The 72089-nt window shown below is 39.6% G+C and overlaps 1 protein-coding gene across 3 annotated transcripts; it reads right to left on the bottom strand.

Moving 5' to 3' along the window:
• Positions 1-513: 513 nt before the first annotated feature.
• Positions 514-49404, bottom strand: BDNF (brain derived neurotrophic factor). Of its 3 annotated transcripts, none has more exons than XM_074275618.1 (2): positions 49086-49404; positions 514-1522 (listed from the first exon to the last, which is right to left on the bottom strand). In XM_074275618.1, exon 2 carries the CDS (start codon positions 1499-1501, stop codon positions 761-763), a length of 741 nt encoding a protein of 246 aa, XP_074131719.1. In that variant the 5' UTR covers positions 1502-1522; positions 49086-49404; the 3' UTR covers positions 514-760. The 3 variants fall into 3 exon arrangements, with proteins under 3 accessions (XP_074131719.1, XP_074131721.1, XP_074131718.1); XM_074275620.1 differs by lacking the exon at positions 49086-49404 and adding an exon at positions 47515-47927; XM_074275617.1 differs by lacking the exon at positions 49086-49404 and adding an exon at positions 41204-41318.
• Positions 49405-72089: the final 22685 nt, after the last annotated feature.

A 72089-nucleotide genomic window follows, 5' to 3' on the forward strand; every position in this document is an offset into this window, starting at 1 on the left:
TTTCCAATAGGGTGGTCTCTATAGCAAATCCTTTACAATATAACACACAGGACGGGGAGTGCTCCTCTCCCCATTCCCTCCCCCAGTTCCCTCTGTGAGAAACCTTAAAAAAACAAAAACAAAACAAAGGAAACCCCAATCCCTTCCCCCCTAACCCTGCCAACCCTCCCCCACCCCCCTCCCCAAAGCCAGGAAAGCTATGACAAACAGCACCTTGACATTGTTTTAATTCCAACGCTATCAGAAGTCAAAAGCATTAAAACAGAGAGAATACTAACAGGACTGAAGATACTTTACTGTCTAAAATGGAAACGGAATGTTCAGGTTCAACTTTGGGGTGTGTGTGTGTGCGTGTGTGTGTGTGTGTGTGCATGTGTGTATGTTTTCTGAAAGAGGACAGTTTATTATCAATTCACAATTAAAGCAGCATGCAATTTATTTATTTTTTTTCAACTTTTTTTTTTTTTTTTTTTTAACGTTTTCAATTCTTGGCAACGGCAACAAACCACAATGTTATCGAGGAATGTAATGCAGACTTTTTTTTTTTTTTTTTTTTTCAGTTGTGCGCAAATGACTTTGTTTCCCTTCAGGTCATGGATATGTTCAATAAATAGATTGTAGAACCACTGTACTGTATAAACTTCATTTATACATGCAGTCCATAAAATTATTTTTTTTTCTTACTGAATAATTTACCCTGTTATGTATATATACAAATAGATAATTTTTGTCTCAATATAATCTATACAACATAAATCCACTATCTTCCCCTTTTAATGGTCAGTGTACATACACAAGAAGTGTCTATTCTGATGAACCTCCAGCCAACTCTCTTTTTATTATCCATGGTGAGCGCCCGCACATAAGACTGGGTAGTTCGACACTGGGAGTTCCAGTGCCTTTTGTCTATACCTCTGCAGCCTTCTTTCGTATAACCCATGGGATTACACTTGGTCTCGTAGAAGTATTGCTTCAGTTGGCCTTTGGGGACCGGGACCTTTTCAAGGACCGTGACCGTCCCACCGGACATGTCCACTGCAGTCTTTTTATCGGCTGCTGTGACCCACTCGCTAATACTGTCACACACGCTCAGCTCCCCCCGACGGGCAGGGTCGGAGTGGCGACGGACCCTCATGGACATGTTCGCCGCATCCAGGTAATTTTTGTATTCCTCGAGGAGAAAGAGCAGCGGGGGTTCCAAAGGCACTTGGCTGCTGAGCATGACCCTAGACGTGTACAAGTCGGCATCCTTGCTCTCCTCCCTCGGCTGAACGTTCTGGTCCTCGTCCAGAAGCTCCTCGATCACGTGTTCGAAGGTGTCAGCCAACGAGGTCAGTCCCCTTGACCCTGCCTTGGGACCATTGAGACTCTCGAGAGTTCCGTGGGTCCGCATCCCCGGGTAGGTCAAGCCGCCTTGACCTCGGACACTGCTTTCTTTCATGGGGGCAGCCTTCATGCAACCGAAGTATGAAATAACCATAGTAAGGAAAAGGATGGTCATCACTCTTCGCACCTGGTGGAACTGTGGGAAGGAGACAGAAAAAGGGAAAGGAGACTAGTTAAGGCTTTTGCACCTGGTGGAACTGTGGGAAGGAGACAGAAAAAGGGAAAGGAGACTAGTTAAGGCTTTTGCACCTGGTGGAACTGTGGGAAGGAGACAGAAAAAGGGAAAGGAGACTAGTTAAGGCTTTTGTACCTGGTGGAACTGTGGGAAGGAGACAGAAAAAGGGAAAGGAGACTAGTTAAGGCTTTTGTACCTGGTGGAACTGTGGGAAGGAGACAGAAAAAGGGAAAGGAGACTAGTTAAGGCTTTTGTACCTGGTGGAACTGTGGGAAGGAGACAAAAAAGGGGAAAGGAGACTAGTTAAGGCTTTTGCACCTGGTGGAACTGTGGGAAGGAGACAGAAAAAGGGAAAGGAGACTAGTTAAGGCTTTTGCACCTGGTGGAACTGTGGGAAGGAGACAGAAAAAGGGAAAGGAGACTAGTTAAGGCTTTTGTACCTGGTGGAACTGTGGGAAGGAGACAAAAAAAGGGAAAGGAGACTAGTTAAGGCTTTTGCACCTGGTGGAACTGTGGGAAGGAGACAGAAAAAGGGAAAGGAGACTAGTTAAGGCTTTTGCACCTGGTGGAACTGTGGGAAGGAGATAGAAAAAGGGAAAGGAGACTAGTTAAGGCTTTTGCACCTGGTGGAACTGTGGGAAGGAGACAGAAAAAGGGAAAGGAGACTAGTTAAGGCTTTTGTACCTGGTGGAACTGTGGGAAGGAGACAGAAAAAGGGAAAGGAGACTAGTTAAGGCTTTTGTACCTGGTGGAACTGTGGGAAGGAGACAGAAAAAGGGAAAGGAGACTAGTTAAAGGTTTTGTACCTGGTGGAACTGTGGGAAGGAGACAGAAAAAGGGAAAGGAGACTAGTTAAGGCTTTTGCACCTGGTGGAACTGTGGGAAGGAGACAGAAAAAGGGAAAGGAGACTAGTTAAGGCTTTTGTACTTGGTGGAACTATGGGAAGGAAATAGAAAAATAAAAGGAAAGGAGACTAGTTAAAGGTTTTATATTTGGTGGAACTGTGGGAAGGAGATAGAAAAAAAGGGAAGGAGACTAGTTAAGGGTTTTGCTGGGACTCAACACAGATGCGGGGTCCTCGGCTGGCTCGGTTTTCAATGATGCTCTGCAGGGTCAGGGTTTATTTATGCACTGGCGATAAACTCCAGCTGCACACAGACACAAATTAATGTCGGTGGTTCATTATATTTAGTTTAATATAAAACAGAAACATGGAGTGTTTTCCCCAGGATTAGATAGATCTTGGCTGAAGCATAAACCCAAGATTAGACAGTTGCTAAGTAAGTAAAAAAAAAATTAGGATAAAGATTCCTCTTTTCCTACTCTCTTATCCAGGGAGAGCCACTTTGTAGGTTCAATATTTAACGATCTCTCTTGGTGTTCCCACTATAATAGGGATATCAGAAAAGTTACTAAGCAACAACTGCAAGTGTACTAGCAATGTTTTCCTGCCTCTTGCTTTAAAGTCAGTGATCCGCTGCTATCCTGGGGATAGGAGATGGAAATAGCAGTGAGCCTCAGGGTCTTTCTGGAGACAATTCAGGTGGGCACAACAGGTAAAGCAGAGGCTGAGCTGGCTTCCCTGTCCTCTCCCATCTGCCAGTTACCCTGAATTATAGTCTTTCACACTGAATAACAAAACACAACAAAATTTTTAAAGACCACTAAGTTCATCCCCTTCATTTTAAGAGGTGGGAAAACAGGGATCCAAAGGTGAGTGACATGTTCAGGGTCACACAGCAGAACTGGGGTTAGAACCTGTCCCCCCAAATTCAGGGCTCTTTGGTGGTAAATACCAATTGGCATTTATACGATGCTCTCCATGCATTCTCTCATTTGCTTCTCACATCCACCTCATTAAGTCACACTTTATAGATAAGGACACCAAGGTTTAGACAACACAATGCTCTCTCCATTGTTTTAGCACCAATGGGAGTCAGAAGACGGATTTGAAACCAGGGACTTCCTGATTCTTAAGTCCAGCATTCTCTTGCCTCTACTACCACAAGCTGCTTCTCAAAGGGCTACCTCAGTCATGACTATGAATGTTGTTATGCTTCCCATCCTTAGATTCTGATGAAACATCCCTTACCCAAACTGACATCACAATAGCAGTGTGTCTGTGTCAGAGTGAACCTGCAAGGACCCACATTCAGTAGAAATGCGGACATTTCAGATGGATATGATGGTCCCAGGATCACACAAGCTGGGGGTTATTCCAACTCCCTACCTGATGTAGGAATCTTTTCTGTTTTCTTGTCTAAGTTCTATTTGACATCCTAGAGATCTGCTACTCATGGGAACTTGGGCCAAAAAAGGATTTTCCTATTTCTTTAAAGTTCCAGCCTCTCTAGATCTCAGTTTTCTTCTCTGTAAAGTGAGAGGTGGGCTTGGAGGACCCTTCCAGCTCTCATCCTATGATGTCAATACATAGAACTTAGGACCTTCTGAGGCAGCTCCCACCCCTTGGGGTCAGCTACAATGAGTAAGTTTTTCCTTAGACTAAGCTGAAATCTGCCTTTCTGAAACTCCTAATCATTTCTCCTACTGAGTCAAGAAGAAATAAAGCTTCTCTCTCAATATGAAAGCCCTTCTAACATTTGAACACATGCCCACCATTAAATCTTGTCAAGTTCTCCATTTAAAGTTCAAGAATCTGAGTTCAAATCCCAACTCTCCTACTAGGATTTATGATTCTAAAATAATCTTCAAGGCTAAATCTCTCAGGACCTTGTACCACTTCTCATGTGGTATGTCCTCCCTCTAGAAAAGCTCACCAACTTGGTCCTCCTTGTTTGGAGCAGGCCTAATTGTCAAGGTATCTCCTACCATGCAGAACTCAGAACCTAGGACTTCACAAAGAGCTAGCATTAGGAGCAGGGAGCCATCAACTTCCTTGCTCTGCACATCAGACAAATATTAATACAGCTATTTGCATTAGCTGCATGGTCAGCCTTAACATATTGTCAATGAACGCTGAATGTGATATCCACAAAAAGCGTTCATTTTCATATATACCATTTAGCTATGGCTCCTTCATTAATAACTGCTTCCTATACTTTGTGCAATAAAGATGGGAAAAAAGCCTACAACATCTAGCACAATGGGATTTTTTGGTTTATAACTGATTTAATTAGGAAATCATAAGACCATATATTCAGAACTAGGCAGGAACTCCAGTATTATCTAGTTTATCCCCGAATGCCATTTTACAGATGGAGGAGACGTGGGAAACTTTCTAGCTCAACTCTTTCATCTTACAGATGAGGAAACTAAAGCTCAAAGAGTTGGATGACCTGCCCAAGGTCTCCCATAGATGGGGAATGGGGCAGAATTTGAACCTGTTTCTCCGACTCCAAAAACAGTACCACCCCGTGTGAATTTCTAAATTTCAATCACAGCTTCTAAAAAGCAGCAACATTTTTGCTCATTTTTTTGCACAGCCAGCTAAGGTTTATTTATATGCCTTTGAAGCTTTTGGGGAAGTCCCTTAGCAGCACACAACATTGCTTGTCCTTTCCCAGCTTGCCAGAGGGCTGCTCTAAGTTTGGATCCATGTCCTACAATCGTACTCTGGGAAGCCAATTAGAGAAAAAGAGTGAGTGAAGAGAAAATAATTCTGCAAGACTGATACCAGATTAGCATCCTGCAGGGAGGGGCATCAGACTTGCTGACCTGAAACACGCTGTCCATTACTCATATTTAGAAGAGGCTTCCCCAGGTCCTACCCTCTGACAGTATCAGTCCTGCTTTTCACATCCACTGAGAGATGACTTGATTTATGATCCATCCTAAGTGTTCATGGTAGTATCGGTTTGGAGTTAAATGGGATCTTTTTTTCTGCAGGTGACAAAGCTGAGACTCCCCCTCAAAATGGGTGATTTGCCTAAGAATCATATGGATTGAGACAGTATTTGAACCCAGGGCTGCCACTTCCAAAGCCAGAAAAATCCTTTCCACTCTTACCATGCTGCCTCCTCAGCAGCTCATAAATTGATGAGAAATAGGATGTAATCTGAAGATAATTTACAAAATTCTAGCACTAGCAAAGACCTTGGAAATTACTCTGTCCAATCTCTTCATTTTAAGAGAAAGGGACCTGAAGCTAGATTTATTTAATTTCAAAGAGCAAATTAGTGGCAGAGCAGAGACTAGAACCCGTTTCCTGCTTCTCTTTCATGGGTTTTGTTCCAGGTTAATCAGAGCTTCTTGGTTTTCTCTATCTGCAACTCTCCATCTCCTTAAGGCTTATCTCCATAAGCCTTTCTACAGGCTGTCCTCTGGGATGCATTCCCATCTCACATTTGCTTTGAAGAATCCCCAGATTCTTTCCATGCTCATTTGGAGTGTTACCTCCTACAGAAAACCCATCATCCCCCTGGCATTTACTTTCTTTTGATTTTATATTTAATTTTCTGTATATAAACTGTTTCCTTCCTTCATCCCTGTCCCCTAGTAAAATATAAGCTTCTTGTGGGCAAAGATTATTTCATTTTTACATAGCCTACAATTAAAGAATACTTGCTAAATTATTGAATTAATCCAGTTCTTCCATTCCCATCCCTGACATTTCACGGACCGACATGATACGCTACCTCTAGACAATTGGTGATGACAAGAAGTGGGTGAATCAAGCTAAGAGCTGCTCTTCCCACTTTGGCAAGTGCTGACTTTGTGTCTTCCGCCATTAGGAAAACCTTATCATTACTGAGCATGTACCAAGCTTCCAGTACATGCTGCTCTAACCAGATTCCCTTGGCTTACACAATGGCCCAGCATTGCCATATGCCGGGACAGATTTACAGGTTTGGCTGAAACAAGTAATCCTGGATTCTGAGGGTCAGCCTTTGAGAAAGTTCTACTACAGCTCAGGAACAACAGATTTCTTTTTTTAGGTTGAGGGGGATGGAGAATTATTGTACTTCTCAATTTTCTCAGCCCGAGGGCTGAGCGTGAGATATAAGAACATTTGGGTGAAACTATGGCTATTCCTCCTAGTTAATTCCCATTGGAGAACTTCACATTGATTGGGAATCCTTCTTTTGTTTGCCTTCCCTATATTCTTCCAATTTAGTTATTTTCTTCTTTTATACCTCCCTAGAGGAATCAGCAAACACCTGATTTCTCCATCAGCTGCAATGTTTTAATTCAATCTGACAGATACCCATCAAGTACCTTTTCTTTCCTTAAAAGTCACTTTTGAGAGAGAGCCAGCTCTCTAGTTGAAGCCTCACCATGACTAGTTGTCAGCCAGTCAACAAGTATTACCAAGCCCTAAGCTAAGTGCCAAGGATCTAAAGGAAGGCCCCACATTCTGTACCCTCAAGAAGTGCAATGGGAGAGACCACGAGTTAATAACTGGGTGCATACAAGGTATGGAAGTCATCTAAAAGGAAAAGCCATTAGCGGCTGGGGGGATTGAGAAGAGCCTCCTGGAGACGGGAGGCTATGAACTAATCCAGGAAGTCTGAGGGAGAGAGGAGACAGAGCATCCTGGATGTGGGGAACAACCAGTGCAAGGTCAAAGAAGTTAAGTAAGTTAAGAAGTTAAGGAACTGAATGTAGATTAGTAGAGTGAAAGGAAGAGGGCGAGGCCTAAAAGAACTGGAAAATTAGGAAGGAAACAAGCTATGACAATTTTACATCAAATAGAAGACTTGATTTTTGATATTAGCAGTGATCAGAAGATCCTGGAGATTATTGAGTGGGAAAGGATGTGGGAGTGGGAGTGTGTATGTGTGAGACACAGAGAGAGAGAGAGACACAGAGACAGAGAGAGACAGAGAGACAATGTCTCAGGCATGTGTTTTAAAACTAAGCTGCAAAGCAGTTGCTGATTTGCATTTCTAAAAGGAGTTTCTTCACTAAAACTTCATTGATGACATCACAAGTCTGGACCAAAATAGAGTCTCCTAAGCACAACAGCTCTCAACCTTCATCTGCTTACTTTTTTCTCTGACAAATCTGAGGGTTCTCTGGGTGGGTATACCTTCCACACCTGCTTATCCACTGTGATTCTTGCCCATGTCTTTCCACAAATATTTCTTGGAGACATTGAAAACCCTCTCTCTCAGGCTTTTAATATCCTAGGCCATACCAACATAACATTTGGCGTATCCATTTGGGAAATCCACTTCTCAATACATGACTGCCCTACATCTTTTTTAAGTCAGAACATATTTTTAGATGACTTCTTATACATATGTGATTGCAGATAATATCCCACACACTTGCTCCTGCCCACTACAAGTCTTTCCTGTGCCTGTAATTTAAATTGTTCTAAGATCTAGATGCTCCATGATTCATAACTGCAGAGTATAACAAAGGGACAAACAGTTGTATAAAAGAAATGATGAGAAACAGTTTACGATTACCAAAATCACTGACTACTTCTCAAGAGGGATACAGTCTAATCTTCTTTTCCTGATCAAATAAAGCTTATTTGTAGTACCTGTGCAAGATGCCCATACTGATTAAAAAATACTTGATAGGTTGCCATAGTCTAGGCAAGAGGTTGACCAAATTGGGTCCATTTCTTGTTTTTGTTTTAGAGCCTGTCTTGGAGCCCAAGAATGGTTTCGTTCCTGGATCATACAAAAACAGTCACTGGGTCCAATTTGACCCATCAACCGTACTTGCCAGTTTCTGTTCTAAGCAATATATGTGTTTCATCTACTTCGATTCTCTAAGCATGGATGGTTAGACTAATCTTTTGTACATGTAATAAATATCATAAAGGAATCTTTAAAATGTTCTGGGATAGGGACCAGACCTGTGATTTCACTGATTTGGGGTAGTCCATCTTCCATTGGAAGCCAGTCATTTTTCGGTATCTTGCCTAGAATATGGAGGAATTAAATGACTTGTGTAGGATCAAGTTGTGTATATCAGAAGCAGGATTTGAAGTCAGGCTTTCTGGTTCTGAAGATGATTCTTTATCCACTATATCATGCTATCTCTTATTTTTCTGGGACTGGATTCAAACATTGTAAACAGAAGCATCTGTAGAATTTTGCCACCAACTGAAAAGCCCTTTTGTTTATATTCTATTTTTTAATATCTTTTACAATATCATTAACTTTCTTCTCATTTTACACATTTTAATGACAATTCTAAAGGAATCAATAAATAAAATTATTTCCATAATTACATTTGATGTAGTCTTATATAACTTTAATGTACGTTTTGAAGATGCTTTGAGGGAAGAACCTTTGAGGCTCCATTTAATTGTGCCAAGTCAAAAGATTTTCAGAGATAAATGCCAAATACTGGGGGATCTTTTTCTTCACTTCTTAGTTGGATTATCTGGTTATAAAGATGTGGTGTATTGGAAAAAACTGTCCATAAAATCTTGACTATCCTCAAGTTTTTCTCAAGGATACCATCAAAGTTTATGTAGACTCTTTTTAGAGTCCAAATACAGAGATTAAAAAGAACTGGCATATGAATCTGGTGGTTGTTGGTGCTTTGAAGCATATCAATTAATCCTTTTTGGCAAAAGCAATCTGTGATCTTTTTATTTTGGAGAATCTTCTCTTCAAAATAGGTTAAACATTAGATTCCTGAGTATTTTTTAAATTATGTTGCCTCTAACATGGATTTCCTCCTTTGGCAATTGGTTTCAAATCCATTTAGTCTTTTGTATATTCTAGTGGGTCAAACTCTGGCTCTAGTGTCAAAAGGCTTCATTTCTGTTCTTTATTACCTGTGTTACCTTATAAAGGATAACTAACCTCTTAGATCTGTGTCATCATCTATAAAAGAAAGGGGAGCTATATTAGTTCATCTCCGAAGTCCCTTACATCTCTAAATACCATGACCCTCTGGTTACTGATGCTTTCCTCTTAAGTGCTAGAGCTATTTCCTCACATAATAAATCAGGTTCTGAAGTTCACTATTAAGATTTTAAGTGATCTGGAAATCTAGGTTAAAGATGGCATTCAAATGCAATTTGATTTTGTGTCCCCTTCTTTCTCACTTCTCACTCCCAAATGTGGATATTCTATAAGGCTTTCGGATTTTTTTTCTTTTTGAATGTTTTCCACTAGAGACTTCATCTATTTTCATAGTTTCAGCAATCACTTCTGTGTTGATAATTCCCAATTTTACATCTCCAGTCCTGACCTGCCTCCCTCCCAAGCTCCAGTTCTAAAGCTCTAATTGCCTACTAAACATTTCCAACTGGATATTTCACAGTCACCTTAGACTCAACATGTCTAAAATTAAGCTCATCATATTTCCCCAAAATTGCTTCTCCTTTCAGCTCTTCCATCTCTGCCAACGGAACCACCCAGTAACTCCCAGTAACTAACTGAGAGTCTTTGACTCATTTCTCTCCTGTATCTTTGAGTCATTTCCTCTCCTCTCTCCATTTTTTTGCTACTGACCTCGTTCAGGAAGTCCTTTACCTTATGTCATGAACACAATAGGCATCCAATAAAGGCTTGTTGACTGACTGATACTCGGTTCATTCAAACCATTTATTGAGTATTTAATAGGGTACAAACCACTGTGCTAAGATTTGGAATACAAAATCCTTTAAACCTCTTAAACAAGTATAGTTTTATCACAAAATTTTAGTTTGAAAAAGAACTCAAACAAGCCCTCAGAAAAACAATCCTCCTAGGCCTTCATGAATCCACCTTCTGTAAAGAAGCTGTCTTCATGACACAATCCAGTACTGCTCACAGCAATCCAATGGGAGTCTCAGAAAGTCATTGGGAATAGTGCTTGCAGCCAAATATGAAATTTAAAATCCTCTGACTTCCTTTTCCTTCCTTCCCTACTCTCTTCAATTAGTAAGCAGTCAATTCCCAAGAAAGTATGACCAATTAACTAAGCCTCCATGACGACAACTCTCATATTCCCAAGTCCTACTGCAGGCTTCTTTGGCCTTCTGGATGACCTATTTCACTGCATCAAAAGAGATTTAGATGATAAAGGAGAAAAGCATTATTGCTAAATATATTATGAGTTAATGGTATTTATCACTATCCATATATTTATAATGCTTCTATCTACATATAACTAGCATTATATACATGGAAGTGCATAATTGACTACTGAATTTCTTTAAAGATTTAGGTGGTTCAGTGGATAGAGACACAAGCCTGGAATCAAGAAGACTCATCTTCCTGAGCTCAAATCTAGCCTCGGACACTTGTTTGTCTCAGTTTCCTCATCTGCAAAATGAGTTGGGAAGAAAATGGCCAATTACTCCAGTGTCTTTGCCAAGAAAACCACAAATGGGGTCAAAAGTGTTAGACAAGATTGAACAAGTGCTATCTCTTATCCCTTTAGTTGGTAATGAATGAGCTAGCCTTATCCATCAGGTAGTACTTTGTTCTGCAAATTTCAAATGTAATTTTCCTATAATGTCATGTATTATATGGTTCTGTGTTTGTTTCTAATCTTTTTACTAGCCTCTGAGTTCACTCTCCAACAAGGATTATTGTCTTATTTTAATTTTTTAACCCTCTGATTCAATAAGCACTTCATTAAACACTTATATACATGACTTATACTTGTGTCAAAAGCTAGGGATGAAAAGACAGAACAAAATTCTTCCTGTCCTGCAGGAACTGCAGTTTTAGTGGAAATTCTCACACAAAGTTCTGTGCACAGTTCGAGCTTAAACATTGGTTCAATACAAACATCTAATGGATCAGAGGCAAAATGGCCAGAGACCAGAAACACCTGGATTCAAGTGCCCCCTCTGACATATCCTGGCTGTGTGGTCCTGCCTAATTTACTTAAACTTTCAATAACTTAGACAACTCTCTAAAACTCTTCAAATGCAGAGAAGGCGTCAACCTGTGTTAGCAAAGGAAGTTTTCCCATCTGGGAGGTCCCTCTCTGAATGAAATTGTGGATTCAGTCCTGATCCCCACTCAACAAAGATTTAATTGAATCAGAGAACTTCAGGGAGTTGCCTAAGAGTTAAGAAATCATCTAATTTAACTTGATCACTAGTTCTTCATTTTGCTCTCTAAAAAAAGAAACAACATAATCATGACATATTCTATAGAGGTTTCCATTTTTGGCCTATACCTCCCTCTTTCTGTCTCTGTCTCTCTCTCTGTCTCTCTCTCTGTCTCTATGTATGTATGTATGTGTATATATGTATATATTTGTGATATATCCATCCCACACTAAAAAGGGAAAAAGTATTATATAGAGCTAAAATAAAAATCCAATGAAAGCTCTAAGCAGAGCGTAGCAGGAGACATCTGCACCCCTCAGGGAATTCCTCAAAGTGTTGCACTGAAAGCCTCCACTTGCTAAACAGTCAGCCAGATATTTGTATCCAAGCTATGGTGCCTTAGTAGTAGTTCCTTCCATTCATGCTAAAGAATTCAGTCCCACTATTGTGCCGCCTCCTGATTCTCCCGATCACCGTAGAAGGTTGTCAAAGAAGGGATTCTTTTCAATATGAGGAAAGTGAGAGCCAAGATATGAAGCCATTTGTTCAAGACTAGGAAATGGCCAGATCTCCTGCCTTCCAAATGAATAAAAGACTTACAGGAATACATGAGCTCCTAAGTGAAGAGACTTTGAGAGACAGTTTGTGAGAGGGGGTAGAGAGACTTGGAGTTGACAAGACCTCTCTTTGACACTAAAAGTGACTTTGAGCAAATGATTTAACTCAGTGGTCCTCAAACTTTTTAAACAGGGGGCCAGTTCCCTGTCCCTCAGACTGTGAGAGGGCCAGACTATAGTAAAAACAAAAGCTCCCACTCTGTCTCCACCCCTCAGCCCATTTGCCAAAACCGGGCAGGCCATAAACGTCCTCAGTGGTCCGCATCTGGCCACGGGCCGTAGTTTGAGAACCCCTGATTTAACTGCTCCATGACTTATTTTCTCATCTCTAAAATGAGGGAGATAATACCACCTTTACATGGTTTTCATGAGGTTCAGATTAAGTAATGCACATCATGTGTTTACAAGCATTAATGCACTTAATATAGTTACCATCATCATCATCGTCATTATTAACTAGGCAGTGGGCCTGGATTCAAATCCTGGTTCTGCTATTTACTACTGTGTGAGCTCAGGCCACTCTTTCCAGGAATAAATAACAAAAACAGATGAGACTGAAAGAGCCCTCAAGTGAACCCATCTCTTTCATGTCCAAGTACCATTTAATGCAGAGACTCTTACTCAAAACAGGTAGATAGATGTGTAGGAAGATGGACAAACAGACACATAAACACAAAGTCAGGGTCCCCAGCTAGTGAGAATAATGTTACCATTTCAGGGATACTTTATTCAACTCTATACTGTATATTTCCATCAAGCTGGAACCAATTATTAGATTTTGCATAATTACAATTTTGAAACATACAACCACGTCATGGGGATTTATTATTTAATCTAGACCTAACTGTAGCATCATTATACTCAGGTATTATTCTCCAAATAGGCTACATGATTCAGAGACAAAGTTCCACGGCCAAAACCAAGGGTTAGATTGAAGCAATCATTTATATAATTCAGGTCAAAGGAAGGCAAAGCCTGGTTTGTTTCCACTGGCAAAAGCAAAGGACCCAGATGTCCGTGTGAAAAGGCATGAGAAGCAATAAGGACCATGGATCTCTAACCCATGATTGGAGGGCCCATCTAAGCTGAATATCATGAACTGTTAAAGACCTAACCTTTAAAGGAAGCTTGATTTATCTCATAATTTTTTTAGTCTTCTATAGACTTTTTACAAAGCCTCAAAGTCTTGTGAGGAAGGGAGGGCAAGTACCATCATTCTCATTTTACACATAAGGAAATTGAGGCACCAAGATGGAGCTTGCCCAGAATTAATGAATGGCAGACCCAGGATTTGAAGCCAGGTTTTTGGATTCCAAGACTAGGGCTATTTACTCTTTACTAGCCTGAATATCTTTACTTTCAAAGGCAATTTTAGAAACTTCTAAGTACCAATCTCTTCTCTGAGCCCTAATGAAACAGCTGGGTGGTCCAAAGGCTAGAGTTCTGGGTCTGGGGACTTCTCTTCCTGAGTTCAAATGCAGTCTCAGATACTTCTTAGCTGTGTGATCCTGGGCAAGTCACTTCCCCCTGTTTGCCTCCATTTCCTCATCTGTAAAATGAGCTGGAGAAGGAAATGGCAAACCACTCCAGGACCTCTGCCAAGAAAACCCCAAAATGGGGTCACAAAGAGTCAAAACTGAAAAAATGACCAGACATCCAAAAATGCCCAGTTCCTTTGCCTAGCCTCTGAGCCCCAACCTCCATTCCCAGTCTTATTTTCCATTCCTTTTGCCCTTTCATGACCTTTGCTCTAGGATCTTCCCCCATCCTAACTTCTGGAGTTTGTGAAGGTCATTTCCATGCCCGATATTCATTCTTTCCTCATCTTCTTCCTTTGGGGCCCAGCCTAGGAGCCACTGTCTTCACAAAGTCTTCCCTGATCCCCCACTATCATTTTCTAATCCTAGCCATCCCTGCCCCAGGCCATGGCAGAGAGCATCCCTGGTGGCCAATCCCATTTCTGAAGCCTTTACCTGTGTGCCTCTGGGCAAACCATCTGACTTATCTAGCTTCAACTTCAATAATAAATAAGGAGAATGGGACTGGATGGCCTCTGGCTCCCCTTCCAGAGATCTAAGCACTACAATCTGGGTTCAAATTCTAGCTATTCCTTCCACTGGGTGTATGGCCTTGGCCAAGTAACAACTTCTCTGGGTTCAGTTTATTCATCTGCAAAGAAACAGGGGAAGAGAAGGTTTGAACTAAACGATATCTTAAATCCCTTTGACCTTTAGATTTATGATATGTTTCTCTCATTATCCTCTACCTGGATCTCTTGTTTGGCCCTATCCCATTTTACCATCTGTCCTGCTTACTTGTGCACATGCCATAGTCAACTTATTCAACTGTGAGCCCCTTGTAAGCAGCCCCACTATTAAGTATTAATGGGCATTGGTTCAATGATATGTTTAACTATGGGCAAAGCACCTATCCTGTCTCAGCCTCAGTTTTTCATCCATAAATTGGACTTGATGTCTTCTAACGTTCCCTTCTAGCTCCCAATATGAGATGCTAAGAAGAAATAAATAAAAGTAACAGAAGAGACCTAGCTGGAATAAATGACGATGATAAGATCCTCAAAGCTTTATGAAGAAGCAAAGATTAAAAACCACCACCCAACAACAATAAAGACCCTAGCCATTGTTTGCTTGCTTGTTTTAAGGGCCAGCATCTCTTTTACCCATCCCCAACCTCCTTTGCCATTTTAAAAAATATTTTCAAAACAAACAGATTCTTTAGGAAGATGTGTGTGCTAGGGGTAACTTCCCCTGAGTAAGGAAGGAGGGACCACAAACTCTCATTCCAATTATAGCTGCAAGTGAACTTTGATTCTACCGTTCAGCACTTTTCTTTCAAAGATCTCTAAATGCTTTACAAATATTAAGTAATTAAGACTCAGAGGACCCTGGAGAGGCAGGTAACTATAATTATCCCTGTTCCACACAGGAGGAAGGAGAAGCCTAGAGTTTTTAATCAACTTACCCCCCCTGCCGAGGCTCCCCTGACAGCACAAGGTCAAAACCCCAAATTCCATGGCACAATCATCCCTTTAGCTACTATTTTCCTCTATGTCTCTGTGCACTGGACAAAACTGGTCATTTTTGGTAAATAGCTGCATCCGGTATGGCTTGCATAGCCATGGTGCTGTTTCCTTTTTCTTTATTATTATTTTTTAATCTCACATTCTACTTAAAGTACAAGGAAAATGAGGCATTTTTCATGCTGAATTGGATTCACATTAGGGAAAAACAATGTAGTTGCCTTTATACTTGTATGCTCATTTCAATGCTCATTCAACCAGAACTAATGGCTCTGATGACTAACAGCACCTCATAATGGGAAAGCCACATGGCTTTGAAGGGAGTGTTTTAAAAAGCTACTTTTCCAAAATAGTGTTGTTTGCCGATCCGGAATGGACATAGATGTGCTTCCTACAAGGTACAGTACTTTGACAAAGAGGGCCATTAAAAATACTCATAATTCTACCAGGCAAGCCTTGTTATTGCCATCCATTTGAGCGTAGGACCAAATAAGGACTCTCAGACCTAATCTGGGAATAGAAACTCAGCTTTGTGTATTGATTGGAAGTCCAGGCAATCTAAGGTACTGGAACCTGAGAGAAGAACTAGGCACTGTACTAAGTGCTAGGGATATAAATACAAAGGGAGGAAACAGGGGAAGGAGGGAGGGAGGGATGGATGGAGAGAGAGGGAGAGGTAGAGAGGGAGGAAGGGAAGGAGAAAGGAAAGGGAAGAGGAAGATAGGGTCCCTGCCCTCAAGAAACGTTCATTCTAATGAAAGACAGGACGCAAATAGATAAAAGAGTTCTCTTAATAATAATCCTGCAAGGAAAGAAGTGGAAGTATCACTATTTCTGTTTTTAAACTGGGCTTAGGAAATTTAGGATTAGTTAATGGATTTTCCCAGGATGCCATCGATAGGGGATATGGGATTCAAATCCAGGTCTTCTGACTCCCCAGTCCAACACTCTTTCCATGAAATTTGGGTTCATTCCAGGAGATCACTGTACACTTCAATAACAATGCTGTATGAGGATGCATTCTGATAGAAGCGGAAATCTTCAACATAAAGAAGATCCAACTCACTTCCAGTTGATCCATGATGGACAGAAACAACTACACCCAGAGAAGGAACACTGGGAAGTGAATGTAAACTGTTAGCACTACTGTCTATCTACCCAGGTTACTTATACCTTCGGAATCTAATACTTAATGTGCAACAAGAAAGTTGGATTTACACACATATATTATATCTAGGTTATATATATATATAACACATGTAAAATGTATGGGATTGCCTGTCATCTAGGGGAGGGAGTAGAGGGAGGGACGGGAGAATCTAGAAAAATGAAAACAAGGGACAATGTTATTAAAAATTACTCATGCATATATACTGTCAAAAATGCATAATTATAAAATTAATAAAATTTAAAAAAAAGAAAGAAATTTGGGTTCATTCAAAGATTTTTTCCTCTACAACTTTTGAATTTTGTGCTCCTTAAAATTGATTGGATCTTTGATGGTACAACTTCTGAATTGCGTTTATACCAACCTACTAAATATGGTATTATTTAATAGAGAAAATTCGGATGCTAAGATGATAGCTACATTATCTAATTTACTCCAGAAAATTTCTCTAAGGAAATCAGGGAAGGAACAAGCAAAGAGCTGAAGATAAACAGTCCCTTACAGGGAAAAAAATACAGAATTGTGAGCTATTGGGCCAAGGCTAACTATCTAGCATTGTAATAATTCATTTTGGGGGGAAAATCCCAGTTTTTTCTTCTACATCCCTTTTTCTTTATTTTTTCCTTTTTTGGGGGGAGGGTGGCAGGTAATTGGGGTTAAGTTACTTGCCCAGGGTCACACGACAAGTAAATATTAAGTGTCTGAGGCCGCATTTGAACTCAGGGCCTCCTGATTCCAGGGCCAGTGCTCTATCCAGCACCATCTAGCTGCTCCTTATACCCCCTTTTCTGAGCTCCAAAGCTGTCCATCCCCTTACAGGAAATTAACCTGAGAGATACACACATAAGTACTCTCTTAAGAGAGGACATAATATATGGATTTTTTTCACTTACAGAAATCATGTATAGAGCCTGCTTTATTTTCTCTGAACTTTTCTGTAGCTTCTTCAAACTTCAGCAATTTTTCTGGCTGAAATAAATTATTCATTAATTCACAGCATTAATTGGCTGACTGATATTGCAACTAAATTCATTATTGTAAAAGGAGGTAAGGGTGAGGGGCAAACAAAGTTCCCAGAGCTGGTCCAAGTGCTCAAGGCAACATGAAGTCAAGAGAAGAATAATACCATCTCTGAAGGAAATGAGGCTGCCAGTTTAGCTTCTTGATTCACTTGGTTTATTGGGAGATTTGTTCTAGGGGAACTTCTCGATTTTATCATGGCAGTAGAACTCATTTTATATAAACCAGTTTAACAGTAACTCAGTTAAATGACGCACATGCTTAATAAATTTGCTACACAAATAATGATTCATTAAATTAAATACCTCTCCTTCAAATCTGGATTTAAGGTCAAAGTTTCCTATTTCAGCCAAGGCCATCTCTAATGGTATTGATCTATATCTAGTTACTGGATCCAGATGGTTCTGGAGGAGAAAATGGGGCTGGTGACCGTGTATAGCTCTCCCTCACTTAAAATCAACTCACTTGCATGTCATGATATCCCCTCCCTGATTTCATGGACCTCTTCAAGAATAAAGGACAAACAACAATCCATTCACCCATAAACTTTCCTCCTAATATTGGAAGGCATTTAAACAACTTGTTGAAACTGTTTGGACATGTATACATATATTGTATTAATTTATACTCTAACATATTTAACATGTATTGGTCGACCTGCCATTTTGAGGAGGGGAAGGAGAGGTAAAATTAGAACAAAAGGTTTGTCAACTGTCAATGTTGTAAAATTACCCATGAATATATCTGGTAAATAAAAACTATTAAAATATTAAAAAAAACAAGTTGTTGAGACTATATATATATATATGTATATATATATATATATATATACATATATATATATATAATTTGTAAATTTTAAGGTACAGTAGAGCTGTCTATTTTTCTCTTATATATATTTTATTGTTAAAATTAGCTACTGCCATATATCTTACATATAGCCATCATTCAATAAATGCCTGTTGATCTGAATTTAAAAATAGGTAATAAAATATAAGAAAAAGTGGGATTAGTTATGTGACAAAATAGAAGAACACCAGGTTTGGAATCAAATCTGAATTTAAATCTGGCCTCAGACAATTACTGAGTGACTCTGGGTAGGTCACTTAACCCTGTTTGCCTCAGTTTCCTTATCTATATGAGTTGAAGAAAATGGCAAAATACTCCAGTATCTTTGCCAAGAAAACTCAAACTGGGATCATGAAGAATCAGATGCAACTAAAAATGATTGAATGACAACAAATAATGGTTACCACTATTATTCAGTAATAATAATCACTTCCTTCATAAAGATTTTCAAAGGGCTAAAATGTAAATGACTAAGCTGTAAAAGATAGGTATACCTTCCTAGGGAAAAATATTATTTTATCTTTTTTCTCCTTGATCAGACTTATTTGTGACTTCAATGGGATAAGGATTTCCTGATGAGAAAATAGCCTCTATGAAAAGCTACAAAATGATCTATGACTTAGAATGGTTGAGGATTGCCTGGGGGTAGTAAGCCCTTAAAATGACTTTTCCAGGTTTAAGGAAGGTGGGGGAACTTGGGCCCAGGTCTGGCTTTCCATCCATTAAATCTCACTGCCTCATTTGGGGTTTCTATAGCCCAGTTTCAGCCATTCATGGACTCATTATATCCTGAGATGGCAAAACTGAGAGATTCATGCAGGGGAAAGTGACTCATGAGCACAGTGACCAGTGCGCTTCTAATGTTTATCCCTCTCCTGGACCCAGAAATATGCATGTGTCCTTATTCATTTTAATAAAAATAGAAACAACTTTTGGGAGTACAATGGGCAAATTTTGAAAGTCAATTCATTCTATCTATGTTGTGGCAGATGGAATCCAACAAACCTGCCTTTTCGGGGGCATCTAGGATTGTATTAATGCAACATCAAAGGATCCCCAAGGAGCCAGAATGAGTTATATATTCCATGGAAAAAAAGAAATAAAAATCTGTTGATGTGATGAAAGTAGTTATGTGTGAGTGGTAGGGAAGGGGAAGAGTTAAGGCATACATCCAGCACTCTATACATACCTGTGATCAAATGTTGAGTAGGAGGAAAGGGCAAAGCAACACGCATTATGTAGCCAATGGTTCTAATAAGGGCTTTTTCAGTGACTTTCTATTGCCTGGCAAGTAAAGGTCCAACTCATTTGCTCAGCACTCAAGGCCCTCCACAGTCTTACCTTCTGAGGTCATAGCTCATTCTATCACACACTCTGCTCCAGCCAAGCAGGATTCCTTCCTGCTCCCTGAAAACATCCAGATCTGACAGCTTCTTTGCCTTTGCTTAACCTGTTTCCTGTGGCTGAAATCTCTCATTTCCCTTTCTTTTTCCATTTGCATAAATTTCTTGGGTATTACACTGTCCAGGTGGCTGGAGAGGGAGCTCACCGGGATGTGTGCCATTGCTTGGTTTTCCTTTTCATATTCTAAACTAGTCCTGAATATCTTTATTGACATTATCTCAATTCAGTTTCTTAATAACCCTATGAGGAGGTTCTATAGGTATTTTTTTTAAAGCTCCATTTTAAAATGAGGAAACATGCTCAATGAGTTTAAGCAATTGCCTTGGCTCACCCGGCTAACACCTTGTCTGAGAAAGGCTCGGAATCCTGGGTTGGGGTTTTTGTTTTGCCTCCAGCTTCATTTAACTATTCATTTTGGCTCCTTGAAAGTATTACTGTTAAATCACAGGACCATAAATGCATAAATCTTGACCTGGAATGAACTGCAGAGATCATGTATATTCTAATCCCTTCATTTTGCAGATGAGGAAACTGAGACCCAGGTAGGTTTTTAGCTTTATTTATTTATTTATTTTTTAGCAGAGGTGAGATTTAAAAACTGTCTCTACAATCCCTGCATTTAGAAGCAATGCTCTTCCAGCTGAACCATACAGGTGAGATTCAGAAGGCCTCCATCTCCATTTCCTTCTAGATCATCCCAAGTAATGTTTAACTCCTCCTTGTCCCACCCCACCCTTCCCCCATAGGCCAGCACCTGTATTATCCCCAGGTAGAATGGAAAATAAGACACGCCCCTTTAATGGATCTAGTTTGAAAGTGTGTCTGATCATCATCTTCAAAGAACCAGAAGCTTCCAACAAACAGGCTTTGAGCTTAAAAATGTTAAGGCTGACTCACCCATTCGGGAAGGGCACAGGGCACCCTGTTAGGCAGTAACCTGCTTAGCTGGGTTAGACCTAGGTTATAATGGGAATCCCCTTCAGGATGGGAAGTTTGCCATTATGTGGGGCTTGGGAGCGGGCCAAGCCAGCTACATATTTTTTTAAAAAAAGAAATAAGATCAGAGTGTCATGTTTCAGTGCTCTCCAGAGCTGGCTTCTTTTTGTCAACAAGTCGGCCTGAAGTTGGTACCCTCCAGTACTTCAGGAGGTTCTGGTGAGATGGGCAGGGCTAGCCCCTTGTTTGAGTGCATTCCCTATTCCACACCGGCTATTGAACCATGATCACCACAGAAACACCTTCTCTTAATGGAGAGAAGAGCTACTTTAAAAGGCCTCATGCCCTTCCCAATTTTTCCATAGGCCAGCTCCTCCAGGTTTCCACAGCCAATTTGCTTCTGTGGTTAATTAGTTATCTCTGACAATTTCCATTGTAGAAAATGTACCTGCACACAATTAGACCAACTTAAGGCTCAGACTGGCATGTCTCAACTTTATTTGATCAGAAAATAGCTCAGTGATGGAGTGAATTTTCCCTCCTGGTGAAGGGACACACCTACCAAAGAATGCACAAGATAATAATTCTAAAAAGGAGGACAGGAAAATTGTCCAGGGAGCCAATGAAGAGGAGAGACAGAGCCAGAGCCAGAGATAGAGAGAGAAGAGACAGAGAGAGAGAGAGACAAGAGACAAAGAGAGAGACAAAAGAGAGAGAGACAAAACACAAGAGAGAGACAAGAGACAGAGAGAGAGAAAGGGAGAGAAGAGAAAGAAAGAGAGAAGAGAGTAAAAGGGAAAGAGAGAAAAAAAGAAGAGAGGGAGAGAAGAAAGAGAAAGAAGAGAAAGAAAGGAGAGAGACAGAAGAGACAGAGACAGAAAGAGAGAAAGCAGTAGGAGAGACAGGTTATATTAAAGGGCAAATGGAAGTCCTATTCCATTCCAGGAATTCCAACAGGGGAAATAGAATGAGCACAGAGGGGGCATGAACTGCCATTGTTCATCCCTACAAGACTATTTTGGGGGATCTGTTTGCTTAGCTTTATTGAAGCACCAACACAAATACCATGGCCGTCCACGTCCTGATGTACTGCCTTATACAGTGTGTGGGTAGATGCCAAAACATGTGTGGACATGCAACCCTTTTTTGCAGAGACTTAAATGTTCCCTGAGCTAACGAGGATTAACCTTGTGAACACATGGAGGAAGCTGGTGGTTCAACACATCCATCAGTTGTCCTTGGGGTTATTTTTACATCCAATGCTATAATTTCTCTTAATTACCGTAAAGCCCAGGAAAGTAAGTGCTCATTATTTGTAGCTTAATGCAGGAGGAAGAACAATTGAATGCTCTCCCCCTTTCCCATCTATAGTTCTAGGGGCTTGAAATTCTGGACAGCATAGTAAACTAAGCTTCATGGTCTCATGGAAAATGAGCCATGTGGACCTCATTGACAAAACTCAGCTCCCACCCAGAACCACCTTAAAGTGCAAGAAAAATATTAACATCTTGGGTGATCAAAGTCAGCATATTAGATCACATCCATGTAATTTCAGCCATTAGGATTTGTCTGGGCAGAAAGATAGGGAAATATACCGTAGGTCTCCCTCCCACAACCTTGCATCTTCTGACTCCATATTGTGTATAGACTATTTTCTAAGCCTGGGCTCCTTTGCCCCTCAACTTCTCACATTCTAGAGCTTCCTTCAAAGTTCAACTTAAGACTTCCTTCCCACACAATATGGCCTTTTCTGGTTCCTCCAGACACCAGTGCCTCCCTTGACCCAAATTACTTTAAATTTATTATTAATTCATCCTGTACATACAAAAAGGTAGTGTGGAAGAGTGGACAGAGAGCTGCTCTTCAGGATTTGAATCCTTTAGACATAGTAGAATGCTATTTATGTGACCCTGATCAAGTTATTTTACCATTCAGTATCTCAGTCAATTCTCTATTAGTAAATATTGATATACACTGATAAAAAAGAGAGTTCTTTCCTAGAAAGGTACTCATATTGATGAAATAATAAGTCCAGTCCAAATATAACGACATTAAAAATAGATATATGTAAAGAGAGGAACAATGAAAGAAAAAGAAAGGAAGATAGATGGGTGGATGGTTGGGTAAAAATAGAAATATTAATCAATAGATGATGAAGTGATAATAAATGAAAGGATAGATGAGTATGTGGGTGAATAGCTACATAGATAGATAGCAGGTAGATGGAGGGATAAATGTCTGGGGAAGTAGATGGATGAAGAGATGGATAATAAAGAAAAATGATAGCAATTGACCTTGTAGGATCATATTACCATAGATATGGAACCCTATGGAACCTGAGAGGCCATTGAGCCCATTCTCCTCACTTTATGGATGGGAGACTGAGATCAAATCACATGGTTATTAAGCTTGAACCTAGATGTTTTAGACTTGAAATCCAGCATTCTATCCACTATACTGCACTTCTGGAGGAAGAACAAAGGAAAGATCAATTCCTCAAAGGCCAAACTGAGTTGACAGTGAAAGAAATAATTTTGCTGAGACTCTAGGCCTGTGAATCTAGTAAGAAGACATCCACACAAATGGGAGAACACTTTGCTGGCTAGGGGAAGCAGGCTCCCACGGCAGCAACACTCGGGGGATCATTAGGAAAAAACTGGAAATGGATGAGGATGTCTACATGTCAATGGTGGGTCAAGTCAGGCACCCTCTGGCAATCTATCTTGTGTACGTGATCAATGCAGGAAGAGGAATAGACGAAGAGGAAGAGAAGGACGATGATGAAGAAGAAGAGGAGCAGCAGCAGCTTCTGGAGATATGAAAACCCAGAGGGGAAAATATAGGCAGCTATAGTAAGGCAAGGAGGTTGGGTAACCCTTGGGTCTGACCCAGGTCTTGTTTTTCTCGGAAACTGCATAAGATGGAATTTTTCCTGAACGGGGCCAGCTGGCCCTCACTTGGCAAGACTGAGATCCCGGTCTCAGCCTTCCAAAGTGGAATCACTGAAGTTATCTGAGAACGCCCGAATATGGTTTTAGACATACCGAGATCCTATCGTGGCCATAAATCCTCTGCTTGGTCTATGATAACCAAGCTTACCATAATTACCCAGAAAATTTGTGGGTAGTTCACAAAGGAGAAGAAACTTTAACCTGACAACGTCACCATTCAAAGCTTAAATTGCATAATGAGCTCTGATGAATTTATCTTGTAAAGTAGAGCCCTAATTAAATAATTACAAATCATGGAAAGAACGAAAATGGCAGATGGCAGAATACAACCCCGACAATCCAGGGTGCAATTCCCCAATTACATTGTGATTTTTGGTCAAAGCCCTTAATCTCAGGCCCTGGGAACAATGTTAATTGCTTGAGAAGAATTTTGCAGGCCCCCATCCCCCAAGGATTTCTCTTCTGTTCAGACTAATGTTGATCTCCCTTCAACTTCTAGGTTGAAGGTTGTGTGAATAATGGATACATTTTCAATTTTCCATTGCAGGTAATTCTACAAGTGGCAACTCGGGTTCATTTCATACATGTCACCAGATCCAGGGAAAAGCCATGGCACAGAGGCATTATTTCCATCAGAACTGATGTCTGCACTGGGAACTGTCCCATATACCCAGGGCAAGACCTAAGAGCAGCCAAGAGAGTGAGCCGCCATCATTGGGGCATTAACCCAAGGATGCCATTGCTCTGGCCCAGTCTGTCCCTAACCCTGATTTCTAAGCTTCTGGGAAATAAGACCCCCAATTTTCCTTCTCTTCACACCCATTCTCGTGATTTGATAAAAGATATCAGTTTTATATTAAATCTCTTTGTAATGTGGGAAATCATAAAATAGAACATCTTTGGGAACCTCTTAGACCTCCCCATTTCATTTGACACACCTCATTTTGAAGCAACCAGATAATATAATGGATAGAGCACTAGCCTTAAAAGTCAGGAAAACCTGAATTCCAATATGTGGCCTTAAATGCTTACTGTGCGACCCTGGATGAAAAAGTCACCTCATCTCTCTTGACCTCAGTTTCTTCATCTATCAAATGGGATAAATAAGAGCATCAATTCTGGCAGGATTGTTGGGAGGATCAAAGAGACCCCATATTAAGAACCTTCGAAAACCTTAAAGCACTACAAATTGCTAGTTATTGTTATTATCTCGTCGGAAAGAGTCTGCATGACCATTATCCCCTCTGACCGACCCCTGGAAGAAGCCTGTGCAGTAGGAAAAGGCAAAGCTGTATCACCATTTATAACCCAGACACGGTTCCAGGACTCCCTGTAGAAAACACAGCTACCTGATTTTGAATTCTGCCTCAGATAATTCCTAGCTGTGTAAACCTGAGTGAATGGCTTCACCTCTCTATGTATGGCTCAGTTTCCTCATCTGCATGATGGAGATAATAATATCTATACCACAAAGTTGGGAGGGTCAAATGACATTTTATATAGAGATACAAATAGCTGAATATACAGAGATGTCTAGATCCGAATACAATAATAATATACCTGTATATAGATATAGACATTTGTGTTCAACTGTTTAATTGTGTGACCTTCTTTGGGATTTTCTTGGCAAAAAAAAAAAAAAATGGGAGTGTTTTGCCATTTCCTTTTCTCATCCATTTTACAGATGGAGAAACTGAGGCAATCACTGTTAAGTGACTTGCCCAGGGTCACACAGCTAGGAAGTGTCTGAGACCAGATAAACTCAGGAAAATGAGTCTTCCTGACTCCTGGTCAAATACTCTATCCACTTAGCTGCTTAGTTGCCCCATCTGTCTCTTTATATTTATATATAAGTAGATATAGAGAGATATTGATCTATATAGAAGTATGATAGCTATTTTTATATATCTATCCCTGTATGTGTATGTTTTAGATAAATCTAGACATAGATAGATAACATATGAGTGGTATACATGTGTGTATGTATACACATACAGATATACACATGCATGTGCTTAACATAATATCTGGCACACATTATATACACATATATTGTATATATAAACACACGTGTATATATAGACATAGAAATATTGTGTATATACACATGCATTACAATACACACAGTTGTGAATATGTATACATATTACATGTGTAAACATATCTGTAAGCATAGGGGTATGTATGCACAATACATTACATGCACACATACATAAACCTAGGAATGTGTGTATCCACACATAGTACATATACACACATGTATATATAAGTATAGGGATATGTGTATCCACACATAGTACACATACATATATGTATGTACAGGTATAGGCTATATGTGTGTCCACACATGCACACATATATGCATATGTATAGGCTGTGTATCCATACATATTACACACTTGTATATATAGGGATGTGTGTTTACACATGTGTTACACATACACATGTATGTACAGGTATACGTTATCTGTATATCCACACATAGTCCACATACACATGTGTATGCACAGATATAGGCTTGATGTGTATCCACATGCATTACACATATACACATATATGCACAGGTATAGGATATGTGTATATCCACACTTATATTACATATAAACACATATGTGCAGGTATAGGATATGTGTGTAAACACATATATACACATGTTTATATGCAGGAATAGAAGTGTATTTATGCTTACGCGTGTATGCACAAACGCACACAAAGTATTTTGCTAACCTTCAGGCACTGTATAAAGGCTGGTTATTCTTATCCCACACGCAGACACTGAAGCCTAGAGCGATGAAATTACTTGCTTAAGGTCACCCTGACCTTAAGCATTCGAACCCGGGTCCCAGTGTTGGCTCCACCTTCCTGTGTGAGGGGCCCCTCCCCTTGGCAGGTGCGAGGTCTTCTTCCTCGTGGGGGGGTGGGGGGTGGAGAATGGGGCTGGAAGTGGGGGAGGGGAGTGCGCACAGTGAAACCACCCCCTGCTTCTCCCTTCTCTGAGTCAGGAGGGGTTGCCCCTGCCCATGCGTGGGGGGGTGGGGGACTGACTTGCCATCCTGCGCCCCTCCCCCATGTCCCAACAGGCCTTCAGCCAGATCTGAGGCCCTGGGCCTCGTTTCCCCTCATGGCATTTGCGGGAGCCGGGAGAGGATGCGGAGGGAAAGGCAGGCCTTTCCTCACACCCCGGGAGGCGTGGCAGCCCTTTCAGGGCCGGGGTGTGCGGGGCCGCCCCAGGGTGAGCCCCCCAGGGCCCGCTGGGCTGTGGAGGCGGGTGCTGCTCGCTAGGCCGGGGTTAGAGGATCTCAAATGTGGGATGTCTGTGCCGGCGCCGGGTCAGGGGGATGTCGGGAGACCCCATCACCAGGGAAACTTGTCCCCCATCTCCCCTTTCCGGGGGTGCGGGGGGGTACAATGTGTGGGAGGCTCAGGTTGTGTCCCCCACCCCGTCACTGCAGCTTGAAGGGAGTCCGGAGGCACGGGGTCTCCCCTGCCCCCGCTGGGAGGCCGCGGTGCGGATCGGCTGCATCCGGAGGGACCTTTGGGGGACAGGGGCGCTCCGGCTTGGGGGGGCGGAAGCCTCACCAGCGAACCAGATAACTTGGAGAAGAGAAAAAGGATCATGGAACTCGAGGATCCATTCACGGCCCAAGCCATACATGTGGCCCAACCGCAGCAAAGCATGCTGGGACCTGGGGCACCTTCGGCTGAGCCGGAGCCCGGGCCTGCTCTGCGTCACCCCTTTCTCCAGGCACAAACGCGAGCCCCCTCCCAGCCAAAAGGTGGGTGATCCCGGACCTTGTCCTTAATGTAATTCAATTCGGCAAAACGCTCATTAGGCGCCTACTACATACCAGGGACTACGCGGGGCACTGGGGATACAATAGAAATGCGATGTCGCTTTAGCCGCCAGGAAGAAGAGAGAGGAAAATACAAATTATCCACAAAGTAACAACTCCGACGTGTGAGCACAACAGGGTCCGGAAGGCCCCGAACTGGGATATTTTCTTTTTCATTATGAATGAACAATCATCAACAAACAAAATTTCTAATAAGGTGGTAGATGAACCTGTGGATTTTTTATTACGTATCATTTGAAGTTTTTTAAACTTTTTTTCTTAAATTATTTGGAGTTTTAAAACTGCTTATTAAATTTAGAAATTTCTTGAAAGGAACTAGGGCTTCCAATCTAAATCAGAGAGCATTCTAGTACTGGGGAGTACTAAAGGCACTGAGAAGAAAAGATGGGAGATCTGCTGTAGGGAACGAGTTGGTCATGTGGACAGAATATATTCCACAAAGAGTTAGTAGGCACTTTTAGTTCCAATCCCTTTATTTTACAGATGAAGAAACTGAAGTCTAGAAAAGGTAAATAATTTGTGCCAGGGCATACAGGGAGAAAGGGGCAGAGTCGGGATCTGAATACACACCTTGGAACTATAGATCAGCATGCTTCCCAAAGTCCCCTCCTCCCCCTGATTATTTACTGTATTACTTCTATTTAACATTTTATTTCTACTATTTATTTATTTTAAAAAAAACATTTAATATTTTCCCCAGTTCCATGTAAAATATATTTTTAGACATTTGTTTTTAAAACTTTCAGTTCCAGATTCTCTCCCTGCCTTTCCCTCCCACTGAGAAGCCACATGTAAAGTAATGTAAAACATTTCCATAAAAGTCATGATGCAAAAGAAAACATAAATTTCTCCTCTCCTTAAAAAAAAACCCTCAAGAAAAATCGAGTTTTAAAAAAGTATACTTCAGTCTGTATTCAGACACAATCAGTTCTTTCTCTGGGTATGTTTAGCATTTTTCATCATTAGTCTTTAGAGAAGCATTGCTGAGAATAGTAAAGTCACTCAGCCGATCATCCCACAAAAGTGCCATTATTTTGTACACATTACATATCACTTTGCTCGAGTTCATGGAGGACCTTCCAGGTTTTTCTGAGAGCATTCTACTCATTGTTTCCCACAGAACAATAATATTCCATCATAGTAACATTCCACAATTTATTCAGCCATTCCCCAATTGATGGGCATCCCCTTAATTTACTCTGAGAAAAGAGCTGCTATAAATATTTTTGTACATAAAAATCCTTTTCCTTTTAAAAAAAATCTCTTTTAGGATTCATGTTTAGTAGTGGTATTGTTAGGTCAAAGGATATGGATGTATATTGTATTTAATTTATACTTTAACATATTTAACATGTATTGGTCAACCTGCCATCTTGGGGGGGAGGGGAAAAATTAGAACAAAAGGTTTTGCAATTGTCAATGCTGTAAAATTACCCATGCATATACCTGGTAAATAAAACTATTTTTTTAAAAAAAGGATATGTATGATGTATGTCATAGCCCTTTGGGCATAGTTCATATCTTTTGATCATTTATCAATTGGGGAATGGCTCTTTTTATTTTTTAAAATAAATCTGACTCAGTAACCTATAGATTTGAGAAATGAGACCAAGGAATGATTTATATGGAATGGGGTAGACTATTTTAAAGGCTTTCCCCATTTACAGAAGTACAGTAATAAATACATGGGGAAGCTTTTAAATGTGTTTCCATATCGAAGGCATCTTAATTATAACTATTCACTTCAGCCCTCTGACAACAAGAAAACTACAGGTTCACCTCTGGAAAGAACCGATACCCTCAACATTCCATCAGCAACTTTCATGGGAAAAGAATCTTCTGCCCTGATGCCCATTAGGGACATGCAATAGAACAATTCTGCAGTCTATTTTCTAGAAGCCGAGGATTTAAATTGGCCACGCAGCTCCCAACATCAAAGATCTAATATTTCTTTAAAAAAAAAACAAAACACTTTTTTTGTTTAGTAAGCATAGAGTGAAAGGACAGAAATAATTGGCTTTGAATGGTATAAGAGGGAGGAAAGTATGATAAGACTTATTTTGTCATTATAAAGTCATGCTGAAGGTCATAACTAGCTATGTTCTTGCTCTCTGTAGTCTAGGTGAAAGGGAGATTTAGCTATTTTTCTCCTTTGCTACTGGGAAACTCTAACTCCAATACTATCTGGATATTATTTCCGCACTCATGAAATCATAAAATTATATCTGTAGAGTAAGAAGAGATCTTAGAGGTAATCTAATCCAACCAACTTATTTTACATGAGGGGAAACTGGGCTCCATTTAGTGGCTTGTCTAAGAAGTAGTAAGAGACCACATCTAGAATACAGAATTCTTCAGGCTCCAAATTCATTATTTGTTCTATTGCCCCACATATGTAAAATTAAAAAGTGCTATATGGATTAATTTTAAAGGAAGCTAAGGAGAGGCGGCTATAATCTCAACAAATGGAGAGTAAATTGCCCATACATCTGCACTACTCATCTCCTGGCGCCTATGACCCACAATGCTCTTTGAACAATTTATGAGCAGTATAATGAGAGGCAGTGGCTGGGTCTTAGACACTGGTAACCAAGTGGCCCATATACTTTCACCTAGAATTTAGCCTCATTTCTAACTGGGGTGGGGGGGGGAAACCTTTAACAGATATATTGAGCTTTCTGCTAACTAAGGTAATACCCTTATCTGCAATATCTTTCTCATAGGAGAAATAAGTGAGTAAAAATCAACTCAAAAAGTATTAATTGAGCATTTATTATTCATCCAGCCATATGCAGGGTATGTAATGGAGAGAGCTGAATTTGGAATTGTCTGCCATTTAGGAGAGTTAATTTACCTCAGTTTCATCTGTAAAAATTGGGCTAAATCTTTAAGATCTTTTTCCATCTCTAAGTTCTGTGGTCTTATGACATGGTTTTTGCCCTTAAGGAGCTTAATGAGCTAATTGGGGAGGGGGCCAATATATGACAAGAGCTAATGATAAAAATTGGACTGCAATGAGGTACACAGTGGCAAAAGCTTAGCATGTAGAGGTCAAGAAGAAAAGTTTAATGAGGTCCTAAATGGTCATGAAAGGGTTTTTGGAGAAAAAGGAAGTTGAAAGGTGGGTAGAATTTGGTAGATAGACAGATAAGAGGAAGTTATGAACAAATAAAACCAGAGATCACTGTCTAATAGACATAATAAAACTATATTCTAATGTGTAACATGAACAGAAAATGTTCTGGGAATCTCAGAATCTCAGAAATTACCCAGTCCAGTCCATACCCAACAAGTATCCTCTTTACATTCTTAAAATGACATTATCTATCATCTGTTTAAAGAATTGCTCTAATTTTGAGGATGACTTTTCCAATACCAAATCTAAATCTATCATTCTATAACTTGTACTCCCATCCTGCTTCTTGCTCTCTGGAGCCAAGCAGAATAAGTCTAATCTCTTCCACAGGACAGCCCTTCAGATCCACTAAGATGGCTATCACAGGGGTCCTAAATCTTCTCTTCTTTAAATGAAATACCCCAGAGCAGAGTGGACACTGCTTACTGTCCCTATGAGCTGAAGTGACTTGTAAGGATCCTCGCTTCTACCAAAAGTGTCAAAATACCAGGTTTTTGGGGTAGAGAGGGATTATTGTTCCTATATATAATTTTATACACAGGACACTTTCCTTAGGCAAAACCTGCTCTAGAAAGAAGGCAATGGGATAAGATAACCATAACATTTTATATATGCTATACAGGGTCAATGTACGGAGAGAAATCCTATTACTTAACCTTTAGTTAGAAAGTTTAAATTCCTCCCTGTAGTCAGTATGGCTCGATGAAAAGGCCCTGAGCCAGGTTAGTATCCTCATTTATAAAATGGGGATAGGATCTATACTTACCACCAATTTATTCAAAGAGACAGAAGAGATAGTGAGTGTGAAAGCTTTTTTTCTAATGAGATAAAACAATTATAATATAATGGCCAGAATTTATGGAGAACTTTAAGGTTTGCAAATATGTGCTACCTTATTTATTTCTTACAACAACCCTGCAAAGTAGGTATTATTGTTATCCTCATTTTATAGCTGAAGAAACTGTAGCTTAATTGGCCATTTGTAAACAAGTCAACAGTTGGAAATCAGAAAAATTGACCAAATTCTTATAAGAGCCTCTTACCAAAATTCATTAGTTGACTGGGAAGATATTTTTAGTTCTGGGTCTGGAGTCTGAGCTCAAATCACACTTATTACCTGTGTGATCCTGGGCATGTCACTTCACCTGTTTGCCTCAGTTCCCTCATCTGTAATATGAACTGGGGAAGGCATTGGCAAACTACGCCATCATCTTTGCTAAGAGAACCCCAAATGGGGGTCACAGAGTGACGGCTTAACAACAATAAGACCTTCATACTATTTGATTAGCATTTATTCTGTTAAGTGACTTTGAGAGTTAGAATATCAATGGGTAATGAGTCAGTGCAGAGTAGTCAAGGAAGCACTATATCTTAGGGAAATTAAGTGACCTTGGGGTCACCCAGCAAGCAAGTGCTAGAGAGAATTTGAATCCAGGTTTTCCGGAATCTAGCAGGGTCTATAACCAAATTAAAATATAACTGGGAAATGTTTAACAAAATGAATCAAAATACAACATAAAAACTTAATTTGTGGTTTTCTGAGTCAATATGTGGCTCACAGAGAGCAATTTCTATATGGGTTTGACACCATCCCAGCTAAAGCCAAGATTCTATCTACTGAGCCACTCCACTGTTTCAAACGTGCAACATGCTTCGCTAACCTTAAAGGGCCATTTATGAAGATTGGCTATTGCTATTGTCATCAATGATGTCTGAAAGGGACAAAATGATCCACCAGTGTAAAGCATTATCATTGAAGAGCACCCTTTCCTTATATACAGAACATTCATGGACAGGATTTCATAGGGATCTCAGCTCAGGAGAAAGTTACTCAGTCTTGCACGCATGCAAGACCTAGCAGTGCAAATTCCCTGCCAAGGTAAGTCACCAGCTATTCATCAGGGCTTTCTATGCGCCATGCACTGAGCTATGTAGCAGGAATACAAAATAAAATGCAATAATGGGGTTCTGGGCCTATGCCCCTAACTAGCTGAGACAAGGAAGGAAGGAAGGTAAGAAGGAGGGAAGGGAGAAAAGGAAAGGAAGAAAGGAAGGAAGGAAGGGAAGGAAGGAAGGGAGGGAGGGAGGGAGGGAGGGAGGGAGAGAGGGAGGGAGGGAGGGAGGGAGGGAGGGAGGGAGGGAGGGAGAGAGGGAAGGAGGGAGGGAGGGAGGGAGGGAGGGAGGAAGGAAGGAAGGAAGGAAGGAAGGAAGGAAGGAAGGAAGGAAGGAAGGAAGGAAGGAAGGAAGGAAGGAAGGAAGGAAGGAAGGAAGGAAGGAAGGAAGGAAGGAAGGAAGGAAGGAAGGAAGGAAGGAAGGAAGGAAGGAAGGAAGGGAAGAAGGAAAGGAAGGAAGGAAGAGAGGGAGGGAGGAGGAAGGAAAGAAGGGAGGAAGGGAGGAAGGAAAGAAGGAAGGGAGGAAGGAAAGAAGGAAGGAAGGAGAGAAGGAAGGAAGGAAGAAAGGAAGGAAGGAAGGAGAGAAGGAAGGAAGAGAGAGAGGGATGAAACAGGAGAAAGAAAGGGAAGAAGGAAAAAGAAAGCAAGAGGGAGGAAGAAAGAAAGAAGGAAGGAAGGAAGGAAGGAAGGAAGGAAGGAAGGAAGGAAGGAAGGAAGAAAGGAAGAAAGAAAGAAAGGAAGAAAGAAAGAAAGAAAGAAAGAAAGAAAGAAAGAAAGAAAGAAAGAAAGAAAGAAAGAAAGAAAGAAAGAAAGAAAGAAAGAAAGAAAGAAAGAAAGAGAAAGAAAGAAAGAGAAAGAAAGAAGGAAAGAAGGAAGGAAAGAAGGAAGGAAGGAAGGAAGGAAGGAAGGAAGGAAGGAAGGAAGGAAGGGAAGAAGGAAAGGAAGGAAGGAAGAGAGGGAGGGAGGAGGAAGGAAAGAAGGGAGGAAGGGAGGAAGGAAAGAAGGAAGGGAGGAAGGAAAGAAGGAAGGAAGGAGAGAAGGAAGGAAGGAAGAAAGGAAGGAAGGAAGGAGAGAAGGAAGGAAGAGAGAGAGGGATGAAACAGGAGAAAGAAAGGGAAGAAGGAAAAAGAAAGCAAGAGGGAGGAAGAAAGAAAGAAGGAAGGAAGGAAGGAAGGAAGGAAGGAAGGAAGGAAGGAAGGAAGAAAGGAAGAAAGAAAGAAAGAAAGAAAGAAAGAAAGAAAGAAAGAAAGAAAGAAGAAAGAAAGAAAGAAAGAAAGAAAGAAAGAAAGAAAGAGAAAGAAAGAAAGAGAAAGAAAGAAGGAAAGAAGGAAGGAAAGAAGGAAGGAAGGAAGGAAGGAAGGAAGGAAGGAAGGAAGGAAGGAAGGAAGGAAGGAAGGAAGGAAGGAAGGAAGGAAAGAACATTACCACAGATCAATTTTTAAAAATCTGACTTGAGATTTTAGGATTATATCTCATAGGATCATGTCAATTGATGAACATTTATTGAGTGCTTACTGTATACCAGACACTTGGCTAAATGATGGAGTTGCAAAGAAAAAGCAGAAATGATCTCTGCCCTCAGACTCGGCATCTGGTTAAACTTCCCTGCATTAGAATTATCCAAGAGTGAATTGGGCTGCCTCTGGGAGATAATGAGACTTCCCTGTAGGTTGATTCAAAAAATGGGTGACCATCTGTTGGGTATGTTGTACAAGGGAATCTTGCTGGCATAAGGGCTGGGCCAACTAGCCAATGAGATACCTTGTATCTCTGAAATTCTGAAATAAATCACAATACCACAGTAAAGCAAACATTGCAAATGACTCTTGAAATTCTCAACCCAGGCTGCTCCTGCTGTAGCCACTTTTGCAACAATGCCATCGGCACAAAGGGCTGCCCAGTCAACATGATCAAGTAAGCGAATATGGCAAGCAAGTCCCCAGACTTTCAAAGGTTTCATTTGTAGACAAGAAAAAACCTGGAGATCAGGAAACACAGACTACGCTCTTGAATAGGACCATGGCTTCTACCCGAATGTCACTGTTCATTAGTTGATATTAGATGCTGGCAGGGGATTCTTACAATTGCTAAGACCATTTGCTCAGCAGATTATTCTTTAAGCAAGCCTCTTTTAGTGTCAGACTATGAATGAATGATGGAATCTGTGTAAGAAGTAATCGGTAAAGCACTACAGACAAAGGAATCCAGAAAAGGGTTTTATGTGATGATACCTCAGCTTTTATAGGAAAGCAACAGGAGATGACAGAAAACATGAAAGTATAGCAAAATGTCTGAAATCCTAGCCAAAGAGAAATGGAAATTTGACTTTATTGGACCAGGATGCAATTTAACATGGAAGAGGCATGAGATTTCATAAAGGATTACTGTAAAATGATGGGCCTCCCATGTGACCTTAGTTTGCCTCCTAGTGGTTCTGTGAAATTGGATACTCTCCAAATAATATACAGAAAACAAAACAAGTTAGGAATCATGTGAAGCTATCCATATTGCAACTACTGTCTTCAAGAAGAAAAAAGAAGAAAAGAATCCAGAGAATAAAATAATGACATTATAGCCCCTACTCACTTTGGGAAGGGGTTACAGTGGTAGTCTCCTTGGAATAAAGAAATAAACTTTTTTAAAAATTAGCAGTATTTGGCTTTTTTTCCCTCAAACTAATTTTAAGAAGTCCATAGCTAAAGATCTGACTGTGCTTAGAAACATAAAGACTATTAAACTCAATTGTACAACTCCACAAAGATTTTAAAGCTCAAAAAATTCATTTCTTTAGCAATTCCTGTACCTAAATCTACCCATTTAGCTTTTGCCAGACTTTCTGTATTCAATGGCTCATTTTAAAAAATGAACTGCTTTGAAAAGTTGACACGTATTTCTACTGATAAGTACCTAAGAAAGTACAAGTACAAAGTACTTTACTAAGAAACAGAAAGAATTGTTATCAGCCAATTCACAAACTACCAATCTCTTAGATCCAAGACTCAAGGAAGGGGATGGACTGATGAATGATGATATTGCTACCACTTTTCAATGGTAAAACAAACACATTTATCATTATAAAATCTCAGAATCCTGGAAAGTACAGATTGACTATTCTAACTTCCTGCCTATCAAAAGGAGGAATCCTTTGGGAAACATTTGTAACCTCAGACTGACTACTTCCCAAGATAGCTGTTTCAGTGTTGGGTAGTTCCAACTATTAGAAAGTTCTTTTTTCTACTGTCTCCATTTTACTTGCCTCCATTAGGTCCAGTCCTTCAGAGCAATACAAGGGAAAGCCTATTCCCTTTCCCAATGACACTTGTTCAATCATTTGAAAAAACAATCATACTCTCTGTTATTTTCCTCTAAGTTTAACCATTTCATTTTGGGACATGGTTTCCAGCTCACTCACCATCTTGGTTATCTTTTTCTGGATAGTTTGTTTTTCCATCTTAAACATTTCCCTCTTGAAGCACAGGACCTCAAAACTTAACATGATACTCTAGATGTGATGTGACCAGGATAGCATTTGATGCCTATCTGTGCCTTGGGTTAGGTTTGACATTTGGGCCCCGTGAGTATTCTTGTTCAGTGGGGACTCAGCTTTCATTGTAACAATATGATATGACTTATGATCTAATAAATACCAATATTCCTTACAGAGAAAAAAATTCTAGCATATAAGAATGATACAAATTCCACCCCTGACATTTGTGAGCTATGTCACACTATAGGCCAATTGCATTTAGCCTTTCTGAGCTTGAGTTTCCTCATCTGCAAAATTGAGATTTTAATAGCTCCTATCTCACGGAATTTTGGAGAGTGGGGAATAAGGTAATGATTGGATGTGAGCTCCTTGTGGATGGGAGTTGTTTTATTTTTTGTCTTTGTATCACAGCGACCGGTAGATTATAAAACTCTGCTGACTGATTAATTAAAGTGCTTAGCAAATCTTAAATGAAAATATGAATGCCCCTGTCTTTAATATTAAAGTGTCCCTCATTCCAAATTTTTCCTAAGGGGTTGAATATCTTGTCCATACTAATCATAGTTCTCCTAGGCACTACACTTGTATACATGTGACCCAAGACTGTGATAGTATTGTTTTAGTTTTATCTATCTTTTTTTAGGAGGCAAAGTGCTCATACTGAACTTAGAATCAACACAAATTTCTGATACAAATGTATCTTCCACAATGTATTGGAGCAATTTATTTTTTGTACCTGCATGGGAGAATTTACATTTATTCCTGTTCAATCTTGTCGATTTTGGTTCAAGTCTTGGTTCAAGGTTTCCAACTTCTGTTTGTGAGTCCTGAGTCTGTCATCCAACATAGTAGGTATTCAAATGGCCTGGCTATAAGTGCCAACAACACATTTCATGTGTATTTCAGAATACTCTATAAACATTTCAGTTATTGATCAAAAGGCTGGCATGGAGTGGTACTTTCAGACATGACCCAATAGTCACAAATTCCCTTTCATCTACCTCTTCTCTATATTCCTATAACTACCATCCTAGCTAAAGGTCCTCATTACTTTCTTTCTTTCTTTTTTTTTTTTTTCCCCCTGAGGCTGGGGTTAAGTGACTTGCCCAGGGTCACACAGCTTGGAAGTGTTAAGTGTCTGAGAGCAGATTTGAACTCAGGTCCTCCTGAATTCAGGGCTGGTGCTCTATCCACTGCGCCACCTAGCTGCCCCCTTCCTCATTACTTTCTTACCTGATTTATAAGAATCATTTAAGTGTTCTCTCTGTTGCTAATCTTTCTCCTCACCAAACCATCTTTCATATAATGGTCAAAATAATCTTCCTAATGCAGAGATCTGATCCTGTAAATCCCAAAGTTTCAATGGCGTTGGATTCTAAATAAAACTGGACTTCATTGATCACCTTCAGCACTAAATCTATAATGCTACTTTTCTGATCTTATTTTACTCTATGGCTCTTTATTTTGGCCAAAGGGCCAACTCATGATTCCCAGATCTGGTCCTAATGTCTTTCACCTCCACATATTCCTATAAGCTGTTTCCAAGCCTGGAATGAACCCCTTGATTTTTGCCTGAATTTCTCCTTTATTTTTATCATAGCACAGACTAGCTACTTGGGAGATGGCTGCTGTGGTGTCATGGAAAGAGACCAAAGGAACTGAGTTCAAAGTTTGGCTCAGTTACTTACACTATGTGTGACTTTGGATAAACTGCCTTCCCTGTCTGGGTCTCAATATCCTTAATTGTACATGAGAACAATGGATTAGATGACTTTGAAGGTCACTTCTAACTCAAAACTCTATGAACCTCTATGTAATCCATATCTCATCTCACTCCCTTCTACTACAAAGATTGTTAGCTCTTTTAAGACTGGTATTCTGTAACCCTTGAAGTATCAGGAAATGGTCTAGATTTGTGATTTCATATAAGGAACTCCCAGAGAGAAAAATCCCTCTTCCAATGTAGTTTCAAAAATGCTCAAATATTTATAATCTGAGGGAGTTTCCCAGGGCACTTAGAGATTCAGTTATTTTTTAAAGAGTTAAAGAACCAGCCAGAGAATCAGGAACTGAGACCAGATGCTCTTGAAGGACTCCAGAGCTAATATTCTATCCCCTTTTCTATCCTGCCTCTCATAGACAGCACAGACCATAAAAGGCTTTGGATAAATAGCTGCTGAAATTAATATGGAATCACTTTTATGCTAAGACTTTAATCTGAGTGTCCCCCCATCCTCCTCCTCCTATTAATATGGTAGCAAGGTCTTTGATTTTCTGATATTTCAAACGCTTCCATCTTCTTCGTGATAAAGAAGCAACTGGTTTATGTTTGGGAATTCACCAAGACAAGAGATTCATTATTAAGAAGATCATCTCAACATGGGCCCACTTTTATGTCACAAGCTCATAGGTCTAGACCTGGAAGGAACCTTATAAACCTTCATTGTACAGAGGCTTTAAACTCAAGGCCATAGTGACTTAACCCAAAGTCTCGGAGATGGTTAGTATCAGAGGCCAGATACTTATCATTCCGAGAACTGAATAATGAGTGCCTGGCTTGTAATCTAAAGGACACCAACAATAACTGTATTTGTTTTATAATAACATAAGTAGCTGGGTTTTCTCCCTTCCTACTTCTTTTAAACTTGCAAAAATGAAAAGATACTAAAAGCTGTAAAGTTCAGCAACTTAGGTCCATTTGTAACCAAAAAATAAAAATACTTTAAAAACCTCTTTCTTTCTTTTTTACTTTCTTTTCCAGACCTGTGATTTCATTTCAGTGGGGAACTCCCAGTGCACAATCTCCCTCCAACAATGTAGACAGGAACCTAATCTCTAATTTAACCTTTCATTTCCCCAGGCAATTCTCTTAAAAAAAAAAAAAAGTATATGCAACACACCTTTGTAATTGATGTCTGCATGAATCATATTTTAGAATTTCACATGCTAACCATGATTATTTTTAAACAAAGAAAGTTACACATGATACTTTTTAAATCTCACTAAGCCAACAAAATGACTTTACATTGTAAATGGGGCTGGGGAAAATATTGTATAGATTTCAATTTCCCCTAAAACATATGGTTTCACCCCTAACCCTCAAACATCCTTTGTTTGGGTTTTTTCTCCATGGTGTTAACATTTTCAGAAATGTCAGTCCCTTGTGTAACAGTGCTAAATCTGTAACCCTGATCAAAGAGTCGCATTTTTTTTTAAGATCAAATATCTTTTTTGGGGGAGTGGGTAAAAGAAGCTGAGACAGGGAGAAAAGATCTTTGTTTAGTACATGGGTCATCTGAAACCATTTCTTTCTTGGTTATTAAATGCCTATGACATGAGACTTTTCATTTTATCCTCTTATTTTGATCAAGAGCTATGATTTCACTGGAGCAGAAAAACTTGCTGTGTGAAAAATTCCTTTTACTGCTTCAGACCTACTGCGCTTCTGAATCTTCCATTAAGATCATAGGTTCAGAGAACAAGATCCCAGATCTAGAGGTGGAAGAGACCTTATCTTTAGCATATGTAGTCCAACTCTCCCATTATAGTAAAGAAGAGGAAACTGAGACCCAGAATCCTCAAATGGTTTGCTTAGAGAAAAGTAGGGAGTAAATTTCAGAGATAAAATTTGAATCAGATCCACAGTGCCCCATTCCTAGTGGTTAGTGCCTTCCCTACAAACCTTGTATTAATTATGCATATAATTATATCAAAGGCCTAAGAGATTATCTAATATACAAGTAATTGGCCTTTTTGTGGGTCTGGTGAAGTCTATGAGTCCCTTTTCAGAATAAAGTATTTAAATAATTGAAGAAAGAAAATCTCTGTTTCAGTGAAAGTTTAGTGAAAAAATAAGGGTTAATTTATGTCTCCCCCACTGAAGTTCATTGACCCCCTCCTCCCCGAAATCTGTCCATAGAACTCAGTCAAGAATCTCCTGACATAATACAACTTCCATATTTCCAAGAGCCAGAGAAATAATTTGTCGGAGGTCACATGGGGAATAAGGAAGGGTTAAAGTCAGGATCTATACATCAGACTATAAAAGATGAGGGAAGAGACTTTCATTTCTGTTTTTTTATCTTTGGCATCAGACATAGTGATAAATATATACAGTAGGTGCTGAATAAAGTCTGATTAGTCTATTGTCTGAACACTGAGAGATCCTGACTTGGATCTCATAACTGTCAGAGACAAGTCTTGAACTCATGCTTTCCATTATCCTGCAAATGCCTTTCGAGGAAGGATTATTGTCTTGTTCTTTTTGGCATCCCAGGACTCAGCCCAATGGCCAGTGCTTCGGCCCAGTAGACACTTTTAGAACAGTTATGGTCATCTGAAACCATTTCTTTATAATATGATTGATAACATATGCCTAATAAATGCTTGTTGACTTGATTTCCTGATTTATTCCAAGGCACTCACTGGTTTTCTATCCAATAGGCCACACTGCCTCTCTTATTTTCATCTTTAGATCTTCTCAAATTCTACTTTTTTTCCCCAAAATTAAAAGTAAATTATGGGGGGGCAGCTAGGTGGCGCAGTGGACAGAGTATCAACCCTGAAGTCAGGAGGTCCTGAGTTCAAATTTGGTCTCAGCCACTTAACACTTCCTAGCTGTGTGACCCTGGGCAAGTCACTTAACCCCAATTGCCTCAGGGGAAAAAAAGTAAATTATGGGAGCACCTAAATTCAAAAGTTCTCTCTTCTGATTACTTGGTACTCCTATATCTTAGAAAACATTGACAGAGGCAAATGACTTGAAAGCAGAACCTTTTAATCTGCTATCTCCATGTATTTCCTTGGAAATAATAAATGTAAAACCTAGGGGAATCCATAGATAGTGAGAGGTATCTTTATAGTGAGTTAAATCTTACATTCAAACCAGTCCACAAAGTTCTGCAGATAGATTACAGTTACAGGATCTCTCCTTCAACAGCAATCTTGGCTCCAAATACTTGAGAACACCCCACTGGTCCCTAAGTCAGCCAGACACATGCTTCATTCTCACAAATGAACCAAAGGGAAAGCTGTTTTAACAACCAACACACTAAAACATGGGGCTCTGATTATCTTGAAACCCATTGGAGCCCTTGGTTTTCACTGGGTAAGCTGAGGCTTTTTCCTCCTCACATGGCATTAGTGTTCCAGTTTCTGGGATTTAGGGCAGAAAGCTTCATTGATAAGGACTTGCTTCTTTCATTTTCCTAGAGGTTCCTTTTCTACAAACCTTCATTTTACATGTAAATACCTTTAATTAAATGGCAGCCGCTCTTCTAGGCTTTATGCTAATAAGCCTTTTTGAAATTCAGGGCTGCCTCCATAACATTTCCAGGCACTTCCCCAGAGGAATCAGAAATCCTACCTTAACTGCCCCACACTGAGAAGTCATGCCTAAAACGCACAGAAGGAAATCATAAAATTTCCATCAGCCCAAAGAAAGTAAGATGAAAGCACACTCCAGAGTTACTAGGTTCTATGAGCTCTCAGATCACTAGATGGCTACCATGACAACAGAGGAAGCGTTCTTTTCAAATTAACTTCTTGGAGAGGGGAAGCTCTATAACACATGTAGACTTTGGGGGTTCCCAGCAAATAAACTTATACTTTTTATAGCTGCTAAGGAAGCTTATAAATTAGCTTATTTTGTCCTTAGGAAAAAAAAAAAAAAGTCAATTCAACTAATGGAATCCATCCTTAAAATTTTCCTTGGCATCAGATGGTGGGCATCAGACCTGTGGTTCTATAATCTCATCTCTTCCTTCAAGACATGAGTTCCAATTCCATTTCTGATACTTAACTACCTTTGTGGTTTGGGGCATGTTATCTCCCTTCTCTGGGTCTCAGTTTCCTCATCTGTAAAATGAGGAGATTGAACAAGATGGTATCTGAAATGCCTTCCAGGTTTAAATTTATGTTGTCACGATCTTTAAAGTCACTATGAGATTTTGGTTTATGATCCTGTGATCTATCATGGTACTCATTTTTAAATGAAGGAAGACTAATGTATGAACCCTTATATTTACTAAAATGAGAGTGTTCGAATTTACAATCAACTGCCATTTTATAGATTGATTGCAAAGCCAGCACATTCCTATTCATTAGTCAGTTGTTCATCCGTGATGGAATGATGATAATAATTGGCCAGAAAGGTGCTTTAAAGTTTGCAAATTGCTTTATCTATAATCTCACTTAAGATTCAGAATGGAATGAAGTAGGAACTATAGCTATTACCATCATCAACATTTTTACAGATAAGAAACAATATCTCAGAGAAGATAAGTAGCTCTCAGTGAATGTAAATTGTTAGCACTACTGTCTATCTACCCAGGTTACTTATACCTTCGAAATCTAATACTTAATGTGCAACAAGAAAATGGGATTTACACACATATATTGTATTTAGGTTATATTGTAACACATGTAAAATGTATGGGATTGCCTGTCATGGGGGGAGGGAGTGGAGGGAGGGAGGGATAATTTGGAAAAATGAATACAAGGGATAATATTATTTAAAAAATTACTCATGCACATATACTGTGAAAAAATTCTAAATAAAAAATATATATATATATAATTATACATGGAAAAAAAAAGTTAAGTAGCTCTCTCCTATAACCATCCAGCCAGAAAAAAAGGCTTCTTTCTGTGTGTCAGGAGTTCCAGAATTATGCTTGTTGCTGACATAGCTAATAAAAGTAAATGCCAAATTTCAGTCAGAGATTAGTGAAAATAAACTTTTAATTTCTTTTTCTCCATTCAAATTCACAGACTTCCTGAAATCTACCCATGATTCCTTGGGGAACATTCTAGGGACCCTAGCTTAGGAACCCCTGTCCTAATGGGATAAACACCCAAATTACTCCAGCTCTCAATTCTGTATCAGATTAGAAGCTAATAACCTTGGTACATATTCCTCAGCTGGTGTCCTAATACTAATACTAATTAAATACTAACTACTAATACTTTTAAATCCTAATGCTAATTTTTTACTTTAATTTTTTATTATTTATAATATATATTATATTATTTATTAAGTTTAATACTAACAAGAGCATTTATATAGTCCCCTTAGGTTTGCAAAGTGCCTTATAGACATCATCTCATATTATCCTCCCAACAAGCCTGGCAGGTAGGTGCTATTGTTGTTCTTATTTTACAGAAGAGGAAACTAAGGCTGAGGTGAGATGACTTGAGCTAATAAGTGTATTTGATGTAAGCATTTTAGGAAATGAGTGATCCATGTACCTTATAAAATCAGGTTTAGAATGCTTATGTTTTGAGTCATAAGAAGAAATTTAAAGAGGAGTTGATTACTTATATGCTCAAAGAAATACCCATTTTCCTCTTCAGTTGCTGAATCTATTGGAGTTGAACCCCACATGGAAACGGCATAAGGATTTAATTTATCAACATAATATATTACTTAACTTTACCCAGTACAAAACAGAATGATTGAATGGTGTAACCAATACGTCTGTTCGTTCACTTTTGAAGCACATCTGTGTGTTGTTCATCCTAATAAAGAAAATTTATTACAATGGAAATTAATGTTACTTTTGTCATCCACATGGTTTCCACCTCAACCGAAAGTCTTCCTTGAAGCACCTAGTTGAAAAGCGAGAATTGCACTGAACTCTCTCCCAGCTTCCTGTTTAAAATGCACTTCACAGTTTGAGATCACAGAGCCTGCCAGGGTCTGAATTGCTGCACTAGATGATTGAGAGTCTTTCAATTAAGCAGCAATTTTGCAATTAGTGGAAACTGAGTGCTCATAACAATCGCTTGAAAACAAGTCTAGACAAGTTAGTAATTACCCTATTAAAGGGATATATCCGCTTACACTTGAGCCAGGGTTGCTTCATGAAAACTGAAATCTTCCATGCAGGGAGATCTAAGCTGAAAATTACATTTTAGCCATTAAAATAAATCAATAGTACAGCTGTCTAAAAGAGGGGAGCGACTTTCATTTTAAAAGGAATCTTAAGCTTGGCCACAGTGCCAAGCTCTACTATCACTGTTTACATACAGGAAGTCTGAATTTCTCGGATTTCCTCTCTTGGTCCTCCAACAGCCTAAGCACTGAAATTTCAGTATTATCACAATTATTTCTATGACAATGATGATGATGATGATGAAGAGACTTGAAAATGATTTCTGTTGATTTTTTTGTTGATCTTGGAGAAATGCAGATGTTCTCACCACAAAAGTTGGAGGTTGTGTTCTATTTTATAGTTCTGAGCAACTGCAAGGTTGTTTTTTGTTGTTTTGTTTTGTTTTTTTAATAAGAGCAACCATGGGGGGGGAATTGTTTAAAGTTCTTCATATGAATGAAGAAAAACTATTGTCCTAAGTAAGCATGCTCAGCTTGCTCAGGGGGGTTATAAATAAGAGCTGTTTCGCCTGGGAAAGAAAAAAGAATTATCAATCATTTCATTTTGGTCACTGAAGAGCTTAGACACTCCACTATTCCAGTAAGAGGAGTATAGAATAGCCTGCATACTAATGGCGCCCCCTATTAAGCTGGAAATCCAATCACTCGTTGAAAGATTTCAGAAATGCACATTAGCTATAGTTAGTTTTAAAAAACAAAACAAAACAAGTCGGGAATGCAGCCTTTCAGTGATGGCATTTTTAAAATGAAAATTCTCTTTCTCTTTGTCATTATTAGGTTTGAATAATTAACCTGCAGTAGCAAAACAACTTCAATGAATATTCAAACTCTCCATTCTCAGTTAATGACAATTTTCTGAATTGTTTTTGACTTAAAGGTAAAGCTGCCCATGTGTACTAGATTGAAAAGGGCATGTTAGGATAGATTTCCTGGATACCTTAGCTGTCAGAGGTTCAGATGTCCAATAGCTATTGATTTCATAATGGTAACAATCACCTGAACAAAAACAAAATTAAAAGTGCCTAACTTGTCTTTGAATGGTAGTGGGGGGAGTTTTTATAGTTATATTTTTGCTTTTTAAAAACGCAGTGCCTAAGGACACATGCCAGTGTTACAATGGTCCCCGAAACATGCCATCATCTGGAAATAATTTTGATTTGCTTAATGTGCTCAGAAAGAAAAAAAAATTCCCCATAAAAATCTCAATCAGACACCAATAACCAGATATCTATTTTTTTTCATTGCTGCATTTATCTTTTGCTCTTTTCTTAAGAGAAAAGGAGTAAGCCTGGAAGGTGCTGGAATTCTAGTTATGATAACTAACATGTTTTAAATTCCACTCCAGGTTATGGTTCCATTTCAACAAGTGTCTCTTTTTCCTTTTCGCTCCCCTCTGCTGCTAGTTCAGGAATTAGCTAGCTTCAAGCAACAACAATTTTCCATGATTCCATTTGCAAGATCAGACAATATGGTTGCAGTGAATGTTATCCATAGACTCTAATGCACACCCTCTGGTGTAATTTCTACATGATATATGAGCTCTAATAGCTTGAAACTGGCCATGTCACATCCAAGTAACCTTCGACCTAGGAAATTTTCTGTTGCATAAAGCAAACAATGAGAAACTCCCATGTTTGTACAAATTACTTCTTTTATTAAGCAGCAATAACAGAGGATGGAAAACAGACAAGATCAAATGTTAGGGCCAAGGGGGAAAGGAGGGAAGCTTGGACTCTATAAGTTCACATAGCATTTATTTTTTTTAGAAGAAAAAGAACGTGGTTTTAGAGAACTTTTTTTTTGAGGGGGGGGGATATTCTGCAGCACCCCAGTCCCATTTTCGCCCAGTTAAATACAAAGTAGCCAAATGTATACAATATTGCTTTCCGGAAAGATGTACGTACTAGGTGGATTAAGCTTCTGAAATAAACACTTAGAAATATGCTTTCCCTAGCTCCCAGCCAAGAACATTCCTTCACTCTTGTCAGAAAACGTTCACTGCTTGCTGTTGATATGGGGAGGGGGGAAGGGAAGCTCCTCGGACCCTCTTATAGATTCAGTTAAAACGAGGCCCGTGGGCTGACGCCGTGGAGCGCCGTTTGAAGCCGCACAGGGATGGGGAAGCCTTCCAAATACGTTCCAGATATTACTGTGCACGCATCGGAAGCCCTCCTGGGTGCTCCACATTGTGGGATCCAGCCGGACTGCTCAGCGGATCCCACCTCCTCCTGCTTCTAGGGGACCCCTAGAGGTGGAGCGTAACTGAAGGCCAGGCCAGTCTCCCCGAGCCCTGCGGCTCACTGCAGCCCCGGGCGTGGGGAGAGCCCCACCAGCCTCCCCTCCTTTCTCCGTCGCAGCCCTGGGGGTGGGGGAGAAACCCAGGAGTCCCTCCCTCTCCCCCCCTCCCTCCCTCCTGCAGCCTTGTAGTTGAGCTTCGACTCTTCCCCGGCAGAGGGCACCCTCTACCTTCCCTAACTCCGCTGTCCCCCGCCACCCCCCCATCCCTCAATCCCCCCTCCCCCAGCTCTCCACCCCACCCACCCCCTCCAGCAAACACAAACCCTGCCGCCTGCGCCGCTCACTCCCCAGACGCGCGCACGCAGTCTCCCTGCTCCGGCACCCTCTCCGCTCCTTCCCCCGCCGCCAGAAGCACCCTCGGTGGCCCCCCCCCCCCCCCATTCTAGTGGACTCCTCCTCTTCGCTCTTCCCTTCCCACTCCCATTCATGAAGGCAGGAGTGTCTCGGAGCTCGGCCACATCCTCCCGTCCCGCGGTCCTCCTCTCTCCCCGCTCAGCGCTCTCCTCCCGCTCACCCCCAAGTACCAATCCGCTCTCCACCACCAAAACTTTTGCGCCCCTTCCCTTCCCCCTCTCCCCTCTCCCAGGCTAAGGAGACCAAACGGGGGCCCTGAGGACTTGGAAGGGCTGGTACCGGACTTGTTAGCAAAGCCATCCTCCGAGAGAGCTGGGGGAGAGGGAAGAAGGGCTTAGGGAAGTTGCCGCTGCCGGGATCCCGCATCCCGGGGCGGGGCCAGGTGTGGACCGCCAGGGAAAACGAAGTTTTGAAAGATACTTTCGGCCCGGACCTGTCAGTTCCGTCCGGGATTCAGCAGGTGACGGTAGCCCAGCTGGCCCCAGCAGGAGATGAGGGTGGAGGCCCAGAGGGTGGAAGGGAGGGGGTTCTCGAAGTAAAGCTGCTCTAACTCTTAGCAGGGAAGGATCTCCTCCTCAGCTCCCCAGTCCTTCCAGTTCCACCTTCGACCGCTCCAACAAGAAGCTGCGCTCTTCGCCCTCAATTCGCCTTCTGTCCCTTTGCAGCCTCCTACTGGGATCCCCGACGTCCCTCATCCCCCTCCAAGTAGCTGCAGACCTCCCAAACCTCTCCCTCTCCCACTTTGCTTGCTTCTTCCCAACCCCCTCTAATACACGCACGTCCCAGTTCCTCCAGATTCCCTAGAGTCTATGCCTTTTCTAGGGCGCACTCTCTAAGTGTCCTCTCCCCGCGTCCAGGTCCCAACGTCCAGCCCCCCCTATTTCCCCCTGGGACAAGCTCTTCGTTTGTCTGGGGACTAGAGGTCCCAGAACTTACTTCAACCTACCAAGCCTCCTTTGCGGAAGGTCAGAGAGAAGAGATGTTACCCCTTCCCCAACTAGGAGGCCTCTGAACCCAGCGTTTGCGTCCCCAACTCCACGAGCAACTTTCCGGAGGAACACGGGGACCGATCCCCCACGGACCCCATTCAGCCCGCCCTGGCACGGCTCGGTTCCGAGGCTCTCCCCTACCTTAGAGTCCACACAAAGCTGGTTTGGTCCCCTGCTCCCGAGAGTCACATCCTCCTCTTCCTCCTCCTCCTCCTCCTCCTTCTTCTATTCCTTCTCCTCCGCACCCCGGAGCCCAGTCCGCGCCCCAGTCCCAGCGGCCGCCGGCACGACCAGCAGCAGCTCAAGTGTCTCATCAAAGCTTCATGAGGGGGGTGGCGGGGGAGGAGGGAGGGCGGGAGACTGGGGGGGGCGAGCCCAGGCTCCCTCACCCCCCAGGATCCCGCTGCTGCCTCAGCTTGTGTGTTTGTGTGTGCGCGCGCGCGTGTGTGCGCGTATGTGTGTGCGCGCGTGTATGTGTGCGTATGTGTGTGCGTGCGTGTATGTGTGTGTGCGCGCGTGAATTTATGTGTGTGTGTGTGTGTGAGTGTGAAAGAAGGAAGGAGGGAGTGAGAGACAGACAAGCGCCGGCCTTCGGCTTTTTGTCCGTCAGAAATTATTTAGATCCCTCTTTGGTCTTCCATTGGTCAAAGTAACCCCGGAGTAGCCGCGCCGGAGACATCAGTGCTGGGTCGGAGGCTTAAAGGGAAAGCGGCGTCTTTTTTCCTCCCCTCTCTGAGCCCCAGCCCCGGCTCCCGGGGAATTTTGGGACTGGTTTTTCCCACCCGAGGATCCAGGCACTCAGCATCCCTCCCGAAGGCAGCCGGTCTGTTCCTCTCGGGCCTAGTCCCCTCCCCGGAGGTATTGTGGGTCCCGGGCAGTGCCAACCTCCCCCACCCCCACTGTTCCCCACCGAGACTGGACACATTTGGCTCGAGCCCTCTAGCTTTGCTCCCCGAGGCTGGGCAGCCCAAGAATGGGACGTGCGCCCCCGGGCACCCCCGACGGTGGGCTACGGCAAGGAAGGGGGAAGGCGGTTCAGGACCAAGCAGAATCCCAGCCTAATGGGTTTGAGAGACACCGGACGAGGGTACCTCACCATTAAGCCTAATCTTTCTGTTTGTCCCTATATGGTTTTGGGGTGGGGGAGACAAAGGGGAAAGAGGGAAGAGAATGTGTGCGGAGAAGGGGTGAGAGGGATGGGAGGGGAGAAAAACTAAGGCAGGAGGAGCAGGGGAGCTTGAGCGTCCGCAGCTCCGGTGCCTGCCGCGACCCCCACTTTCCAACTTTGCTTTCCCGGTCTGGAGCAAAGTGTGTGTGCGGACTCCCAGGGGACAGAGGCCGTCGAATCTCCCGAGCGAGCCGCCCCTCCCAACCCCCCTCCCCCCACCGTTTCGCTGCCTGGCAGAGGGGACCACTGGGGACGTCCCCGCGGGGTGTCCACAATCACTTCTCCCAAAGCGTGCCTAAGAGTGCTTTACTCGTTGTCTTAAACACCCGCCCGCTTAAATATAGTGCGCTCGCTGACCTCGCCATCGTTTGCCTAATAGGAATTCAATCAAGATAATAACAGCATTTTTTATTAATGAATGCCCCGGATAACGTTACGCTAAGTTACTTTGTGGGGCCACGCAGCAGCCGGAGGCGTGACGGGCTCGCTCCTAAATCCACTCGCTGCGGAGCCCTCACGGAAGAAGGAAAGGAAAGCGACCCACCTTCTCAATCACTACTTGTGAAAGTCAACATCGAGACAGCCACGCCTGGGGAGGGGGGGAGACTCAGCCCGAAAGTCCCAATTATCACTCCCTCCGGCTCCCCTCCGTCCGGCTCAGCCTTTGGTGCCTGCCCGGGCTCCTTCTGTTCTGCAGCAAATCGATTCAATTATTGATAGTGGAAATTGAATGGTCCAGGGAATAATGGCAGCCCCTGATTGAGTGGCTCCATTTGATCTTGGTAGAGGCAGAGAGATTTCATGCTAGCTCACTAGGGTTAGCGAGAGAGCTGGAGCAGACCTCTCAGGCTCTGAATGGGAATGTGGGTGGGAATCCACGAGAGGGCTTCTCAATTGCCTTGACGTGCAATGTCATATGATACCTCCGCTGCCTCTAAATAGACACTCTCCTGCACGAATTACCAGAATCCAAATTCAGTGCATTGGGAAGGATGCATCTTTTATTAAAAAGAGTTCCGTTCCAGAGCATTGCACGCTTCTGCAGATGCTCTTTTCTCCCTGCCGTCCTACCGAACGTGCTTCAGGCCAGATCTTTTAGAAAAGCCAGGGCAGGGAAAGAGATGAGAATTCCTCGGGAAGCTTGCTTTTAGCTAGCTAGTTTGGGGAGCTTTGTGACTCCCCCTTTTCCCCGGAGAAAACCATCACTGGCGATTCAAAAAGGACCTGAGATGTCCAACGATGTTTATTCAATTAAATTAACTGAGTACTTAATACATTTTAGGCTTTATGATGGGAGGTGGGGATAACAGGAACAAATCAACAAGAAGCAGGATGTTGCCCTCAAGGAGCGTACCTTCATCTCTTTGGAAGAGCTAAAAATCCTTCTTTTAGCTGACTTTTAAAGCCAGATCAGTGGAGCCACCAAAAACCTCCCAGGCTACAGTGCGGGAGGATCATGTTCTTTTTTTTTTTTTTTTTTTTTTTTCTTTCCTGAGGCTGGGGTTAAGTGACTTGCCCAGAGTCACATAGCGAGGAAATGTCTGAGACCACATTTGAACTCAGGTCCTCCTGAATTCAAGGCTGGTGCTCCGTGCACTGCGCCACCTAGCTGCCCCCAAGGGAGGATCATGTTCAATGAACCGTTTGCCAAACCTTTTCAACACCTCCCCTTCCCCCTCCAGTCTCGACTTCTCCTTCAAGGCCATCCTGTTCCCAATAGCACAACAGAATGCTAACTAGCTCTTCAATGTATTAGATAAAGAATAGTACTCTAGTCATTTCCCCAGGTTAACTCACCTCAAACTGGTTAATGATCAGTGAAGGGAAAGGCTTCCCAATGGACTCATTCCAAACTAGGAATCAATATAAGGCCTTTGGCATTCCAGAGATGGAGCCAAGGGGGGGGGTGATCTATCCCTACCCGGGGTCAATGACTGTTCTCCTCCTAGCTGTTTTGGTTTCTGGGTGTGATAGGTAGCTCAATATGCCTCTGTGGTGAAGTTGTACCGAAGTAGGATTATTCAAATATATGCACAGCTCTTTAGAGTGTATGGCACATTTAGCTTGGTACCTATGTCAATATGACTGATCACACAGCCAATACAAACAACCCAAGTCTCCTATGGGGAAGACTTTGTGTAGATATATTGAATGGGTTTTAAAGATGCTTGCTAACCAGAGGGCTATAGGATAATGGCAACAATCCAGACATATTTTTTCAAAGCACCCCTGGCATTGGATCCTGGTGGAGAATTTTAAATGCTGTAGATGGTGAGTGTGATTTCATTGGCCATAATGATAGGATTTGTACTGTGTAAGGTTTTAAAAGTCTAATTCACTTCATGGGAAGATCAGAGATGGAAAATTATCCTCCAGTACTTAGAAAAATTCATAAACATAGTTTATTCTGCCTTGAACATCAGCTTCAAATTTACTGAAAAATGAAGGATGCTGATGATATATTTAACCTAAATATCTCATTGGAAAGAGAGGGACCGGAGAGTATTTACAGAGGGGGGAACTGAAATATAGATAATTTAGATGACATTTAGTCACAGAGATAGTAAGATTCATGGGGGAAGAAGAAAGTCTTCCTGATTTCAGGTCAAATATGAAGAAGGACTGAAGTGAATGAACCAACCCTGACTACTTGGCTATACTGTCTTTCATATAAAGTAGGTGGAAAAGGGCCAGCTGGAAGGGTGCACAAAAGCTTGTCATTAGAAAGAAGTTATACCAACTTTAACATATTTAACATGTATTGGTCAACCTGCCATGGGGAGGGAGGGGGAAGGAGGAGGAAAATTAGAACAAAAGGTTTGGCAATTGTCGTGTAATTTCTTTTTTTTTTTTTTTTCTTTTTTCCTGAGGCTGGAGTTAAGTGACTTGCCCAGGGTCACACAGCTAGGAAGTGTTAAGTGTCTGAGCCAGATTTGAACTCAGGTCCTCCTGAATTCAAGGATAGTGCTCTATCCACTGCAACACCTAGCTGCCCCGGCTATTGTCAATGCTGTAAAATTACCCATACATTTACCTGGTAACTAAAAACTATAAAAATAAATAAATAAATAAATAAATAAGTAGATAGATAGATAGATAAATAAATAAATGTTATTATCTACACACATCCATAAAAAAAAAAAAAAGAGAGAGAGAAGTTATACCAACTGTTCAAATCACCTTGTATAAGTCAATATCTCTGCTTTGGAAATACCATGCTCATATTATTTGACCGACATGGTGATTGGAACCAGTCCTCTCTTCCATCTCTCTCTTGACCTCATGGGAACCATTTTGCATCTGCACTGTCCAGTGTATCTGTGGTTTTCCATAGGACAAAGAAGGAACTTACTTGTGATGAAATCACCAGGAATGGTATGAATATTTAACAAGTGACTCCTAATCAAGTGAATATTACTCAGAAAATGTTCCCTCTGAAATTCCTGACACTTTCACAGGGTTCTAATCAGGGTGAATCGAGCTGATAAAAATGCTTACTTCAAAATAGTTTTCTCTGCCTGTTTCCCCTTAATAGCAAAACTTAAGTATATACAGAAAACAGAGAATTGCAAAGTTGCAAGGAATTTCAGTGGTCATCTGGATCAGTCCTTTTCTTAAAGTATAAATGCATAGCATCTCATAAAAATTCAAAAGCTGAAGATCTCTTTGAATACCTTTAGCAATGGGGAACTTATAACTACTGCATGAGGCAATCCACTCCATTTTTGGATTGCACTGATTATTAGAAAGCTCTTTCTCATAAAGAACTGAAATGTGCTTCCTGTTGTGGTGTTGTCCATGACCTGGCAGTCGTTGAGTACAGTGAGATCATCTCCTCCTTGGTACTCTATTTATGTGTGCAGACCTTGCAGTTCCCTCAATTAAGGGAACTTCAGGTGTGGAAATTAGCAGCACTGAAGCAGACCAAGAACTGGTTAAAATTAGAAAATCTCTATGGCTACTGAGAGCTTAAGTGATTTGCTCAAAGTTAGCCGGTATATGTCAATAATAACACTTGAACACAAGCCTTCTAACTCTAGCCCAGCTATCCAATGCATCATTTGGGCATCTTTTGCACACCAGTCTTCCTCTTAATATTCCAGACCACTTCTGGGTAGATAAAATTTAAAAACCTGTATCTCAGTCTTCCCAGAGATTTCTGAATAAATATTCTCCCCCCTTCCATTTTATCCTAGTAGTATTTGTGGATTGTATTTAAAGATTCAAGAGTAAGTTTCTGAATTGTTTTTTTTTGCTATGATCAGAAAAGATATCAAGAAAGAAAAGCACACATTCTGAGTCTACCTTTTCCAGGCCCAACACTTATATATGCCTGATGATGGGGGCAAAGACCTGAGGGTTACATTTTGTAAATTTATGGCTTCAACATTTTACCCGCAGGCAAAAGAGGGAAAGTGATATTTTAGCAAACAGCTCTGAGGGAAAGGGGAGTTGATTCTTAATCATCTCTTAAGATCTTTTGCTTAAACAAACAAACAAACAACTTTGCTTGTGGCTGAATCTTAATGTTGGATGCTTAATGTTCTTAACCTGATGTTTCAGAAGACCTAAAGTCAAGTAGAAACATTTTAGATTCTCATTTATGCTTGTCAGGAAATAGAAATGAATTCACATTGCACAAGTGGGAATAGTGGCAGGAGGCACCAATCTGACACCAACATATTTTTTTCTATTAATAATTTTAATTGGCTGAGGTCAGTCCCACTCTCACTACAAGCATTTGATGTTTAATTATGTTTATTCAAGTCGCCTAGTTACTCCTGCTCACGATCTCTCTTGTAGAAAAGGGAAAAAAATGTTGTCCAGAATCAAATGGACTTGACTTCCAAAGATGCTATAAAGCTGAGTAATTAACATGGAAGAAGGAATGAGTAAACAAACATATTCTCTCCAGTTTAGGGTCTTCTCAAACTCCAGTTTCAAACTATTCAAAGCTAGAGTGTACCATCTTTATAGATGGAAGTGGGTTTGGGGGCAGGGAACATGATTGTATGAAACCTACCAATGTCACCAAAGAAACTGAATGGGGAAGAAGTCATTGCTCTCTTCACTAAGTCCATTGTTTCTCAGACTTTTTGGTTTCAGGACTTTTTTTTTCCAATCTTAAAATTAATTGTGATCTCTCCAAAGAACTTTTATTTACATATTTTGATATGTATAGTTATATATACATATATTGTTAATTATCCTTTTAGAGATTATAATCTTAGTATTATTGTGAAGATAGTTTTGACTTTGTGGACTATTTAAAAAGATCCCTACCCAACTCTTGAAGAACTGTTGTAGTTCATAGGACCACGCAGCTAAAACAGGAAGGAGTCTTCAAGACAGTCATTCAGAGTTATTAAGTGATTTGCACAAGGATACATAGTTAGCAAGTGCCAGATTTGGGATTTGAATTTTGGTTACATGACTATATTATAGTGCTTGAAATCTAGAAACTCAGGGCCAACTCATTTGGTGTAGCAGTTAGTGCTGCCCAAAACTGTTGGTGTTTTATCTTCTACTCTATTGCAACAGATAATTCTCTACTTGTAACTTTTAAGTATTACTCTTTTGTTAGCACTGAGAGTTACCTGGCTGGGGATCTAAAGTGGAACAAGAAAGTCTGAGTTCAGAATGTCCATAAAAAGGAGTCAAAATAATTATAATCCTATCGCCCCAATTGCAGTTTTAGAACTGGATGGAACCATAGACATCATCTAGCTCAGTCTATGGTAAGGAAGTTTCCCCTGGTGACTTATCCAAAGTTAGACAAGTGCCTAGCTGGTAAGTGTCAGAACTATGATGTAAAGGTACACCTTCTGATCTAAATTGAGGTTTCCAGAGTGGTTCCAGAGTCTCAAAGGTCTAAAAATCCAAGGGATCTCACTCCATAGGTTAGTGGCTCATTTTTTGGGTTCAGATTACAAATTCCTTTGCTTAACATTCAGCCTTATTCAGGAACCTCTGGGATTCTTTTGTGCTTTTATTTTTTACTTTTGGCAGTTTTTTGTCTTAGCTTCCTAACAAAAAGATTACTTTTAAGCTATTAAGTCACTTGTGTGGGTTTCTTTAAGCAGAATAGCATCCCCCCCCCTTTTTTTTTTCTTTCCACACAATCTGATTTGAGAGGGATGAGGTCTGAGATGGAAATGGGTGGGGTAAAGGTCACATGCCCCAAGTCACCAATAGGTGGCACTGGCCATAGGGAAACAGCAGCTCTAAACTAGAGAAAGCCTTGCCAAGATAAGATAGAGCCCTGAGAATGAATTTGAATGAATTTCTGCCCAAAGGTTTTATCATCTGAATAAGAACTCATATTCCCACAGACATATTCTCTACACAACTACCCTGCCAGAAGGGTAACTATGATTATCTCCATTTTATAGATTTTCAAAGAATCATCCATCTTGAACTGGGCTCATTCAAAAACCTCTGGGATTCTTATCTAAGATACTTTTACAGTTTAATTTCATCCATCTGGATTTGGACTTCCATGGCCATCTAATCCAACCCCCTGTCTCTTTCCTTAACATTTTTACAAATGAGGAAACAAAAAGTCCAGGAAGTGAGGTCACAGTTGTTATTGTTAGAGGTGGGATTTGAACCCAGATTTCCTAATTTCAAAGCCGGTACTCTTTTCATGGTACCACTTTTCACTGAAATGCAGAGAAGTTAAATGACTTGTCCAAGATCATCCAGTTAGTAACTGATGAATCCAAGATTCAAATTCATGTATTTTAAGGAGGCAAAGATTACGAAAAAATGATAAAACAAGGGGTAGGGGGAGAATTTGCAGCCTAAATAAATAAAATATCTCAGAATCACTAGATAAAACTGTGGAATGATGACCTTGAAAAGAGTATCAAGATATTATGGTATGGAGATCATCTCCCTGTTCTTGGGTCTAGTATACTAGATCAAAGAAGGAACTTTCTTGAGGAGCCCATTCTAGAGTTGGCTAACCCCATTAAATAAATAAATATATGTGTGTATGTACATTTACATATATGTGTGTAAACATGTATCAATACATGTGTATGTATATGTGACATTTTAATTGCTTAAAATTTGTGTCTAATTTCATCTTATTCTAGTAAGATTGAATAGCTAGCTACTGACTTCCTCTTATACTTAAGGACCATTATGAAGTTACTTCTCAGTTGTCTCTTGGTGCCAGAGACCAGATCCCACACTTTTGTTCATTACTTTCAATTTCTAACCCATTAATCTATTATCATGATTATTTTCTGAACTAGCTCCAAGTTCTCCATAGTTCTCTGGAAACATGAAGCCAAGAACTGGACTTGTTTATGAAATCACCCAAGCGTAAAGCAGGTTGGGAAAATTTAAATGACCTAAATATAATTGTGAGAAAAGTCAAAAGAGACTGTTATCTCCAGAACAGTAATTATTTCTCCATCTATAAACTTGAAATCTCACATTGGGTAAGAGAAACTAGAAGTGGTTGTTTAAAAAGAAAAAAATTAGCAATCTGAATGTCTCTTATGACAAAGTTTTGATGTAGACAGATGGAAGAATGACAGAACACCAGAGCTGGAGTCAGAAGACTTGAGTTCAAGGACCCCCTGGCTAAGACATTTTACTTCTCTAGATGAAGATGCTTCCTCTAGGTCTTAGATTCTTCATCTGCAGAATGAGTAATTGGTCTCAATGAGTAGTAAGATTCCTTTCCCATTGGGAGATTTCAAATAATCTTCTATTACAGGGGTTCTCAAACTACAGCCCGAGGGTCAGATGTGGCTGGCTGAGGACGTTTATGTGCCGGGTTATGGCAAATGGGCTGAGGAGCGGAGACAGAGTGTGAGTTTTTGTTTTTACTCTAGTCCGGCCCTCCCACAGTCTGAGGGACAGTGAACTGGCCCCTATTTTAAAAGTTTGAGGACAACCACTGGTCTATTATGATACCAAATAAGCCTTGGTATTTTGGACATTTTTCTCAATGAGATATCTTTAAAAAGTGAGTATGATCCCTTCATGGATTTGTTTGTTATGTGGTAATGCTATGGAATACCTCAGTTTCTGAAAATCTAAAGTTTGGGGTACCCAGAACACAGTAAAAAATTAATGATGTACATCAATAGATAGCAGCAATCACCCACAAAAATGCATATCATAAAAAGATAAGTTCACAAGAAGGAACTTGGGGTATTAAAAGTACTGCGTAATTTCCTAAGAACAATCCAATCTAGTTTCTTCTATTAAATTTTGGGCCTATCTCATCACTCATATACAGTGTTTGCTCAGGATTTGTACTCTATTAGACTAGTTCTAATAGTTGTACATTCAACTATAAGCAATATTCTGGAAAATAAGCATTTTTCATTGATTTTTTCTGGATGGATAGTTATGTTGAACTATTTAGGGTGATTGTAGATGTATTAGGATAAACTGGAATATTCTGGGGAGGGGTGGCAATTTCAGATCTATGACTAGGAGAATGCGAAAGACTTGCCTTCTATTGAGACCTCCTCTTCCATTAAAAGTGATTTGAGTTGACCAGACTCAACAATAACAATAAAAAGAATTCACATTTATTCAATGGTTTATATTTACAAAGAGTTTTGGATACACCAACTCATTTTACCTTCACAATAACCACTGTCAAGTAGGGAGGGCAAACATTATGTAGTGTCTTCTCCCATTTAAAAAACAACAAACTTCTTGAGGAGAACTGCTTAATTTGTTTGCTTAATTTGTATCCCTGGCACCTAACACAGTGCCTGGCACATAGTAAACACATAATTGCACACACTTGCTCTCTTTCCCTCCCCCACCTACATTTGCATTTACCCTTCCCACCATCCTGTTCCTAACCTCCATGCCCCTCACATATAAGCACTACTCAGGAACACACATTGATCTTATTGAATTAAAGAATTAAAACAGGAATATTCAGGTCTACAAATTGCCAAATAATCATTTTATCCAAATGGTTCACTTCCCAATCATGTCTGTGTGATGTCAGCAGAATTAAACATAACTAAAAGAGTCAGGCTACTTCTAATTCCACATGGTTGAGCTACACAACACTACAACTAGCAGACACCTGGACATACCATTTTCCATACTCAGGGGGCTACCCTCATGAACTGTGATGATCAAATCTCATGTTTAGCCATTGAGGGCATTGGAAATGTCCAGAGGTTCTATGGTTTTCTAGACATGGTCAAAGACCAATAACAGTGAATTCCAATACCACTTTGGCTGGGTTAAGTCTAAATCAGAAAAAGTCAGATGGTAGTTGGAAAAGAAAAAAAAAACTAATCAAACAGCCCAGAATATAGAATTTCGAAGGGAACTTAGAGCTCATATAGCCTCAGCTATTCTCTTAAAATTATAGAAAAGATATCAATCCAAAATAACAAGGCAAGTGATCCAGAAAGGAAAAGGAATAACAACTTCTGACTCAAAGTCCCATGCTCTTTCTACTGTATCAACTTCCTACCTTTCCTCTTGAGAACCCTTCTTGGAAGACTTTTGAATTCAGAAGACCTCCGAAGGAGATTTTCCACAGGTATCTTCCAATGTCCTTGTCAGTACTGAGTATCATTAACTGGGAATAGGATTATAGCTAGAAGTTTAAGGGGATATTGAACCAGGTGGACAGGGTTAATGTAATATTATCAAGTGGTTAATATAGCCAGGTGGGGGTTTGGGGGGAATGATTATAAAACTCTGGGGTGGGAGGTATAAATTAAAATTTCAGGCCTCCTTCGCAAGAGACCTCCAAGGTCTTCTCATACAACCCTTTCATTTTATGGACAAAGATACTGAACTTATGTGCCTTCCTCAAGGTCACAAAGGTACCAACTGGAGCAGAGAGAGTAGGATTCAGGCTCGAGCCCTCTAGTTAGAACATAGTGTTCTTTTCATTTCCTCATACTGCCTTCTCTCTAGTCCAATTCGCTCTCTTCCTCACACACCCTGAGGAGCCCCCTTGTTTTGGCTGCTCTGGAAATAGCTCTGACGACAGAGAAGAGGCCTAAGGCTGGGCTTTCCCTTTTGGAATTCAGATGTTATTGCTGTGACATTAATTAAACACAGTTCTAGAAACCAAACTCAGACCACAGTCGGCCCTCCACAGTTCAGTGCCCATGATTTGTGGCCAGCAAGACTTGCCCGAGTTAGATGAACTGAGACCCAATCCTTTTCTTAATAATAAATTAAACAGAATGATTATGGGTTAAAATTATTATTAATAGATTAGTGAACATATAAGTATGTTTCCCTTAAGGCACTGGAACCAACGAACTGAATAGTTTATCATCCACTGAGACTTTAAACGAACCATTCCCATTGCCGATATCCAAACCAGTTTGAAATCTCTATTGTTTCATGTCTACAATAATAATAACAGGTGACACTAATTTAGCAGCTTATAATGACAAAGTACAGTACGTATATTGTCTCATTTAGTCCTCATAATAAAGTTGTTGGAGGCCAAGTGTCATGAGACCTCATTTTATGAATGAATAAATGAGGATTGGATTCACTAAGCAGGTTTCCCAGGGTGACTGGACAAGCAAATAGCAAAGCTTAATTGGAATCCAGGTCCTCTGATTTTAAATCCTATGTCTTTTCCACTGTATTACAGCTGCCTCTTATTAGTCCTCTTGTAACAAATGCTGAATTGAGCCATCAACTTCACGTGTTAGACATTATTTTCCAGAGCCATTATTTTAAAGCCAATCTCTGGGACTTAGGAATCGTGGGACTTTGGAACTGACAAGGGATCTTAGAATGCATATAATGCACAATTCCTGTGCATTTAACAAATGAGGAAACTAGGACTATGAGAAGTTAGATATCTTGCTTGAGGTCAGATAGGTAAGTGGTTGACGTGAACAAGATTTTAAATCCAGGTCTCTGTCTTCAAATTAAAGCTAAAATTCTCATCTCAATTATATGGGAGCCAGTTTCAAATGAAAAGATGTTGAACTAGGGTTCCAATGAATCACAAGTGTCTGGATTGATCATTTAGCATGGAATATTTATTTCTTAAATGACATCTTGTTGCATTTATATTTTTTGCTCTTTATTACTAAGAATATTCAATTTTCAATAGTTTTCCAAGCATATCTATTTTCTCCAACTGGTTTACTGGTTTTCCTAAGAACTGAGATTCAGAATATGTAATAACTGCACTAGGGTACTCTTACAGAATACTGTGATACCTGGTATCTTGGAGGATTTTAATAAATGCTTGTTTATTGATATTGTGACCTTTCTTTTTGGATCCAACTGATTATTTTATCAGGTTGGGGAACTCCTGGTAAGGAACTTTCTTTACCAAGTCGGTAATATTCAGTAAGTTTTGGAATGTTTCCTGGGGTACTGAGAGATTAAATCTCATAGGTAATATGTGTTAAAGATGGGATTTAAAGCCAAGTCTTTTGGACCATGCTACAGTCTTTATTTATTCAACAGTCCCTTTATAAAGGGATTTCCTACCCTATTCCACTTCTACCCTTACTCAAGAACTTTGTCTTCCTTCAGATAGTTTAAAAACAGATCCTTCAGGACCCTCAAAAATTATGTCACCTCCGGCACAGACCTCCTCTTTGAACCCTTGGTCTGACAAAATGCTTTTCCCCTCACCATAAGTCCCTTTCCACCTCATCTTTGCTCTATTCTACAAGAGCTATTAAGAGCTTTCAACTTATAGAACATGATGGTCATTCAAGCAGAGACATTGCCCATTCTGAGGGCAATGGACAAATATGGGGTGTTGTGAGTGTGGGTGACAACACTTTTGAAACAAGATTTCAAAGGAGGAAGAGAAAAAAGCATATAAGGTTGAAAAAAAAGAAATGGGTTTGTTGAATGGTTAGAACGAGGGATAAAAACTGACAGACTCCCCTTTCCATGGATGTCTTCACAATGGTAAGCAAAGCCAGGAAAGCCCTTAAAATTGGGTAGATAGCCTATTACAAAAATTTAGAAGGCAATGGAATTAATGGAAGAACATGGTCAGAAGTCACCAAAGTTACATAGGCATGGATGCATTATTGGATCACAAATTGGTGTATTTGAACACAAGGGAAAAAATTAGGAATTATTTTTTAAAAGGAAATAAAGGAGAGTGAGGTTTTATGTAGAAGAATTATTGATTTGGAATCAGAAAACCTAAGTGAATTCAGTACTGTAATTCACAAACTATGTCACTTTAGCCAGGTGACTTTACCTTTGTGGGTCTCAGTTTACTTATCCAAAAAATTAGCAAGATAAGGCTTATAAATAAATATATAATGATAAGGCTATGGTAGGTCTATTAGATCTATTAGGAAGATCAGCTTTATAATTAGGAAATGTTAGCATTTCTCTTTAAAATTTAAATAAGGACTTTTAAAGGAGAAAGTTAATCTTGGGATGTCAAAGATCTGGGTCGCTGCAAACTACTCCATTCTAGTTGTTTTTCCCTTTTTTTTTTTTTTTTTTTTTTTTTTTTTTTTTTTTTTTGTTGTTGTTGTTGTTGTTGAGTCCTGTTTAACTTTTTGTAACTACAATTGGTATTTTCCTTCTTTCCTTCCTTTCTTTCTTTCCTTCATTAAGTGATTTGCCCAGAATCACAGAGCTAGGAAACATTGTGTGGGGAAGCCAAATCTGAACTCAGGTCCTCCTGACTTCAGGACTGGTGCCCTATCCACTGTGCCATCTAGCTGCTCCCCAACTGGGGTTTTCTTGGCTAAGATAGTGGAATGGTTTGCTCTTTCCTTCTCTATCTTTTGACAGATAAAGAATTAAATGACTTGCCCAGGATCACACAGCTAATAAGTGTCTGAGGCTAAACTTGAATTAAGTAGGAGGAGTCTTCTTGACTTAAGACCCAACACTCTTATCAAACTTCATCTCCTAGTAGGCCACGATTTTTCTCATATGGATCATTTTATGAAACAAAAGTAGTTTTTATGATCTACTAAAGAAACTAGAACCAAATATGACAGCCATTCCCATCAATTAAAATATGCATTAGTATTCTATTTAACTTCTACTTAAAATTCCTTTTGTATTTCAGCTAATTTCTTGGTATTCTTCCTAAAGTCTGAGGAGTATTTAAGAAGTTTATAGAGTAATTAGGTTTCTTTCCATTTCTTGGTACCTTTATTAATTAAGAAAGGGCTTATTTACTTGCTGTTAACACTTGGTTAGTTTCAGTTAACAGTAATTTAATTTTTTTAATTATTTAGAAGAGTTTAATGATCAAGATTAAAGGAATATAGAATAGGGGTGGCTTGAGTTATCAGGAAAAATTTCCATTACCCTTTATTCACTTCTGTCCTTAAAGGTGGTTTAATTAAAATGTTTCTTACTGTCATTAAGACATAATTACCCCTGCACCAGACCCCACAAGAACTACAATGTCCTTTTATCATTCGTATTCCACACCTTTACCTACCAACATGTTACTGAACATGTTTTTTGACATATCAAAGATATGTTTAGATTTTAGATAGCCAGCATTTATATAGTGCTTTACGATTTGCAAATTATTTTATATAGATTTGCCCATGAGGTAATCTCATGAATACCATGAGGTGATCATGAGAATCAAATAAATGAAGGTGTTATTATTACCCACACTTTTAGATGAGGAAACTGAGATATAGAGGAGATAAAGAACTTACCTAGGTTCACATAGCTAATAAGTATCTAGGGTAGGATTTGTACTCGGGTTTTCCTGACTTTGTTCCTTATTTTCTCTACTAGATAGCCGCCCTTTGAGCAAAGAGTAATCCAAATAATATTGTGGGTCAGTGAATTAATTTATCTATATTCCAGTCATGTAAAAGAATTTAACACATTGGATTACTTATTTTATTCACTCAAGAATCATTTATTAACTCATTTATTAAGTTGTTTACTGAACGTTCAGAGCTGTGCTAGTCATTGAGGAGATATTCTGAATGAATTCCTGTTTTCATGAATAGTTATTCATTCCAACAAGGCAGAATACAACCCATCATATCCTCTAGTTTAGGGAATCCTTCATAAGAGGTTTTACTCAATAAGGGGATATCCTCTGGAACAGTAATTCTTAACCATTTTCATGTGATCTCTTCAGGCAGTCTGGTAATAGTTATGGTCTCCTTCCATGTATAATGTTTTTCAGACATAAAATAAAATACATCAGATTACAAAAGAAATCAATTATATTGAATTACAATTATAAAAATCAGAACAAAACCAAGAATTAACTGCTGTTCTAAAAGATCTTTTAATATCATATAGATAACAAAGGAGTAAGTTAGGCTCTCCATAATTTATCTCCTTCTGTTTCCATATGATCACTTTTCTTCTGCCCATTCATGTTACCTCTTCTCTTATATAGCTCTTCTAATAGGTATAGCCATCAGCTTAATATCCAAGAAGAAAATCCAAAGGTTACCACTTACGGAATCTTTTCCATTGGACTCTGTGCTGGACAGTTCCTATGATGGGGCAAAAATCTCTGCTGAGTATATGACTCTTAGTTTTATGTCTAGCTTGACAGTAATAATCTAAGAGGTTCCTCCCCCCCCTATATCTTTCAAGGGATTGTATATAATATTTATAATACACAGGATGCATTGTATTGGGAAAGTGTCTTTATGGTAGCACATTGTTCTAATGAGTTAAATGTTTGTTTGTTTTTTTTCTTTTACCTATCTAACAAACTACAAGCATAGTGAGTTTGGGCATTCTCTATACCTTTCAACCAATTGTATAAGTATAAAAATGTAATTTTCTGGAGAATTGGGGAAAGGAATGAAACCTATGATTTCATTCTAAAGATAATTCCCAGAATGAAGAAACTACCTTAACCAATAAAGGTCAGTACCTTCTTTGCAATTCAGAGACTTAGAGACCTGGCTTTGAAATCAGCTCTATCCATTACACCTTATAAATATAGAATATAATTTGGAAAAATGCTGCTTATCTTCTTCTTGTAGAAAAAGATCCTTTCTTCAAGGACATTTTATATCAGGGGTCGCTAACCTGACTTCCATGAATTTGTTCTCCCCCTCAGCATTTTGATAATTGCATTTCAATATAGTTTTAAAGATTATTTCTATTGTTTTATTTCATATATTTACAAACGTTACTCTGAAAAGTAGTCCATAGGCTTCACCTGATTGCCAAAGGGCCAGCCATGACACAAAAACCCCTGCCTTACATGCATGTGTAGATTATTTTCATTAAACAATTTTGTATATATGGGAAAGGCGAGATATGTGTTCAAGGCTCTTAATATTTTCTTAGTGTTACAATACAAAAGATTAAATAAAATAGTCCCTGTTCTCATAGGGCTTACTCTCAAATAAGAAGAAAATATATAAAAGAAAGGAGACATAAAAGAGAAGTGGTAGAAAGTATACATAAGAAAAATAATAATTCATAAATTATGGAAAGATTTTATTAACTTATTAAATGAAAGAGGCTGCATCAAAACCTGAATTCAGGAAAGAAGACAAAGACTGAATATCTGCATTCTTCACAGTTTAGACATGATCTACACATTAATGGTACCATGCAGTTTTGTTTGTGCTATCCCAGGATCATAGTCACATTTCTATATATTTGTTAACTACTTTTACTTGGATGTTGCCTCAGTAAAAGGAGGATAAGAAGGAGAATTCATGAAGAAGACTGCCATCTTGGTGTACCTCCTTCCCTATCCATTAGTATTCTACCATAAAGAATAAATCTCTGGGGCTGCTCCAAGCTCTGAATTTGAAGAAAGTCATCAAGAATAAAATAAGAAAATCTATTTCACCCAGAAAGAGCTGATGTTCCAGAGAAATTCCAAATTTGAATTAAGGCTTCAAAAGAACAGGTACTTTATTGACTAAGGCCTGCCAATAAACATCAGAGTTGGAGTGTGTAGGGGATGGTTATATTCATGCAAATAATTGCAGATCAATAAACATTATAATCATACTGGATGTTTATATGTCCTGTGTATGTTTGGAAAGGGCCTTCTTCAGGTTAGCACCCATATTGTTATAGTCAATAACAATTTGTAAAGGATAAACTTAATGAAATTATTTCCAAACATATGAATCTTAATTTAAACACTTTATAACATTAATTACTCCATAATTCTCATAAGTCAACTAAATCTGAACCTTCTAAGCCAATTAAGAAAATGCTGCATCACTTATTATTTTAATAAGTTCAAGTAATGGGGGAAGGAAACTTCCATCACAAGGATCATTAGTAGGAGAAGCCTTCTGCATCACCTACAAACTTTTCTTAGATTATTGGCAGGACTTTTAAGAATAAAATCAAAGGGGTTTGAAATACTTGAATTAGTAAATGTTGACTTCTTAAACCTTTCAGCCCTTAGGGGAATTCAAAGCAACTTGAAAAGTTACTAATATTTATAAGCTTCAAGCTTTGAAAGCTTCTCTTAGAGTTTAACTTAAGAATATTTGCATTGATTTTCCGAAGGGCAAGGACTGTTTTCATGTTTGTCTTTGGTTGGATAGCTTGGCATGGTGCCTGCCTTATACATAGGTGCTTATTAAATGTTTGCTGATGAATTGGCAGTAAGGAAATGGTAAAATAAGGCTTTAGTAGGAAGAATAATGTATATAGAGTCACAGAATCATTAACTCTGAGAGTTGGAAGGGATCTTAAACATCACCTAGCCCAAATCCTACCTCACTAGGAATCTCCTTTCATTTTTATCTACCAAATAAATGGTTATCCAGGCAGTAGCTCCAAAGAGGAACACAGTGTCTCCAAATTGATCCATTTCACTCTTTGGCAACTTTAGTGATTAGGACATTTTACCTTATATCACATCTAAATTTGTGTTTTTACAATTTCCACCCATTATTGCTCCTAACTCTATCTTCAAATATAACACAAAACAACTTTTCTATATTTAAAGATAGTTATAATTCATTGCCTAAATCCTTCAACTCATCCTTGCCATAGAATGACACATAGCCCTTTACCATTCTGGTGGCTGTTTTCAGGATGTAGTGCAGCTAATCAACATACTTTCTAAAATGTATACTTTAGACCTGAACTCCATCATACAGATATATTATGACCAGGAAAGATAATCATAAAATCATAGCCTCCTTATTTTGGAATGCTTTGCCTTATAACTAACATCACATTAGCATTTATGACCACCATATCCCACCATTGACTCATACTGGGATTTAGATTCACTGAAACCCTCAGATCATTTAAAATTAATCATGTCTTACCACATTTATTCCATCTTATTCTTATGAAACAGATTTTTTGAGCCTCTGTGAAAGTTTACATTGATTCCAGCTAAATTTCAATTCAGCCCAATATTCTTATCTGTTGAGATACTTTTGCAACCTATCATCAGTTGTATTAGCTAATCCTTCTAGATTTTTTTGTTAATTGACAAAATAAATAGAAAAACAGAGAGTCAAACTGGATTGTTGATTGAATTTTTCATTTTTTAGCCGGGTAAGAGATAGGAGCTAGAACAATCAACTTTAGGACATCAGAATTCCAAGCACAGTTAACACCATGATAACAATAAAAGTAAGTGAGAAGAGTACCATCCTCTTAATTTCTTTATCAATTAATGCCTTTCTCCTTAGTAGCTGTTACAGGTATAAAGCATCTAATTTCACAGGGACTGTGGATTTTCAAGTTTCTTTTTATCTATAAATAACACAGGGAGAGACCTAATGGCTCCTATAAGAAAGCAACAATGCTCTAAAACATTTTTCCCTAGGTTTTCTGCCCCATTATGTTTAGGACTAAGAGTTGGATAGTTACTGTTTGAGAACTCTTCAAGGCCACAGACCGGATGTTACAGGCTGATCAAGTAGGTGATTTTTTTTTCTTTCACTAAGCAGTACTCCCAGTGGGCTAATTCTGGCTTGGATAGCCATGACAAATGTAATTTTGAGACTATAAATGTTTCAGTTGGCATAATGAATACAATTAACTTTTGATTCTCTTCAGTTTTGGAGAAGAAAGAGAACATGAAGGAAAGAAACACATGGATGACAGCCAGTAGTATGAGTTACATTCTGGGATCTCAAGGGCCTTTGAGTCAAATAGACTTTTTTGTGGTGACAGCTATGTTTATCCCAATCACAATGGGACCCGTGAGGATCCAAAAGCAGAGAGAAAAATATCAGACTCTGTTTTGGAAAAGCCCTTGGTGGTGGCTATCTAGTGGCTCCTGAATAAAAATGTTCTCTTACAATCCCTTTGCTTAAAGACCCACAATGATGGAACTTACCGTCTGCTGACACAGCCCCTTCCAATAGTTTTTTTCCCAACTTAAATTAATCATCCTAAACTTGATTTTAATTTTTTTCCAACTTCAGCTGTCTGATCCTGGTTTTATTGTCTGGGATAAAAAAGAATCCATCTAATGCCCCTTCTACCAAATCTGTTACTTGAAGATATAACATGAACTCAAGACCATTTTACATCTTAACTGCCTTCCTCTAAAAGGTTTCCAGTGTTTTTTTCCTGATCCAGAGTCTGACCACCTTGAAGGAATGATAGTAGTAGCACAAAATTGGGAGGGATAGCTAAAACACCAGGGGACAGAGTCAGGATCCAAAGGGAACTTGGTGGGTTAGACTATTGGGCTGAATCTAGTAAGATAGATGTAAAGAGATAAATGTAAAGATTTATACTTAAGTAGAAAATATCAACACAAGCACACAGTGGGAAAAGCATGGATAGATGGCAGATCTAGGGTGCTTAGTGGCCTGAAAGTTCAATATGATGTGGCAACCCTAGTCTTGACTTCAGTTTGCAGTAAGAGGGATCAAACTTCCAAGCTATAAAGAGGTTATAATCCTACTGTTTTCTGTCCTCATTAGATTTCATCTGGAATATTATTTTCAATTGGACCACAGTTCAATATGGACACTGATAAGCTGGAGACCTAGTAAACAGGAGTTTTTATTGTCCATGCAAAGGGAGAAAGAAAGCTGAAGTTCAGAGAAGTTAAATGATCTGATAGACAAAGCTATTAAGCATCAGAAATAGTAGTGTAGAGCAGTGGATCTCAAACTTTTGTTCTCAGTATCTTTATACTATTACAAATTATTGAGGATCTATCCAAAGAGTCTTTGTTTATGTGGGTTAGATAGTTACCATATTAGAAATAAAAATTAATTTTGAACTTATAGATCCTCTGGAAGGGTAATGATAGTGATAATAATAACAATAACAGCAAGTGCTTTGTACATACTTTCATTTGAGGCTCACAACAACCCTGACAAGTGGTCATTCATTTCCCATCCGAAGGCTTTGGACACAGGGAATCTACTATCTCCTTAGGCAGCTTGTTCTACTTTTGGATAATCCTAATGATTAAGAAAAGAATATTTTTACATTAAGCTACTCCAATACATCCTACTTTTGCTAGTCTTGCTTTGGACCTTTAGACCAAAACAGAACAGCTCAAATTTCTTATCAATATAGTATTTTCTAAGCCTTAAGAGACAGAATGAAGTCATGGATAAAGAAAGGACTGAGCCTGGATTTAGGAGACATATGAATACTCTTTCTAATGTTCACTAGTTAGCTTGATTTATCAAGTCATTTAACTTTTCTGAACTTCAGATTCCTCATATAAGGGCTAATTGGACATGATTCATGGGAGGGCTAAAAAAAAACCCAGTATATATACATACACATATGTATAAATACACATTTATACACATATAGAAAATATATGTTATATAGTATATCTATTCATATATAGTATGTGTGTATGTATGTAGTGGAAATTTTATGTTCTAGTGCCAATTCCACAACCTCTCTGAACAGTCTCAAGTTTCTTCATTAAAATGGGGGGATGACATGATTACAAATATCTGAACTGCTCATCTCTCAGGGACTAAGTCAGATATAGACTATTAAGTGCTTTATAAATGGGAGCTATTCTGACTTTGGTCTTCAAATTTTCTTCCCCAAGGGAAGAAAAGCCCAAGCATACAGCAGGACAATATGTTTCTCAAGAGATCTTCAAGTGTCTCTGGCTTTATCCCATTGGGGCTAAATAAAGGGGCTGCTTGCTGTTAAACTAAGAAATAGTCTTTAAATTTTTGGGAAAATTTCAGTCTATATTTTGACATTTGTCTTAATTATAGAATTGAGAAAAGAAGGCTGTCATCCCCCTGTTTCAGAAGTTATTTTAAAGATGGCATCTTTATAAAAGTCAATAACTTCCTCTTGAAAGGGCATCCATGTCCCGAGTGGGTGGTTGTGTCGATTGTTTTGGAACCCCTGCAGTAAATCTAGCCAGTCCTGGTGAATGACTTGCAGGCTTTCTCCACCCACATTTCTTCTTAATTATCTCCACCAGGCTGAGTTAGTTAAGGATAGATCTATAGCCTTTCCTGGATGTCAAAATGCCCACACACCTTCTGCAATCCTTGGGCTACCAGCCCCCCTTTAATGTTTTTATTGGGTCCATCTAATTATCTATTATCATGTCAGGTTCATGCATTATTCATGAAGCCCAGGGAATTTCCAGATTCAGTATTTGGGGATTTAAAAGTAAACCTATGTAATTAGAACTTCTGCCTGGCACCAAGGAAATAAACATGGAGTTGGATCATGTGACTTCCATTCCCATTCATCTACCATGAACTGGGGCATCCTGACATTGTGGTGGAAGTTGAGCTTCTCCAAATCATCACTTCTCAGTAAACAATCATTTTAGGCTCTGGATATTGGTCTCTTTTAGAGGTGAAGCAACTGTTTTTCTTTTCCGCCATGTGCTACTCCAAGCAATAACAGGCAAGTGAAAAAGTTATTGCACAGGGAATAGTGACTCAACCAGTGCTACCATCAAACAAGGTCAAGGTGAATCAGGCCTTCCATGGCAACCAGGGATTTTTTTTAATCATTCAATATTTTTTTCAAAAAAAAAAATTCATTTTTTATCTTAGTTCAGGCTCTCATCAAAAACCTTCTAATTGGTCTTTTTGTTTCCACTATCTTCCTTCTTAAACCCAACATAGAAGTTACCAAAATATAAATCTGACTGTATCACTCCTGAATATCTCCAACAGCTCCCTATTCCCTCTTGGAGAAAATACAAAGTTCTCAGCCTGGTATTTAAAACTCTCCACAGTCTAGTTCCTATTCACCTTACTAAGTTTTATTTCATTTTTTTTTCATAATTCATATCTTCATGTGCTCACTCTTTATTCAAACTGTCTTGTTAGCCATTGCATATTCTATTTCCCACCTCCTTGCCTTTGTAAACATCCTCTTATATGAAATGTACTTTCTTCTTATGCTACCTCAGGTTTTACCTTCTTCCCTTTTCTTTCCTCATCCCCCTAAGCTGTTAGTACTGGGCTCCTCCTTTAAGTTACTTAGTATATACGTTGGATTTATTTATTTATGTTCATGTTATATGTGCCCATAGAATATAAGCTTCTGGAGGGCAAGGACTACTTTATTTTTGTCATTATAATAGCTAAGTATGTTAATGCTATCAAATTTGTAGGCATTTTAAAATGATTCAACATCAGACATTATACTTTTATCAATAGAGATAAAATCAAAGAAGATGCATTATCATCTGTTCCACAGATGCATTCTAAGGATCACTGGCATTTCCATAGGACAGTTGAAACCTCTTATATATGTTATTTCCCTTTATTAGAATGTGAACTACTTGAGAGCAGAGATTTCTTCCTTTATCTTTAAATCCCCAGCACTCAGCACAGTGCTTTGTACGAAGTGTTTAATAGATGTTTTTTCATTCATTCATTCGTTCATCCATCTATCCATTCATGGTTATTGATGGAACTGAAGTGAATTCCAAAGGCTCTCTCCCCAGGAGAGAATATGGAGAATTAAATAATTAAGTGAACGTATTTAAGAATAGCATATTTTTCAGAAGAACCTTGGTGGATTCCCATTATGAAATTAATGGTAGAACAAAGACTAAAGGACAGGCAGGCACAGATCTATAATCTACAATATATTCTTTACATGATTGGAGGAGATGCCAACAACTATGAGCTCACAGATTTATTGGAGTATTAAGAGTTATCCTGTTAAGTAAGCAAATATGATCACCAAATTGTCAGATGGAAAAACTGAGGATTAAAGAGATAAAATAACACTTCCAAGGTCATATAGCTGGTTAGTAAGTGGTAAAAGCAGAATTCATGAATTTAGGAAAGACCAGGGTTTGTTTTTTGGATCCCATCCTTCACCTCTCCCCCAGGCATTATGCCATGTCTTAACACCATTTTTTACCAGTTGCTACTTTGTACAAGTGGAAAGGTATGGTCTCTGGAATAATTACAATTATCTCAAAGGTAAGCAAATGTCCAGGGCTTAAATCCCAGAAAGAAAACAGGTTGAGAAAGCAGAATGAAAACACTTTTAATAGGTACTTTCCCATCTTCTTATTCTTTGGCTCATAGGAATGTTGTTAAGGAAGACACAAAATGTGTTAACTTTGGTCAGATTCCTGATTTCTTCTAATTGCTAGCAATAGAAGCAATGAGAAAAAGAAAAATTGACTATGGAGGAGGAAGAAGAAGAGAGCAATAAATATTAGTGCCTTCTTTCTGGACTCAGGATGATCTTTGTAGATCTATAAAATCTTAGAATTCACATAAAGGCTATATTTCAAAAGAATTTAAATGGAAACAAGAGTTTAGAGGTGTGTGTGTGTTTGTGTAATTATAATCAAATATTAGCAGCATTATTCTTGATAATTTCTTCATTTAATTTAAAAAACTCATAACTGACTTTCAAAACTTCCTGGGGAGGGACAGAGAATTCAAGCTTTCCTTTTCTGTTTCATAGTTTTAAGGGCACAAGTCTACACAGAATTATAAAATATTAGAGATGGAAGAGATGATCTGATGTACCTTCATCATTATACCAATTAAGAAACTGAGATTACATGAACAAATCATCATCTTTTATCAGACTCCAAGAACCAAACTAGTCTAACACATAGAAAGTGTGGTACAATGGAAAGTTTAATGAACTTGTAATCATTAGTCCTGAATTCAAGTTCTGACTTTGATACTTATCAGCTGTGTGACCTTTCAACTTTCTGAGTGTCAGCTTTCTCATCCAGAAATCATTCATATTTAGTTGCACTATCTACCTCAGAGGGCTATTGTAAGCAAAGTCCTCTGTCTAGTCCTAGATCTATGGGAGCAAATATTACTAAAGAGCAAGTAGAGATTCCACATTCTTAGAAATCTGACCAGTCTTGGGCCAGTGAAAGAAAGCTATTTCTTTTTTACTATGATTCTAAGAATTCAACATTTCTTTTTCTAAAGACTCTCCATGCACATTACACACAAAGGTTAGAAGTCTCAATGCTTATTAAACTCAAAAAGGAAAAAAAAAGTATTAGGCAGCAGCTGAACAGAAGAGCAGAAAAGAATCTGGCAAAAGAAAGACCATTTGGGAGAGAGAAATCTGAGGTAGCAGTTGTAAAATTAAAATAGGCAAGTCATTAAATTATCCATAGTGGGAAAAAAAGCTACAAAAATAGATATTTCTTGGCAAGTCAGTGCTG

This window comes from Sminthopsis crassicaudata, chromosome 6, assembly GCF_048593235.1.
Source record: "Sminthopsis crassicaudata isolate SCR6 chromosome 6, ASM4859323v1, whole genome shotgun sequence".
Classification (NCBI taxonomy): domain Eukaryota; kingdom Metazoa; phylum Chordata; class Mammalia; order Dasyuromorphia; family Dasyuridae; genus Sminthopsis; species Sminthopsis crassicaudata.

Excerpts from the sequence above, each read along its gene's own strand:
- BDNF (XM_074275617.1), bottom strand. The coding sequence starts at position 41,230 with ATGACTTCTCAGTGTGGGGCAGTTAAG. Across the intron at positions 1,523-41,203 it reads CTCAGTGTGGGGCAGTTAAG|TTCCACCAGGTGCGAAGAGT; the intron begins GTAGGATTTCTG and ends TCCTTCCCACAG.